Source organism: Tachyglossus aculeatus, chromosome 26 (genome assembly GCF_015852505.1).
Source record: "Tachyglossus aculeatus isolate mTacAcu1 chromosome 26, mTacAcu1.pri, whole genome shotgun sequence".
Lineage (NCBI taxonomy): Eukaryota > Metazoa > Chordata > Mammalia > Monotremata > Tachyglossidae > Tachyglossus > Tachyglossus aculeatus.
This window is the reverse complement of record NC_052091.1, coordinates 4047625-4119370: the sequence shown is the minus strand read 5'-3', so window position 1 is coordinate 4119370 and position 71746 is coordinate 4047625. Positions and strand designations below refer to the sequence as shown.

General features: G+C 51.5%; 2 protein-coding genes across 2 annotated transcripts; both read right to left on the bottom strand.

The window, feature by feature from the left end:
- Positions 1-7092: 7092 nt before the first annotated feature.
- NCCRP1 (NCCRP1, F-box associated domain containing) lies at positions 7093-19918 on the bottom strand. Its single transcript, XM_038767670.1, has 6 exons — positions 19579-19918; positions 15255-15323; positions 14106-14157; positions 12350-12445; positions 12112-12250; positions 7093-7512 (listed from the first exon to the last, which is right to left on the bottom strand). Exons 1-6 carry the CDS (start codon positions 19916-19918, stop codon positions 7372-7374), a joined length of 837 nt encoding a protein of 278 aa, XP_038623598.1. The 3' UTR covers positions 7093-7371.
- Positions 19919-36112: 16194 nt separating this feature from the next.
- On the bottom strand, positions 36113-70393 carry PAK4 (p21 (RAC1) activated kinase 4). The gene is given in 11 exon segments (XM_038767028.1): positions 36113-37259; positions 37881-38015; positions 38144-38269; positions 38375-38501; positions 38681-38814; positions 39703-39985; positions 39987-40126; positions 40540-41076; positions 45893-46123; positions 55068-55212; positions 70308-70393. Coding segments are annotated over 9 exon segments (1842 nt in total). The 5' UTR covers positions 46097-46123; positions 55068-55212; positions 70308-70393; the 3' UTR covers positions 36113-37103.
- Between the last annotated feature and the right edge of the window lie 1353 nt (positions 70394-71746).

Below are 71746 nucleotides of genomic sequence, written 5' to 3'. Positions count from 1 at the left end.
CAACATATAGAGACAGTCCCTACCCAACAGTGGGCTCACAGTCTAAAAGGGGGAGACAGAGAACAAAACCAACCATACTAACAAAATAAAATAAATAGAAGAGCTATGTACAAGTAAAATAAATAAATAAATAGAGTAATAAATATGTACAAACATATATACATATATACAGGTGCTGTGGGGAAGGGAAGGAGGTAAGATGGGGGGGATGGAGAGGGGGACGAGGGGGAGAGGAAGGAAGGGGCTCAGGCTGGGAAGGCCTCCTAAAAAACAAACAAACAAATAAATAAATAAATAAATAAATAAATAGAATAGATATCATCATCATCATCATCATCAATCGTATTTATTGAGCACTTACTATGTGCAGAGCACTGTACTAAGCGCTTAGGAAGTACAAATTGGCAACATATAGAGACAGTCCCTACCCAACAGTGGGCTCACAGTCTAAAAGGGGGAGACAGAGAACAAAACCAAACATACTAACAAAATAAAGTAAATAGAATAGATATGTACAAATAAAATAAATAAATAAATAGAGTAAAAAATATGTACAAACATATATACATATATACAGGTGCTGTGGGGAAGGGAAGGAGGTAAGATGGGGGGATGGAGAGGGGGACGAGGGGGAGAGGAAGGAAGGGGCTCAATCTGGGAAGGCCTCCTAAAAAATAAATAAATAAATAAATAAATGAATAGAATAAATATGTACAGGTAAAATAAATCCCCTTCCACCACAGCTCCCCCAGGACTCACGTCCTCGCTCTTTGCTGCCCACAGATGCCCCAGGCCCAGGAACCCAGGCGTTCGGGCCGCCTTACCCACTGGCTCTCTAAACTTCAAGAGGCCCGGAAAAAGGTGAGTCGATGGTGAGGAGTGGATGGGGTGGAGGGTGGGGGTTTGGTTGGGACAGAGGGAAGGGTCCGCGCTGAAGGCGTCTACCTTCTCTAGAGGAGACAGACCTGGGGGAGATGGAAAACCGGGGGCCAGGGGAGACCAGGGAAGCAGGAAAACCAGGGGGTGGCTCATTCATTCATTCATTCATTCATTCATTCATTCAATCGTATTTATTGAGTGCTTACTGTGTGCAGAGCACTGTACTAATCAATCAATCAATCATATTTATTATTTATTTATTAATAAATATGATTGATTGACTGATTCATATTTATCCCCCTCGTCCCCCTCTCCACCCCCCTCATCTTACCTCCTTCCCTTCCCCACAGCACCTGTATATGTATATATGTGTTTGTACATATTTCTTACTCTATTTATTTATTTATTTTGCTTGTACATATCTATTCTATTTATTTCATTTTGTTAGAATCAATCAATCGTATTTATTGAGCGCTTACTGTGCGCAGAGCACTGGACTAAGCATGTTTGGTTTTGTTCTCTGTCTCCCCCTTTTAGACTGTGAGCCCACTGTTGGGTAGGGACTGTCTCTATATGTTGCCGACTTGGACTTCCCAAGCGCTTAGTCCAGTGCTCTGCACACAGTAAGCGCTCAATAAATACGATTGATTGATTGATTGATTGAGCGCTGACTGTGTGCAGAGCACGGGACTAAGCGCTTGGGAAGTCCAAGTCGGCAACATCTAGAGACGGTCCCTACCCAACAGCGGGCTCACAGGCTAGAAGGGGGAGACAGACGACGAAACAAAACATATAAACCAAATGAAATAAATGGAATAAATATGTACAAAACGTATTAACAGAATAAAATAAGTAGAATAAATATCAGCGCTTAGAACAGTGCTTTGCACATAGTAAGCGCTTAATAAATGCCATCATCATCATCATCAAATATGTACAAGTCAAATAAATAAATAAATAGGGTAATAAATACGTACAAACATATATATATATATATATATATACAGGTACAGTCAGTCAGTCGTATTTATTAAGCGCTTACTGGGTGCAGAGCACTGTACTAAGCGCTGGGGAGAGTATACTACAACAATAAACAGTTACATTCCCTGCCCACAATGAGCTTACAGTCTAGAGGGTGGGGGAAAGACATTATTAAAGACATCCCCCTTCTAGACTGTGAGCCCGTTGTTGGGTAGGGACCATCTCTATATGTCGCTGACTTGGACTTCCCAAGAGCTTAGTACAGTGCTCTGCACACAGTAAGCACTCAATACCCCCCCGCCTTACCTCCTTCCCCTCCCCACAGCACCTGTATATATGTATATGTTTGTGTGTATTTATTACTCTATTTTATTTGTACATATTTATTCTATTTATTTTATTTTGTTACTATGTTTTGTTTTGTTCTCAGTCTCCCCCTTCTAGACTGTGAGCCCGCTGTTGGGTAGGGACCGTCTCTAGATGTTGCCAACTTGTACTTCCCAAGAGCTTAGTACAGTGCTCTTCACACAGGAAGGGCTCAATAAATACGATTGAATGAATGAATGAATGAATGAACTTGTACTTCCCAAGCACTTAGTACAGTGCTCTGCACACAGTAAGCGCACAATAAATACGATTGATGATGATGATGATGATGATGATGAAAGAATGAATTATTAGAAAAACATGCCCGGGAGCAGGGGAAGACCAAGATGCCAGGGAAATCAGCATGGCTCAGTGGAAAGAAGACAGGCTTGGGTGTCAAAGGTCATGGGTTCATATCCCGGCTCCACCGCTTGTCAGCTGTGTGACTTTGGGCAAGTCACTTAACTTCTCTGTGCCTCAGTGACCTCATCTGTAAAATGGGGATGAAGACTGTGAGCCCCACGTGGGACAACCTGATCACCTTGTATCCTCCCCAGTGCTTAGAACGGTGCTTTGCACATAGTAAGCGCTTAACAAATACCAAAATTATTATTATTATTATATCAGGGGGCAGGTGACCTGGGGCGGGGAGACCAGGACTGGTCATTCATTCATTCATTCATTCAATCGTATTTATTGAGCGCTTACTGTGTGCAGAGCACTGTACTAAGTGCTTGGAAAGTACAAGTTGGCAACATATAGAGACGAGAGGTGGGACGGGAGGTTGCGGAGACGTGAGGTGAGAGCCGCGGCGTGGCCTAGTGGCTAGGGCCCGGGCCTGGGTTCTAATCCCGGCTCCGCCACTTGTCTGCTTTGTGATCTTGGGCAAAACGCTTCACTTCCCTGTGCCTCAGTTACCTCATCCGTAAAACGGAGATTAATACTGTGAGCCCCACGTGGTACAGGGACCTTGTATCTACCCCTTGTATCTGCTTAGAGAAGCAGCGTGGCTCAGTGGAAAGAGCCCGGGCTTTGGAGTCAGAGGTCATGGGTTCAAATCCCGGCTCCGCAAATTGTCAGCTGTGTGACTTTGGGCAAGTCACTTAACTTCTCTGTGCCTCAGGTACCTCATCTGGAACATGGGGATTAAGACTGTGAGCCTGATTACCTTGTAACCTCCCCAGCGCTTAGAACAGTGCTTTGCACATAGTAAGCGCTTAATAAATGCCATAATTATTATTATTATTATTATTATTACCCCGGTGCTTAGAACCTAGCAAGTGCTTAACAAATACCATCAGCGTCGTTATCATTATTATTATTGGTCATGATTCTGTCTTGCTCCCCAGGAGACCCAAGGATGCCTGGAGGCCTCGGTGATGTTCAACCTGTTCCGCCTCCTCCTCGAGGACCTGAAGTGCGTCGCCCAGGGGAAGCTGTGCATCTGAGCCCCCTCGGCTGGAGCTGACCCGCGGACCCCGATCGATCGATCGCCTTCACGGCTCTCGAGCAGCGGATCTAAATAATAATAATAATAATGATGGCATTTGTTAAGTGCTTACTATGTGCAAAGCACTGTTCTAAGCGCTGGGGGGGATACAAGGTGATCATGTTGTCCCACTTGGGGCTTACAGTCATCATCCCCATTTTACAGATGAGGTAACAGGCTCCGAGAAGTTAAGTGACTTGCCCAAGGTCACACAGCAGACATGTGGTGGAGCCGGGACTCGAACCCATGAACTCTGACTCCAGAGCCCGGGCTCTTTCCACTGAGCCACGTCTGAACCTCTTTATTTATGAACTTCTGTTCCCCATCCGTCATCCCCAGCGCCCTGGAAAGAGCGGCATGGCCGGCTGGGGGTCCGGGGCTCCTGGGCCCGGCGCCAGGTCACCCCTGCAGGGTGTTTCTATTTTTTTTTCTATTTTCTATTTTTCTATTGTTTTCTATTCTTTGTTTCTATTTATTTTATTTTGTTAATATATTTTATTTTGTTGTCTGTCTCCCCCTTCTAGACTGTGAGCCCGCTGTTGGGCAGGGACCGTCTCTAGATGTTGCCAACTTGGACTTCCCAAGCGCTTAGTCCAGTGCTCTGCACACAGTAAGCGCTCAATAAATACGATTGAATGAATGAATGAATGCAGGGGGAGGTCATGCTGCTGGCTGTGGCCGTGAGGTGGCCTGGGGTGGGGGGCAGGGGAATATTTATGCAGCAGCTGGACTCTGCACGCGCGAGGAATTATTGTTTCTATTTTTCTACATTTGTACCATTAAAAAGGAAATAACTTAAAATCCAATCCCTGGTTTCAGGCGTGGATTAGTGTGTGTGTGTGTGGATGTGTGTGTGTGTGTGTGGGGGGGGTGTTGGGGGACGACGACAACACAACGACAAGAGTGGAGAAGGGACCAAAAGCCCACAAGACGAATGTGTCTGTTTTTTTGTCGCACTGTACTCTTGTAATGATGGTATTTGTTAAGCGCTTACTATGTGCCAAGCACTGTTCTAAGCGCTGGGGAGGTTACAAGGAGATCAGATTGTTCCACGTGGGGCTCACGGTCTTCATCCCCATTTTACAGATGAGGGAACTGAGGCCCAGAGAAGTGAAGTGACTTGCCCATAGTCACACGGCTGACAATTGGCGGAGCCGGGATTTGAATCCATGACCTCTGACTCCAAAGCCTGGGCTCTTTCCACTGAGTCACACTGCTTCTTTGTCGCACTGAGTGTGTGTGTGTGGGGGGGGGGGGGGCAGGGCGGGTACGACAACACAACGGCAAGAGTGGAGAAGGGACCAAAAGCCAACAAGACGAATGTGTCTATTTTTTTGTCGCACTATACTCTTGTACACTGTACTTTTTTTTGTCGCACTGAGTGTGTGTGTGTGTGTGTGTGTGTGTGTGTGTGTGTGTGTGTGTGTGTTCCGGGGGGATGGACATTGTGAAGGGCAGGGGTGGTCATCATGCCTTGGGAACCATGGAATCCTGGTCATAATAATAATGATGGCCTTCGTTAAACGCTTACTATGTACCAAGCACTGTTCTAAGCACTGGGGGGGGCGGATACAAGGTGATCAGGTGGTCCCACGGGGGGCTCCCAGTCTTCATCCCCATTTGACAGACGAGGGAACTGAGGCCCAGAGAAATGAAGCGACTTGCCCAAGGTCACATGGCAGACTTGTGGGCACTCCATAAATACGATTGAATAAATAATAATAATAATAATGGCATTTATTAAATGCTTACTATGTGCAAAGCACTGTTCTAAGCACTGGGGAGGTTACAAGGTGATCAGGTTGTCCCACGGGGGGCTCACAGTCTTAATCCCCATTTTCCAGGTGAGGGGACTGAGGCCCAGAGAAGTTAAGTGACTTGCCCAAAGTCACACAGCTGACGAGTGGTAGAGCCGGGATTTGAGCCCATGACCTCTGACTCCAAAGCCTGTGCTCTTTCCACTGAGCCACGCTGCTTCTCGCCTGTCCCGCCATCGACCGCCGGCCCAAGTCCCTGAGGAAGGGGCTGAGTGTGGGAAGGCCTCCTGGAGGAGGTGAGCTCTCAGTAGGGCCTTGAAGGGAGGAAGAGAGCTAGCTTGGCGGACGGGCAGAGGGATTGGGGGCATTCCAGGCCCGGGGGAAGACGTGGGCCGGGGGTCGATGGCGGGACAGGTGAGACCGAGGCACGGTGAGGGGATTAGCGGTGGAGGAGCGGAGGGTGCAGGCTGGGCTGGAGAAGGACAGAAGGGAGGTGAGGTAGGAGGGGGCCAGGATATGGATGGCCAGCCTGGAAGCCCAGGGTGAGGAGTTTCTGCCTGATGCGCAGATTGATTGGTAGCCACTGGAGATTTTTGAGGAGGGGAGTAATATGCCCAGAGCGTTTCTGGACAAAGATAATCCGGGCAGCAGCATGAAGTATGGCTTGAAGTGGGGAGAGACACGAGGATGGGAGATCAGAGAGAAGGCTGGTGCAGTAGTCCAGACGGGATAGGATGAGAGCTTGAATGAGCAGGGGAGCGGTATGGATGGCGAGGAAAGGGCGGATCTTGGCAATGTTGCGGATTCAATCATCACCAGGCCTCACCTGTCCATCATCACCAGGAGCTGTCCATCCATCACCAGGTCACGCCTCCTGTCCAGGCCCCATCCAATCATCACCAGGCACCGCCCATCCATCAACAGGCCCCATCCAATCATCACTGGGCACCACCTGTCCATCACCAGGCACTGCCTGTCCATCACCAGGCCCCGTCTAATCATCACTAGGCACCATCCATCCATCACCAGGCCCCGTCCATCCATCACCAGCCCCCTCCCCTTCCCTCCTCAATAGAACCTTGCTGAGCATCTCCCCCAGCGTCCGGGTCTTTATAGGGGAAGGGGAGCGTGAGTGGGGGGCTTCAACAGGCCGACCCTGTCCCCCACCATTAAGGGGAGGGGGTGGCTTGTTTATCTCCCCTGCGAGGAGAGAGGAGGGAGGATGGGAGGGCGGGAGTTTGCTGGGTGACCTGAGACTGGCTGCTCACCTACTCTGAGCCGTGCTTGCCTCTTTTTCTTTTTTAACGGTATTTCACTCAGTCGTATTTATTGAGCACCTACTGAGTGCAGAGCACTGTTCTAAGCGATTGGAAAGTACAATTCAGCAATAAAGAGAGACAATCCCTTCCCACACCGGGCTCACAGACTGGTTAAGCGCTTACTGGGTGCCAGGCACTGTTCTAAGCGCTGGGGTAGACACAAAGTAATCGGAAAGGGTACAGTCCTCGCCCCACATGGGGCTGGTGGTCTTGATCCCCATTTTACAGGTGAGGTAACTGAGGCACAGAGAAGTGAAGTGACTTCAGTAAACCAATCAGTTGTATTTATTGAGTACTTACTACGTGTACGGCATGAAGCGCTTGAGAGGGTACAAAATGATACGATTGAATGAATGAATGAATGAATGAAAGGTTCCAGAGGGGAACGACGGGGAGATTGCGTTGGGGATTATGATTATTGATTAGGGACAGTTCAGGATCGATACAATGGAAATTTAGCAGCAAAAAGGTGTGGAAGTGGGAGGGGAGGGGGTGGGGATCCTTACTCCCAGCCAGCTGGCACAGACCACCCCCTCCGACCCAGGGAGCAGAGACGGGGGGCAGGAAAGGCAGGGGGTCTTCACTCCCTCAGCTGCACGGATACGGAGCTGTCGGTCACCCGTGTCCGGTGGAAACCATCCGGGCCCTGGTGGTCCTTGCTCTTGTGGAGGAAGTGGACGTAGCGGACGCCCGGCCCATACTTTTTGAAGACGTGGGAGACCTGCAGAGGTGGAGGGGAAAGGGAGGGGAAAATGCCTCCTCAGCGTGGGGAGGGGGCTGCCCAAGCCATCCGGATCCTTTACAGCACCCTTTTGTGAATCTGGATGCCTGGAGGGGTCGGTTTTTTTTGTGCACAGTGTTTAAGCGCTTATTCTGTTGGGTAGAGATTGTCTCTATCCGTTGTCGAATTGTCCTTCCCAAGCGCTTAGTCCAGTGCTCTGCACACAGTAAGCGCTCAATAAATATGACTGAATGAATGAATGCTAGGTGCTGGGCTAGATGATAATAATAATAATGGTGTTTGTTGAGCGCTTACTGTGTGCCGAACACCGTTCTAAGCGCTGGGGCAGATACAAGGTCATCAGGTTGTCCCATGTGGGGCCCACAGTCTTAATCTCCATTTTACAGATGAGGGAACTGAGGCACAGAGAAGTTAAGTGACTTTGCCCAAAGTCACACAGCCGACAAGTGGCGGAGCCAGGCCATCCCCTACACTCTACCGAAAATGCCCTCTCAAAGGTGACCAATGACCTCCTTCTTGCCAAACCCAACGGCTTCTACTCTATCCTAATCCTCCTCGACCTCTCAGCTGCCTCTGACACTGTGGACCACCCCCTTCTCCTCAACACGCTATCCAACCTTGGCTTCACAGACTCCGTCCTCTCCTGGTTCTCCTCTTATCTCTCTGGCTGTTCATTCTCAGTCTCCTTTATGGGCTCCTCCTCCCCCCTCTCATCCCCTTACTGTAGGGGTTCCTCAAGGGTCAGTTCTTGGTCCCCTTCTGTTCTCGATCTACACTCACTCCCTTGGTAAACTTATTCGCTCCCACGGCTTCAACTATCATCTCTATGCTGATGACACCCAAATCTACATCTCTGCCCCTGCTCTCTCTCCCTCCCTTCAGGCTCGTATCTCCTCCTGCCTTCAGACATCTCCACCTGGATGTCTGCCCGCCATATAAAACTCAATGTGTCCAAGACCGAACTCCTTATCTTCCCTCCCAAACCCTGCCCTCTCTCTGACTTTCCCATCACTGTAGACAGCACTACCATCCTTCCCGTCTCACAAGTCCGCAACCTTGGTGTCATCCTCGACTCCGCTCTCTCGTTCACCCCTCACATCCAAGCCGTCACCAAAACCTGCCGGTCTCAGCTCCGCAACATCGCCAAGATCCGCCCTTTCCTCTCCATCCAAACCGCTACCCTGCTTGTTCAATCTCTCATCCTATCCCGACTGGATTAGTGCATCGGCCTCCTCTCTGATCTCCCATCCTCCTGTTTTCCCCACTTCAGTCTATACTTCACGCTGCTGCCCGGATCATCTTTGTGCAGAAACGCTCTGGGCATGTTACTCCCCTCCTCAAAAATCTCCAGAGGCTGCCTGTCAACCTACGAATCAAGAAAAAATTCCTCACTCTCGGCTTCAAGGCTGTCCATCCCCTCGTCCCTCCTACCTCACCTCCCTTCTCTCCTTCTCCAGCCCAGCCCACACCCTCCGCTACTCTGCCGCCGCTAACCTCCTCACTGGGCCTCATTCTCGCCCATCCCTCCATCGACCCCCAGCCCACGTCCTCCCACTGGCCCGGAATGCCCTCCCTCCACACATCCACCGAGCTCGCTCTCTTCCTCCCTTCAAGGCCCTACTGAGAGCTCACCTCCTCCAGGAGGCCTTCCCACACTGAGCCCCCTTTTTCCTCTCCTCCTCCCCATCCCCTCCGCCCTACCTCCTTCCCCTCCCCACAGCACTTGTATATATATTTGAACAGATTTATTACTCTATTTTACTTGTACGTATTTACTATTCTATTTATTTTGTTAATGATGTGCATAGAGCTTTAATTCTAGTTATTCTGACAACTTTGACACCTGTCTACATGTTTTGTTTGGTTCTCTGTCTCCCCCTTCTAGACTGGGAGCCCATTGTTGGGTAGGGACCGTCTCTCTATGTTGCCAACTTGGACTTCCCAAGCGCTTAGTCCAGTGCTCTGCACACAGTAAGCGCTCAATAAATACGATTGAATGAATGATTAGCACCCACAACCTCTGACTCCCAAGCTCGGGTTCGTTCATTCATTCATTCAGTCGTATTTATTGAGCGCTTACTGTGTGCAGAGCACTGGACTAAGCGCTTGGGAAGTACAAGTTGGCAACATATAGAGGGTTCTTTCCACTGAGCCACGCTGAACTGTAGATTCAGTCATTCATTCATTCAATCGTATTGATTGAGCACTTACTGTGTGCAGAGCACTGGACTAAGATGCAAGCTCATCCGGTTGGACAAAGTCCCCATCTCCCGTGGAGCTCAGTCTTAATCCCCATTTTACAGATGCGGTAACTGAGGCCCGGAGAAGTTTTAGTGACTCACCCAAGGTCACACAGCAGACAGAGGGCCGAGCAGGAATTCGAACCCAGGTCCCTCCGACTCGCAGGCCGGGATTCATTCATTCATTCAATCAATCGTATTTATTGAGCGCTTACTGTGTGCAGAGCACTGGACTAAGCGCTTGGGAAGTCCAAGTTGGCAACATATAGAGACGGTCCCTACCCAACAGCGGGCTCACAGTCTAGAAGGGGGAGACAGCCAACAAAACAAAACATATTAACAAAATAAAATAAATAGAATAGTAAATATGTACACGTAAAATAGAGTAATATATATGTACAAACATATATACAGGTGCTGTGGGGAGGGGAAGGAGGTAAAGCGGGGGGAGGGGGAGAGGAAGGAGGGGATCTGCCCTGATGCCTCAAGGCAAAACCGAAAAAAAAGGTGATGAAAGGGTGCCAAAGAGCTAATTAGCTCAGGAATGCAAACAATTAAAATAGATCAGAGCATGGGTTTTTTTCTTAAAGGTCTGACCCAGCTCAGAGATTTTCAGTTCCTATCTTCCCAACGTGGCCAAGATCCGCCCTTTCCTCTCCATCCACGCTGAGAAGCAGCGTGGCTCAGTGGAATGAGCCCGGGCTTTGGAGTCAGAGGTCATGGGTTCAAATCCCGGCTCCACCATTTGTCAGCTGTGGGCAAGTCACTTAACTTCTCTGTGCCTCAGTTACCTCATCTGTAAAATGGGGATTAAGATTGTGAGCCTCCCCATGGGACAACCTGATTACCTTGTAACCTCCCCAGCGCTTAGAACAGTGCTTTGCACATAGTAAGCGTTTAATAAATGCCATAAATATTATTATTATCCAAACCACGTTAGTACAATCACTCTTCCTATCCCGCCTAGATTACTGCATCAGCCTCCTTTCTGGCCTCTCCGCGCTTCAGTCCATATTCATTCATTCATTCATTCATTCAATCGTATTTATTGAGCGCTTACTGTGTGCAGAGCACTGGACTAAGCGCTTGGGAAGTCCAAGTTGGCAACATAGAGAGACGGTCCCTACCCAGCATGGGGCTCACAGTCTAGAAGGGGCAGACAGAGAACAAAACAAAACATATTAAACATGTTGCCAACTTGTACTTCCCAAGCGCTTAGTACAGTGCTCTACACACAGTAAGCGCTCAATAAATACGATTGAATGAATTAACAAAATAAAATAAATGGAATAACTATGTACAAATAAAGTAAATACATAAATAGAATAATAAATACATACAAACAGGTGCTGTGGGAAGGGAAAGGAGGTAAGGCGGGGGGATTCATTCATTCATTCATTCAATCGTATTTATTGAGCGCTTACTGTGTGCAGAGCACTGTACTAAGCGCTTGGGAAGTACAAGTTGGCAACATATAGAGACGGTCCCTACCCAACAGTGGGATCACAGTCTAGAAGGGGATGGGGAGGGGGAGGAGGGGAAGAGGAAGGAGGGGGCTCAGTGTGGGAAGGCCTCCTAGAGGAGGTGAGCTCTCAGTAGGGCTTTGAAGGGAGGCTTCTCCCCTCCTTAACTTCCATCTTCAACCGCTCACTCTCCACCGGTTCCTTCCCCTCTGCCTTCAAACATGCCCATGTCTCTCCCATCCTAAAAAAACCCTCTCTTGACCCCACCTCACCTTCTAGTTATCACCCCATCTCCCTCCTACCATTCCTTTCCAAACTCCTTGAACGAGTCGTCTACACGCGCTGCCTCGAATTCCTCAACACCAACTCTCTCCTCGACCCCCTCCAGTCTGGCTTCCGTCCCCTACATTCCACGGAAACTGCCCTCTCAAAGGTCACCAATGACCTCCTGCTTGCCAAATCCAACGGCTCCTACTCTATCCTAATCCTCCTCGACCTCTCAGCTGCCTTCTAGACTGTGAGCCCACTGTTGGGTAGGGACCATCTCTATATGTTGCCAACTTGGACTTCCCAAGCGCTTAATACAGTGCTCTGCACACGGTAAGCGCTCAATAAATACTATGGAATGAATGAATAAGGAAGAGCAAGCCATACTGCAGAGAAGCAGTGTGGCTTACTGGAAATGGCACGGGTTTGGGAGACAGAGGTGATGGGTTCTCATGCCCGCTCTGCCACTTGTCTGCTGTGTGACCCTGGACAAGCCACTCAACTTCTCTGTTCCTCAGCTATCGAACCTGCTCTGCCTCGTAGGCCATGGCCGTGGCCACCAGATCATATTGTCCCCCGGGTCCCGACGCCCCCTCCGAGGTGCCCACCTGCAGCCAGCGGCCCGGGGGACCCCGGGGGTTGGTCCTGGGCGCGATGTTGTATTCCTTCACCACGGTCCGCCGGTCCCTCCGCAGCAGCCGCACGTGTAGCTCGTATACCGACATGTCCAGCTGGCTGTCCTCGTACCTGGGGACGGATTGAGGAACCGGGACCACCTCAGCACACACAAACTCACACACAAACACACACACACCCGCCCCCCCTACCCCACAACCGAGTCCTCACCAGTCCATGACGGTGATGTCCGGTTGGTAGCGGTCCAGAAGTTCCTCCCACAGGCCCTCGGCCAGGAGGTCAACGCACTGCTGCTTCACCGTCCAGCTGCCGGGGAACAGGGAGGGGTCACAACCCGCCCCCCGGACCCCTCACCTCGTGGGTCGTGGTTCCCCCTCCACCAAAAAAAAAAAACCACACACCTCTTTCACGGTCCTGAGCCGGAGCTCTGTGGGGGGACGGGGGAGGAGGAGGAGAGGGAGGAGGAGGAGGAGATGGAGGAAGAGGAGGAGGAGAGGAGGAGGAGAGGAGGAGGAGGGGGAGAGGGAGAAGGAGAGGGAGTAGGACAGGAGGGGGAGGGGGAGGAGGAGGAGGAGGAGAGGACGAGGAGGAGAGAAGGAGGAGAAAGAGAGGAGGAGGGGAAGGAGGAGGGGGAGGCAGAGGCAGAGGAGGAAGAGGAGAGGAGGAGGGGGGGGAGGAGCGGGTGGTGGTGGAGGAGAGGGAGGAGGAGGAAGAGGAGAGGAGGAGGAGGGGAGAGGGAGGAGGAGGAGGAGAGGAGGGGGAGAGGGAGGAGGAGGAGGAGAGGACGAGGAGGAGATGGAGGAGGAGGAAGAGGAGAGGAGGAGGAGGGGAGAGGGAGGGGGAGAGGGAGGAGAGGAAGGAGAAGGAGAGGGAGGAGGAGGAGGAGGAGAGGCAGGAGGAGGAAGAGGGGGAGAGGGAGGAGGAAAAGGAGGGGGAGAGGGAGGAGGAGGAGGAGAAGGAGGGGGAGAGGGAGGAGGAGGAGGAGAAGGAGGGGGAGAGGGAGGAGGAGGAGGAGGAGAGGAGGGGAGGAGGAGAGAATGAGGAGGAGGCGAGGAGGAGGGGAAGGAGAAGGAGGAGGAGGAGAGGGAAGAGGAGGAGGAGGAGGAGAGGACGAGGATGAGAGGAAGGAGGAGGAGGAGGGGGAGAGGACGAGGATGAGAGGAAGGAGAAGGAGGAGGGGGAGGAGGAGGGGCAGGAGAAGGAGGAGGGGGAGGAGGAGGAGGAGGAGAGGAGGATAAGAGGGGAGGAGGAGAGGACGAGGAGGAGAGGAAGGAGGAGGGGGAGGAGGAGGGGAAGGAGAAGGAGGAGGAGGAGAGGGAGGAGGAGCGGGAGGAGGAGCGGGAGGAGGAGGAGGAGGCCACACTCTGACCCCTCCCGCCGCCCGAAGCGTCCCCCCGGCCGAGGTGTCCCCGCCGAGCCAAGAATCTTGGGTTCCCACTCGGCCCGCCACCACCTGCCGTCCCCTGCCACTGCCGGTGCCCCTTCCCGCTTCATCCCCTTATCCCCCCTCCCCCGCGCCCCCCGCCACCGTGACCCTTCACCCCCCTCCCCCCTGCGGACCCCTCCTCATTTGGACCCCACCTGCTCCCCCTCGCCCCCTACGCCACCTCCTCGTAATACTAATGTTGGTATTTGTTAAGCGCTTACAATGTGCCAAACACTCTTCTAAGCGCTGGGGGGGGATACAACGTAATCGGGTTGTCCCAGGTGGGGCTCACAGACTTCACCCCCATTTTCCAGAGGAGGTCACTGAGGCCCAGAGAAGTGAAGCGACTTGCCCAAAGTCACCCAGCTGGCAAGTGGCAGAGGCGGGATTAGAACCCACGACCCCGGGCTCTTTCCACTGAGCCACGCTGCTTCCCGTATGTGTGTGTGTTCCAGCGCTTAGAACAGTGCTTTGCACATAGTAAGCGCTGAACAAATGCCATCATTATTATTACAACCCCCCCGACACCCCCACACCCACCTGTAGTTGGACGGCAGCTTCTCAGTGCTTATCTCCCAGCCGCTGAAATTACCTGGTGGGGGCAGGAAGCAGGGGAGATAATAATAACAATCAATCAATCAATCGCATTTATTGAGCGCTTACTGTGTGCACAGCACTGTACTAAGCACTTGGGAAGTACAAGCTGCCAACATATAGAGACAGTCCCTACCCAACAGTGGGCTCACAGTCTAGAAGGGGGAGACAGAGAACAAAACTAAACATACTAACAAAATAAAATAAATAGAATAGATAGGTACAAGTAAAATAAATAAATAAATAGAGTAATAAATGTGTACAAACATATATACATATATATATATATACAGGTTCATTCATTCAATCGTATTTATTGAGCGCTTAATAATAGTGTTGGTATTTGTTAAGCTCTTACTATGTGCAAAGCACTGTTCTAAGCGCTGGGGAGGTTACAAGATGATCAGGTTGTCCCATGGGGGGCTTACAGTTTTAATCCCCATTTTACAGATGAGGCCCAGAGAAGTGAAGTGACTTGCCCAAAGTCACACAACTGACAGTTGGCGGGGTCAGGATTTGAACCCATGACCTCTGACTCCAAAGCCCGGGCTCTTTCCACTGAGCCACGCTAGGGTTAAATCAGGATTCATTCCTTCCCTCAATGGTATTTATTGAGCGCTTACTGTGTGCAGAGCACTGGACTAAGCGCTTGGGAAGTACAAGTCAAGTACAAGTTGAGAAGCAGCGTGGCTCAGTGGAAAGAGCCCGGGCTTTGGAGTCAGAGGTCAGGGGTTCAAATCCTGGCTCCGCCAATTGTCAGCTGTGTGACTTTGGGCAAGTCGCTTCGCTTCTCTGGGCCTCAGTTCCCTCATCTGGAAAATGGGGATTAAGACCGTGAGCCTCCCATGGGACAACCCGATCACCTTGTAAACTTCCCAGCGCTTAGAACAGTGCTTTGCGCATAGTAAGCACTTTATAAATAACATTATTATTATTAAGTCGGTAACATATAGAGAGGGCCCCTATCCAACAGTGGGCTCAAGATGCCCTTATCCCCGCTCCCATCCCTCTCCCTCCCCTACCCCCAGCTCCATGTTCTGGAAAAGCGGGGATCCCCTACCCCCCTCACCCCCAGACTCTTTCCACCCGCCTTACCGAGAGAGGAGAGGGGCACGGCCTGGGCATGGGGGTGCATGGGGGGCGCCGGCTGGTAGACATTGATTCCTGGGGAGAAATGGGGGGCGATGGGGGGGGGGGAGGGAGGGCATCAACCCCACTCAGCGCCCCCGACCCCCCAACTCCCTTTCCTGGGGAGGGACTGGGGTTGGGGTCCCCGGGCTGGTCACGACCTTCTAGACTGTGAGCCCACTGTTGGGTAGGGACTGTCTCTATATGTTGCCAACTTGTACTTCCCAAGCGCTTAGTAATAATAATAATGGCATTTATTAAGCGCTTACGATGTGCAAAGCACTGTTCTAAGCCCTGGAGAGGTTACAAGATGATCAGGTTGTCCCACAGGGAGGCTCACAGTCTTCAAACCCATTTTACAGATGAGGTAACTGAGGCCCAGAGAAGTGAAGTGACTTGCCCAAAGTCACACAGCTAATTGGCGGAGCTGGGATTTGAACCCATGACCTCTGACTCCAAAGCCCGGGCTCTTTCCCACTGAGCCACGCTGCTTCTCTACAGTGCTCTGCACACAGTAAGCGCTCAATAAATACGATTGAATGAATGAATGACCCCCCAAGCTGAGGGGCAGAGAAGCCTGCGCCCTGGGAGACACCCCAGCTTGTCCGGGGACATATCTATAACTCTAATTAATGCCTGTTTACTTGTTTTGATGTGTATCTCCCCTCTTATATTCATTCAATCATATTTATTGAGCGCTTACTGTGTGCACAGCACTGGACTAAGCACTTGGGAAGTCCAAGTTGGCAACATATAGAGACTGTCCCTACCCAACAGTGGGCTCACAGTCTAGAAGGGGGAGACAGAACATAACAAAACATATTAACAAAATAAAATAAATAGAATATTTACAAATAGAGTAATAAATACGTACAAACATATATACAGGTGCTGTGGGGAGGGGAAGGAGGTGGAGAGGAAGGAGGGCGGATTTAGTGGATCTTTTGGCCGATTTGAGGAGGGTGGGCATTCCGGGTCAGAGGTAGGATGTGGGCCAGGGGTCGACATAATTTTGGTATTTGTTAAGCGCTTACTATGTGCCAGGCACTGTTCTAAGCGCTGGGGAGGATACAAGGTGATCAGGTATTAATACCTGTTTACTTGTTTTGATGTGTAGCTCCCCTCTTATAATAATAATAATTTTGGTATTTGTTAAGCACTTACTATGTGCCAAGCACTGTTCTAAGCGCTGGGGAGGATACAAGGTGATCAGGTATTAATGCCTGTTTACTTGTTTTGATGTGTAGCTCCCCTCTTATAATAATAATAATTTTGGTATTTGTTAAGTGCTTACTATGTGCCAAGCACTGTTCTAAGCGCTGGGGAGGATACAAGGTGATCAGGTATTAATGCCTGTTTACTTGTTTTGATATGTATCTCCCTTCTTATAATAATAATAATAATTTTGGTATTTGTTAAGTGCTTACTATGTGCCAAGCACCGTTCTAAGCGCTGGGGAGGATACAAGGTGATCAGGTTGTCCCATGTGGGGCTCACAATCAATCCCCATTTTCCAGATGAGGTAACTGAGGCCCAGAGAAGTGAAGTGACTCGCCCAAAGTCACACAGCTGACAAATGGCGGAGCCGGGATTTGAACCCATGACCTCTGACTCCCAAGCCCGGGCTCTTTCCATTGAGCCACGCTGCTTCTCTTATAGACCGTGAGCCCATTGTGGGCAGAGATTGTCTCTCTTTGTGGCTGAATTGTACTTTCCAAGGGCTTAGTACAGTGCTCTGCACACAGTAAGCGCTCAATAAATATGAATGAATGAATCGGCAGGTCCGCAAGGACCGGGGTGCCAGGGGTGCCAGGGATTCATTCATTCATATTTATTGAGCACTTACTGTGTGCAGAGCACTGTACTAAGCGCTTGGGAAGTACAAGTTGGCAACATATATGCCAACTTGCCAGGGGATGCTTGGGATGCCAGGGGGGCTCCGGGGCGGGAAACCTGGCGAAGTCGCGGGGAGAGGAGAGTGGGCAGCCGGAGACAGAGGAAACCGGACCGAAGGCAGAGACGGTCAAAGACAGGAGAGAGACAGGCACCGAGACAGAGGAGAGACATCAGAGACAGGGAGAGGGGGCTGAGACGGGCCAGGGAGAGACACGGGGAGAGGCCGGGGCAGGGAGAAAAGAGAGACAGAGACGTGGGGGAGGGCGGCAGAGACAGCAGAGACAGGGGAAGAGAGGCAGAGACAGGGGAAGGGTGGCAGAGACAGAGACAGGGGAAGAGAGGCAGAGACAGGGGAAGAGAGGCAGAGACAGACAGAGGAAGAGAGCCAGAGACAGGGGAAGAGAGGCAGAGACAGGAGAGATGGGGAAGAGAGGCAGAGACAGAGATGGGGGAGGGAGGCAGAGACAGGAGGAGGAAGGCAGAGACAGAGACGGGGGAAGGACGGCAGAGACAGAGGAAGGGCGGCAGAGACAGAAAGGAGAAGAGAGGCAGAGACAGAGACGGGGAAGAGAGGTAGAGAGACAGAGACAGGGGAAAGGAGGCAGAGACAGAGACAGGGGAAGAGAGGCAGAGACAGAGACAGGGGAAGAGAGGCAGAGACAGAGACGGGAAAGGAGACAGAGACAGGGGAAGAGAGGCAGAGACAGAACGGAGAAGAGGCAGAGACAGAGACAGGGGAAGAGAGGCAGAGACAGAGACAGGGGAAGAGAGGCAGAGACAGAGACGGGGAAGAGAGGCAGAGACAGACAGAGGAAGGGCGGCAGAGACAGAAAGGAGAAGAGGCAGAGACAGAAAGGAGAAGAGAGGCAGAGACAGGAGAGACGGGGGAAGAGAGGCAGAGACAGAGATAAGGGAAGGGAGGCAGAGACAGGAGAGACGGGGGAAGAGACAGAGACAGGGGAAGGATGTCAGAGACAGAGGAAGGGAGGCAGAGACAGAAAGGAGAAGAGAGGCAGAGACAGAGACGGGGGTAGAGAGGCAGAGACAGAGACAGGGGAAAGGAGGCAGAGACAGAGATGGGGAAGAGAGGCAGAGACAGAGACGGGAAGAGAGGCAGAGACAGAGACAGGGGAAGGGAGGCAGAGACAGAAAGGAGAAGAGGGCAGAGACAGACAGGGGAAGAGAGGCAGAGACAGAGACAGAAGAAGGGTGGCAGAGACAGAAAGGAGAAGAGAGGCAGAGACAGAGACAGGGGAAGAGAGGCAGAGACAGGGAAAAGGAGGCAGAGACAGGGGAAGAGAGGCAGAGACAGAGGAGGGGCGGCAGAGACAGAGACAGGGGAAAGGAGGCAGAGGCAGAGATAGGGGAAGAGAGACAGAGACGGGGAAAGGAGGCAGAGACAGAGACAGGGGAAGAGAAACAGAGACAGAGATAGGGGAAGAGAGGCCGAGGCAGAGACAGAGACAGGGGAAGAGAAACAGAGACAGGGGAAAGGAGGCAGAGACAGAGACGGGGAAGGGAGGCAGAGACAGAAGGGGTGCGGAAACTCTCAGAGGCAGAGACGAGACAAAGAGAGTAGATGGCAGAGACAGGAGACACAGGCGGAGAGACCGGCTCAGGGAGTAAGCAGAGCCAGGGAGCGGGCGGCACAGACAGAACGGGAGAGAAACGGGAGGAGAGACAAAGAGAGTCGGGGCAGAGAGAAGGGCGATGGCGGGGGGGGGGGGGGGGGGCAAACCTACCACCTGTCGCCCACTCCCACCCACCCCTGGCCCACCCAGCCCCCCCAGCCATACCCCCAGCCCATGCCCCGTCATGCCCCCAGTCATGCCCCCAGACATGCCCCCAGTCATGCCCCCAGCCATGCCCCCAGACATGTCCCCCAGTCATGCCCCCAGTCATGCCCCCGACATGCCCCCAGATATGCCCCCAGACATGCCCCCTAGTCATGCCCCCAGACATACCCCCCGTCATGCCCCCCAGCCATGCCCCCAGTCATGCCCTCCAGTCATGCCCTCCAGTCATGCCCCCAGTCATGCCCCCAGACATACCCCCAGTCATGCCCCAGCTATGCCCCCCAGCCATGCCCCCAGACATGTCCCCAGCCATGCCCCCCAGACATGCCCCAGTCATGCCCCCAGTCATGCCCCCAGACATGCCCCAATCATGCCCCCACTCATGCCCCAATCATGCCCCCAGTCATGCCCCAATAGTGCCCCCAGACATGCCCCCGGACATGCCCCAGTCATGCCCCCAGACGTGGCCCCAGTCATGCCCCCAGCCATGCCCCCCCAGCCATGCCCCCCAGCCATGCCCCCCAGCCAAGCCCCCGCCTGTAGGCCCGGGCTTCCCCCGGGGTGGGTCCCCCGGTGTCCTCCGGCCAGCGTCTGCCCACCCTCGGGGTTGGGGCTCCGGAGCAGGTTCCGGTAGAGCGGGCGGCTGAGGTAGAGGAGCTGCCAGGTGAGGCCCGGCGGGGGCAGCGGGGCGGGCAGGTCGGTCCGGGGCCCCCACTCGTCCAGCAGCCGCTGCCGGGCGCTGCCCTCCGACGGGGTGGGCGACGGGGGCGCCGGGGGAACAGGGGACGCGGCCCGCTCTTGCTGGGCCGCTGCCATCCCACCGCTCGGCTGGGCTCGGCTCAGCTCCACTGGGATGCACTGGGCTGGACTGGGCTGGACTGGGCGGCCCCCTGTCACCCCAACTTCCCGGCCCGGGGGCGGGCCCGGCCTCTGTGGCATCTAAGGCGGAGCCCTGGCACAGGCCCCCTGCGTGGGCACTTAAGGTGGAGCCGGGGAGATGATCAGAATAATAATGATGATGACATTTATTAAGCGCTTACTAGGTGCAAAACACTGTTCTAAGCGCTGGGGAGCTTACAAGGTGATCAGGTTGTCCCACGGGGGGCTCCCAGTCATCATCCCCATTTTACAGATGAGGGAACTCTGTTCTAAGCACTGGGTAGGGACTGTCTCTATATGTTGCCAATTTGTACTTCCCAAGCGCTTAGTACAGTGCTCTGCACATAGTAAGCGCTCAATAAATACGATTGATGATGATGATGATGATGGGGAGGTAACAAGGGATCAGGTTGTCCCACGGGGGGCTCACAGTCTTCATCCCCATTTGACAGATGAGGGAACTCTGTTCTAAGCGCTGGGCAGGTAACAAGGTGTTCACGTTGTCCCACGGGGGGCTCACGGTCTTCATCCCCATTTGACAGATGAGGGAACTCTGTTCTAAGCGCTGGGGAGGTAACAAGGTGATCAGATTGTCCCACGGGGGGGTTCACAGTCTTCAGCCCCATTTTACAGATGAGGGAACTCTGTTCTAATTGCTGGGGAGGTAACAAGGTGATCAGGTTGTCCCACGGGGGGCTCACGGTCATCATCCCCATTTTACAGATGAGGGAACTCTGTTCTAAGCACTGGGGAGGTTACAAGGTGATCAGGTTGTCCCACGGGGGGCTCACAGTCATCATCCCCATTTTACAGATGAGGGAACTCTGTTCTGAGCGCTGGGGAGGTAACAATCAATCAATCAATCATATTTATTGAGCACTTACTGTGTGCAGAGCACTGTACTAAGCGCTTGGGAAGTACAAGCTGGCAACATATAGAGACAGTCCCTACCCAACAGTGGGCTAAGCGCTGGGGAGGTAACAAGGTGATCAGGTTGTCCCACGGGGGGCTCACGGTCTTCATCCCCATTTTACAGATGAAGGAACTCTGTTCTAAGCCCTGGGGAGGTAACAAGGTGTTCAGGTTGTCCCACGGGGGGCTCACGGTCTTCATCCCTATTTGACAGATGAGGGAACTCTGTTCTGAGCACTGGGGAGGTAACAAGGTGATCAGGTTGTCCCACGGTGGGCTCACACTCTTCATCAATCAATCAATCAATCAATCAATCGTATTTATTGAGCGCTTACTATGTGCAGAGCACTGTACTAAGCGCTTGGGAAGTACAAATTGGCAACACATAGAGACAGTCCCTACCCAACAGTGGGCTCCCAGTCTAAAAGGGGGAGACAGAGAACAGAACCAAACATACCAACAAAATAAAATAAATAGGATAGAAATGTACAAGTAAAATAAATAAATAAATAAATAAATAAATAGAGTAAGAAATATGTACAACCATATATTCATCCCCATTTGACAGATGAGGGAACTCTGTTCTGAGCTCTGAGGGAGGTAACAAGGTGACCAGGTTGCCCCACAGTCATCATCCCCATTTGACAGATGAGATCACTGAGGCCCAGAGAAGTGATTGACCAAAAGTCACCCGGCTGACAAGTGGCGGAGCCGGGATTTGAACCCACGACCTGTGACTCCAAAGCCCATGCTCTTTCCACTGAGCCACGCTGCTTCTCAGATGGCGGGACACCAGGGTCCCCTGCAGGGGGGCGGTGGGTGGGGGGCACCTCACCCCGCCTTTCCCCTTCCCAACCCAAATCTCCCCCGCTCCGGGACTTGGGGGGGACCCAGGCACCCCGGTTTCCGGCCCCCCATCCCAGGGTCTCCCCTCCACAGAGTCAGAAACCAGGCGCCCGGGTGGCCCGGCCCTGTCCTGAGTCGGTGAGTGAAGAGAATATTAATCAGGATAATCAGTGTTTGTGCCGTCCGTAATGACAGCACTGGTCGTAAGAAGACTCATTAATATCGCTAATTGCAGGACTATTGCAGTTCATTATTAACAGTAATGATCGATATTAATACCACGAGTAGAGACACCCTTCCCCCCCAAAACCCCATCCCCCCGCCCTACCTCCTTCCCCTCCCCACAGCACTTGTGTATATTTGTACAGATTTATTAGTCCATTTTACTTGTACATACTCTTCATTTATGATTACATAAATAAATAAATGATTACATCATTTATTTTGTTAATGTTGTGCCTTAATTCTATTTGTTCTGACGATTTTGACACCTAAGTGCTTTGTTTTGTTGTGTCTCCCCCTTCAAGACTGGGAGACCATTATTGGGTGGGGACCGTCTCGGTATGTTGCCGACTTGGACTTCCCAAGCGCTTAGTCCAGTGCTCTGCACACAGTAATAATAATAATAATAATGATGATGACATTTATTAAGCGCTTACTATGTGCAAAGCACTGTTCTAAGCACTGTGGAGGATACAAGGTGATCAGGTTGTTCCACGGGGGGCTCACAGTCTTAATCCTCATTTTACACATGAGGGAACGGAGGCCCAGAGAAGTGAAGTGACTTGCCCAAAGTCACCCAGCTGACAATTGGCGGAACCGGGATTTGATTTGAACCAGAGAAGCAGCGTGGCTCAGTGGAAAGAGCCCGGGCTTTGGAGTTGGAGGTCATGGGTTCAAATCCCGGCTCCACCACTCGTCAGCTGTGTGACTTTGGGCAAGTCACTTAACTTCTCTGGGCTTCAGTTACCTCATCTGCAAAATGGGGATTAAGACTGTGAGCCCCACATGGGACAACCTGATCACCTTGTAAATTCCCCAACGCTTAGAACAGTGCTCTGCACACAGTAAGTGCTTAATAAATGCCATTATTATTCATTATTAACCCATGGCCTCCAACCCCAAAGCCCAGGCTCTTGGCTCAGTGGAAAGAGCCCGGGTTTGGGAGTCAGAGGTCATGGGTTCGAATCCCGGCTCCGCCACAGCTGGGTGACTTTGGGCAAGTCACTTCACTTCTCTGGGCCTCAGCTCCCTCGTCTGGAAAATGGGGATTAAGACTGCAAGCCTCATGTGGGGCAACTTAATCACCTTGTATCCTCCCCAGCGCTTACTGCACATAGTAAGTGCTTAACGAATACCATTATTATTATTATTATTATTATTATTATTATTATTATTATTATTATTATTATTATTTCCACTGAGCCATGCGCTCAGTACATACGATTGAATGAATGAAAAGGTCTCCAAACCCCACCTGAGCTACTAGGCCCAGAGAGGGCGAAGACTTCCCTCGGAGACGCACAAGGAAGCTTGACATCATCTTGACATCCCCACCCTCTCGTCCCTTGGCCCCACCAGCCCCCGACTCTCCATCCTCTTCCCCCTCCCCTTCCCCGGGCACCTTGGGTCACTTCCTTCTGGGATCCAGGCGTCCCGGCTCCCAGCCCAATCAATCAATCGTATTTATTGAGCGCTTACTGTGTGCAGAGCACTGTACTAAGCGCTTGGGAAGTACAAGTTGGCAACATATAGAGATGGTCCCTACCCAACAGTGGGCTCACAGTCTAAAAGAAAGCCCAACCACTTCCTGCTGTCACCTCTAAGCCCCCGAAACTGCGGTTGGGTCCCGTCCCTACTGGACTGCAGCCAGAGAGGCCGAGACTGGGAGGGAACATGCAGGCATGCCTAAACACATACATGTGGACACACGCACGCGTGCAATTTTTTACATTGAGCCCTCCGGAGCGTTGGTTTTGGGGCGGGATGGGGTGGGGAGAATTAACGGGTCAGAGAGAGCAGATTTAGCTCCATTTTATTCCCGCCCAGAAACTATTATGGCCCCTTTCCAGCATTCAGGTGGGAAACCAGCGTGGCTCAGTGGAAAAGAGCCCGGGCTTTGGAGTCGGAGGTCCATGGGTTCAATTCCCGGCTCTGCCACTTAATAATAATACTAATAATAATGGTGGCATTTGTTAAGACCTTACTATGTGCAAAGCACTGTTCTAAGCGCTGGGGGGGGATACAAAGTGATCAGGTTGTCCCATGTGGGGTTCACAGTCTTAATCCCCATTTTACAGATGAGGTAACTGAGGCTCAGAGAAGTTATGTAACTTGCCCAAGGTCACACAGCAGATGTGGCGGAGCCGGGATTCGAACCCATCAGCTGTGTGACTTTGGGCAAGTCACTTAACTTCTCTGGGCCTCAGTTACCTCATCTGGAAAATGGGGATGAAGGCTGTGAGCCCCCCGTCGGACAACCTGATCACCTTGTACCCTCCCCAGTGCTTAGAACAGTGCTTGGCACATAGTAAGTGCTTAATAAATGCCATCATCATTATTATTATTAGAACAGTGCTTGGCACATAATAATAATAATAATAAGAAGAAGAATTATGGTATCATTATTATTATTAGAACAGTGCTTGGCACATAATAATAATAATAATAATGATGGTATTTATTAAGCACTTACTATGTGCCAAGCACTGTTCTAAGCGCTGGGGAGGTTATAAGGTGATCAGGTTAGCGCTCAATAAATGCCATCATTATTATTATTATGAAACTGGGGCTAATGAGGTTGGGTCCATCCCAAATGGCTGGGGAATGAATAACAATAATAGTAAGAAGAAGAGTAATGGCATTTGTTAAGCTCTTTGTATACATCAGGGACTGTGATTGATAGAACACAAGCATACCAGGCACCAGCCCTGCCCCACAGACTAGGAGGAAGGGACACCAGTTCTTTTATTCCCATTTTACAGAAGAGGTAACCGAGGCACAGAGATGGTAAGTGACTTGCCCAGGGTCCCACAGCCGGCAAATAATAATAATAATGGCATTTATTAAGCATTTGCTATGTGCAAAGCACTGTTCTAAGCGCTGGGGAGGTTACAAGGTGATCAGGTTGTCCCACGGGGGGCTCACAGTCTTCATCCCCATCTTCCAGATGAGGTCACTGAGGCCCAGAGAAGTTAAGTGATTTGCCCAAAGTCACGCAGCTGGCAGTTGGCGGAGCCGGGATTTGAACCCATGACCTCTGACTCCAATAATTATAATGATGGCATTTATTAAGCGCTTACTATGTGCAAAGCACCGTTCTAAGCGCTGGGGAGGTTACAAGGTGATCAGGTTGTCCCACGGGGGGCTCACAGTCTTAATCCCCAGTTTCCAGATTGAGGTCACTGAGGCACAGAGAAGTTAAGCGACGTGCCCAAAGTCACACAGCTGATGATTGGTGGAGCTGGAATTTGAACCCATGCCCTCTGACTCCAAAGCCCGTGATCTTTCCACTGAGCCACGCTGCTTCTCAACCCGTGCCTACATGCCAGTCACATGCCAGTGGGTAGTTACACGGAGCGCTGTGGGGTGACCGCCCCGCTCCCAACGCTCCCTGACCGCCATCAACAAAAGGAGGGGAAGGGGCTGGGACTGCATGAGTCTTCGTCGATCAATCGACCGATCGCTCGTACGCTTAGCACGGAAAGCTGGGTTGGGGAGAGGGGGAATTCATTCCCACAGGAAGGGGATCGGCCCACAGGGTTGTTAGGACGTGGACATATTTATTACTCTATTTATTTTACTTGTACATATCTATTCTATTTATTTTATTTTGTTAGTATGTTTGGTTTTGTTCTCTGTCACCCCCTTTTAGACTGTGAGCCCACTGTTGGGTAGGGACTGTCTCTATATGTTGCCAATTTGTACTTCCCAAGCGCTTAGTCCAGTGCTCTGCACATAGTAAGCGCTCAATAAATACGATTGATGATGATGATGATGATGAGGTAACAGGCTCCGCGAAGTGAAGTGACTTGCCCAAGGTCCCACAGCAGACATGTGGCGGAGCTGGGATTCGAACCCATGACCTCTGGCTCCAAAGCCCGGGCTCTTTCCACTGAGCCACGCTGCTTCTCTAGTAAGCGCTCGGTCAATACCATCGATTGATCAATTGACTGATCCCGGCTCCACCACATGTCTGCTGTGTGACCTTGGGCAAGTCACTTCTCTGAGCCTCAGTTACCTCATCCGGAAAATGGGGATTAAAACTGTGAGCCAACCTGATCACCTTGTATCCCCCCCAGCGCTTAGAACAGTGATTTGCACATAGTAAGTGCTTAACAAATGCCATCATTATTATTATTATTATTTATTATTATTATTATTATTATTATTATTGATTAATGGGTTGGACAGTGAGGGGTCAGGCGGAGGACAGGGCGCGGGATGAGTCAGGGCCCAGTCGGTTCAGATCGGTCCCGGAAACACAACCGGCTCCGGGGAGGAACCGGTGGAGACCTGACCGCAGGAACGAGGCCGCCCCCGCCCAGATTCATTCATTCGTAATAATAATATCATGGCATTGTGAGTCACAGGTCATGGGTTCTAATCCCGGCTCCATCACTTGTCAGCATTCAACATTCAAAGCACTGTACTAAGCGCGTGGAAATTACAGTTTAATAATAGACACATTCCCTGCCCACAACAAGCTAACGCTTAGTACAGGGGTCTGCACAGAGTAAAGCGTTCAGTAATACCCTGATCTCCATGTGGGGCAGGGACTTTCATTCATTCAATCAATCGCATTTATCGAGCGCTTACTGTGCGCAGAGCACTGGACTAAGTGCTTGGGAAGTCCAAGTTGGCAACATGTAGAGACGGTCCCTACCCAACAGCGGGCTCACAGTCTAGAAGGGGGAGACAGACAACAAAACAAAACATATTAACAAAATAAAATAAATAGAATAAACATGTACAAATAAAATAAAGAAAGAAATAGAGTAATAGGTAATAAGGGACTGTGTCCTTCCTTCCTCTCCATCCCCCCCGCCCTACCTCCTTCCCCTCCCCACAGCACCTGTATATATGTTTGTACAGATTTTTTACTCTATTTATTTTACTTGTACATATTTACTATTCTATTTATTTTATTTTGTTAATATGCTTTGTTCTGTGGTCTATCTCCCCCGTCTAGACTGTGAGCCCATTGTTGGGTAGGGACCGTCTCTATATGTTGCCAACTTGGAATTCCCAAGCGCTTAGTACACTGCTCTGCACACAGTAAGCGCTCAATAAATACGAATGAAGGAACGAGAAACCATTAAAAAAAGTGAGGTAACTGAGGCCCAGAGAAGTGAAGCAACTTGCCCACAGTCACACAGCAGAGAAGCAGTGTGGAAAAGAGCCCGGGCTTTGGAGTCAGAGGTCATGGGTTCAAATCCCAGCTCCGCCAATTGCCAGCTGTGTGACTTTGGGCAAGTCACTTAACTTCTCTGGGCCTCAGTTCCCTCATCTGTAAAATGGGGATGAAGACTGTGAGCCCCGCGTGGGACAACCTGATCACCTTGTAACCTCCCCAGCGCTTAGAACAGTGCTTTGCACATATTAAGCACTTAATAAATGACATCATTATTATTATAAGGGGCCCCTCCTTCCTCTCCCCCTCCCCATCCCCCCCGCCCTACCTCCTTCCCCTCCCCACAGCACCTGTATATATGTTTGTACAGATTTTTTACTCTATTTATTTTACTTGTCCATATTTACTATTCTATTTATTTTATTTTGTGAATATACTTTGTTTTATTGTCTGTCTCCCCCTTCTAGCCTGCGAGCCTGTTGTTGGGAAGGGACCGTCTCTATATGTTGCCAACTTGGACTTCCCAAGCGCTTAGTCTGGTGCTCTGCACACAGTAAGCGCTCAATAAATACGATTGAATTCAATTGTATTTATTGGATTTGTACGTATTTACTATTCTATTTTATTTTGTTAATATGTTTTGTTCTGTTGTTCGTCTCCCCCTTCTAGACTGTGAGCCCGTTGTTGGGTAGGGACCGTCTCTAGATGTTGCCAACTTGGACTTCCCAAGTGCTTAGTACAGTGCTCTGCACACAGTAAGCTCCCAATAAATACGATTTAATGAATTCAATCGTATTTATCATATTTGTACATATTTACTATTCTATTTATTTTGTTAATATATTTTGTTTTGTTGTCTGTCTCCCCCTTCTAGCCTGTGAGCCCGCTGTTGGGTAGGGACCGTCTCTATATGTTGCTAACTTGAACTTCCCAAGCGCTTAGTACAGTGCTCTGCACACAGTAAGCGCTCAATAAACACGATTGAACGAATTCAATCATATTTATCGTATTTGGACATATTTACTATTCTATTTATTTTGTTAATATATTTTGTTTTGTTGTCTGTCTCCCCCTTCTAGCCTGTGAGCCCGCTGTTGGTTAGGGACCGTCTCTAGATGTTGCCAACTTGGACTTCCCAAGTGCTTAGTTCAGTGCTCTGCACACAGTAAGCGCTCAATAAATACGATGGAATGAAATGAATGAATGTCCAACCCCATTATCTTGTATCTACCCCAGCGCTTAGAACAGTGACTGGCACACAGCAAGCGGTCATCGAATGTCGAGAAGCAGTGTGGCTCAGTGGAAAAGAGTGGTCATGGGTTCAAACCCCGGCTCTGCCAATTGTCAGCTGTGTGACTTTGGGCAAGTCCCTTCACTTCTCTGGGCCTCAGTTCCCTCATCTGGAAAATGGGGATGAAGACTGTGAGCCCCCCGTGGGACAACCTCATCACCTTGTAACCTCCCCAGTGCTTAGAATAGTGCTTTGCCCATAGTAAGACCTTAATAAATGCCACCATTATTATTATTATTATTATTATTATTATTAATGCCATCACCTTTATATATGTGTATGTTTGTACATATTTATTACTCTATTTTACTTGTACATATCTATTTTATTTTGTTAATATGTTTGGTTTTGTTCTCTGTCTCCCCCTTCTAGACTGTTGGGTAGGGACCGTCTCTAGCTGTTGCCAACTTGGACTTCCCAAGTGCTTAGTCCAGTGCTCTACACACAGTAAGCGCTCAATAAATACGATTGATTGATTGATTGATCGATTGGCAGATTGATTGGGGCCCTCACGAAGGGAAGAGCAGGTAGCTGAGCGTGTTTGGCTTTCCCCACTCACCGCCCTCTCCAACTTCCAAGCACACGGCCCCGGTCGGCTCCAGTCCCTGAGGCTTCGCCCTCCACCAAGGGTCACCCACAAGGGCAGGGATTCTCCCGGGGTCATCTTGTCCCTGCCCCTGCCGCCGAGCCCCGCCTGCCCTAATCCCGCCAGATCCATCTCTTCCTCCCCTGCTGTAACTCCCCTCCTGCCCCCTCTTCAACCCGGGATGGCGAGAAGCAGCAGAAAAGCAGCGTGGCTCAGTGGAAAGAGCCCGGGTTTGGGAGTCAGAGGTCATGGGTTCTCATCCTGACTCCGCCACTTGTCAGCTGGGTGACTTTGGGCAGGTCGCTTCACTGCTCTGGGCCTCAGTTCCCTCATCTGGAAAATGGGGATGAAGACTGTGAGCCCCAAGTGGAACAATCACATCACCTTGTAACCTCCCCAGCGCTTAGAACGGTGCTTGGTACATAGTAAGTCCTTAACAAATACCATTATTATTATTATTATTATTCTCTGGGCCTCAGTTTCCTCATCTGTAAAATGGGGATGAAGACTGATCAGGTGGGACAACCTGATCACCTGGTATCCCCCCAGTGCTTAGAACAGTGCTTGGCACATTGTAAGCACTTAACAAATACCATCATTATTATTATTATTATTATTCTCTGGGCCTCAGTTCCCTCATCTGTCAAATGGCGATGAAGACTGTGAGACTCAGGTGGGACAACTTGATCACCTTGTAACCTCCCCAGAGCTTAGAACAGTGCTTGGCACATTGTAAGTGCTTAACAAATACCATCATTATTATTATTACTATTCTCTGGGCCTCAGTTCCTCATCTGTCAAATGGGGATGAAGACTGTGAGCCCCAGGTGGGACAACCTGATCACCTTGTAACCTCTCCAGCGCTTAGAACAGTGCTTTGCACATTGTAAGCGCTTAATAAATGCCATTATTATTATTATTCTCTGGGCTTCAGTTCCTCATCTGTCAAATGGCGATGAAGACTGTGAGCCTCAGGCGGGCCAACCTGATCACCTTGTAACCTCCCCAGCGCTTAGAACAGTGCTATGCACATTGTAAGTGCTTAACAAACACCATCATTATTATTATTACTATTCTCTGGGCCTCAGTTCCTCATCTGTCAAATGGGGATGAAGACTGTGAGCCCCAGGTGGGACAACCTGATCACCTTGTAACCTCTCCAGCGCTTAGAACAGTGCTTTGCACATTGTAAGCACTTAATAAATGCCATTATTATTATTATTATCATTATTATTATTTTTATTACTATTCTCTGGGCCTCAGTTCCTCATCTGTCAAATGGGGATGAAGACTGTGAGCCCCAGGTGGGACAACCTGATCACTTTGTAACCTCCCCAGCGCTTAGAACAGTGCTTTGCACATTGTAAGCGCTTAATAAATACCATCATTATTATTATTATTATTATTATTATTATTCTCTGGGCTTCAGTTCCTCATCTGTCAAATGGGGATGAAGATTGTGAGCCCCAAGTGGGACAACCTGATCACCTTGTAACCGTCCCAGAGCTTAGAACAGTGCTATGCACATTGTAAGTGCTTAACAAATCCCATCATTATTATTATTACTATTCTCTGGGCCTCAGTTCCTCATCTGTCAAATGGGGATGAAGACTGTGAGCCCCAGGTGGGCCAACCTGATCACCTTGTAACCTCCCCAGCGCTTAGAACAGTGCTTGGCACGTAGTAAGTGCTTAACAAATGCCATCATTATTATTATTACTATTCTCTGGGCCTCAGTTCCTCATCTGTCAAATGGGGATGAAGACTGTGAGCCCCAGGTAGGCCAACCTGATCACCTTGTAACCTCTCCAGCGCTTAGAACAGTGCTTTGCACATTGTAAGCGCTTAATAAATACCATCATTATTATTATTATTATTCTCTGGACTTCAGTTCCTCATCTGTCAAATGGGGATGAAGACTGTGAGCCCCCCGTGGGACAACCTGATCACCTTGTAACCTCTCCAGCGCTTAGAACAGTGCTTTGCACATTGTAAGAGCTTCATAAATGCCATCGTTATTAATATTATTATTACCCCATGGCCTCCAAGGAGTCTTCCCTCTTCCTTCTCCACCCATCCACAGCTGGGCCCGCCCCTCTGTCCTTCCTCCAATTAATTGCGGCCTATTCATTCATTTATTCATTCAATCGTATTTATTGAGCGCTTACTGTGTTCAGGGCACTGTACTAAGCGCTTGGGAAGTACAAGTTGGAAGCATATAGAGACGGTCCCTACCCAACAACGAGCTCACGGTCTAGTGGGGGAGACAGACATTAATACAAATAGATAAAACAATAAATTACAGATAGATACACAGGTGCTGTGGGGAGTCATTCATTCAATCGTATTTACTGAGTGCTTACTGTGTGCAGGGCACTGTACTAAGCGCTTGGGAAGTACAAGTTGGAAACATAGAGGGACGGTCCCTTTTCATCCCCGTTTGCCAGACGAGGGAACTGAGGCAGGGATTTCCCCACAGGGGCGTGGGGTGTCTGACTGGAAAGGGGTGGATGAGTTCAAGGGGGAAGCAATGCCCCCCAAACCCTATGCCAGTGTCAGGAAGGGAGGGAAGGGGGAGAAGGAGAGAGGACAGACACCATCCAGGGTGACACACAAATTCGTGAAGCGCTCCGTATTTTTTTTTCAATTCTATTTATATGGATGCTATGGATATCCGTCTACTTCATTCATCCAATCGTATTTATTGAGCGCTTACTGTGTGCAGAGCACTGTATTAAGCGCTTGGGAAGGACAAGTCGGCAACATATAGAGACGGTCCCTGCCCCAAAACGGGCTCAAGGCCCTACTGAGAGCTCACCTCCTCCAGGAGGCCTTCCCAGACTGAGCCCCTTCCTTCCTCTCCTCCTTGTCCCCCTCTCCATCCCCCCATCTTACCTCCTTCCCTTCCCCACAGCACCTGTATATATGTTTGTACATATTTATCACTCTATTTTACTTGTTCATATCTATTCTATTTATTTTATTTTGTTAGTATGTTTGGTTTTGTCTCCCCCTTTTAGACTGTGAGCCCACTGTTGGGCAGGGACTGTCTCTATATGTCGCCAATTTGTACTTCCCAAGCGCTTAGTACAGTGCTCTGCACACAGTAAGCGCTCAATAAATATGATTGATGATGATGATGATTAGAAGTTTAGCCGCCACAACTCGCCCCCTAACTAGAGGGGTCCCGGGAGTCTCTGATCTGGATCTTCTGTTTTCCTCACTTTAAACTAGCTTTGTGGGGGTGAGGGGGAAGGAGTGGGTAGCACCTGCTCCCATCTAGAGTGATGGACTTTAAAAAAAAAAATGGTACTTTCATTCATTCATTCAATCCTATTTATTGAGCGCTTACTGTGTGCAGACCACTGCACTAAGCGCTTGGGAAGTCCAAGTTGGCAACATATAGAGACGGTCCCTACCCAACAGCGGGCTCACGGTCTAGTTATTAGGTGCTTACTATGTGCCAGGCACTGTACCAAGTGCTGGGGCAGATACAAGCCAATCGGGCGGGACGCAGTCCATGTCCCAAAAAGGGCTCACAGTCATAATCCCCATTCTAATAATAATAATGGCATTTATTAAGCGCTTACTATGTGTGAAGCACTGTTTTAAGCACTGGGGAGTTACAAGGTGAACAGGTTGTCCCACGGGGGGGCTCACAGTCTTAATCCCCATTTGACAGATGAGGGAACTGAGGCCCGGAGAAGTGAAGTGACTTGCCCAAAGCCACCCAGCTGACAAGTGGTGGGGCCGGGATTTGAACCCACAACCTCCGACTCCAAAGCCCGGGCTCTTTCCACTGAGCCACGCTGCTTCTCCCAAGCTTCTGAGTCTACCCATGAGGTAACCGAGGCACAGAGAAGCCAAGTGACCTGCCCAAGGTCACGAAGCAGATGATGATGATGATGATGATGGCATTTATTTAGCGCTTACTATGTGCAAAGCACTGTTCTAAGCGCTGGGGAGGTTACAAGGTGATCAGGGTGTCCCACGGGGGGCTCACAGTCTTAATCCCCATTTTCCAGATGAGGGAACTGAGGCCCAGAGAAGTGAAGTGACTTGCCCAAAGTCACACAGCTGACAATTGGCAGAGCTGGGATTTGAACCCATGACCTCTGACTCCAAAGCCCGGGCTCTTTTCCACTGAGCCACGCTGCTTCTCATGATAATGAGCCCACTGTTGGGTAGGGGCTGTCTCTATATGTTGCCAATTTGTACTTCCCAAGCGCTTAGTACAGTGCTCTGCACATAGTAAGTGCTCAATAAATACGATTGATGATGATGATAATAATGAGAATAAGTGATAAGGGATGAGTGGCAGAGCCGGGACTAGAACCCAGATCCACCAACTCTGGGGCCCGTGCTCTTTCCACCAAGCCTCGCTGCCTCCCACTTGTTTCGTTCCCTCCTTCCCTCCTTCTAGACTCTGAGCCCGTTGTTGGGTAGGGATTGTCTTCATTTGTTGCCGACTTGTACTTCCCGAGCGCTTAGTACAGTGCTCTGCACACAGTAAGCGCTCAATAAATACGATGGAATGAATGAACGACCTTTTTCTTCTCTAATGGCCTTTGTTAAGCACTTCCCATGAGCCGGGCGCCGTACAAAGCATTGACGTGGACAGAAGTGAATCAGGTTGGACACAGTACCTGTCCCCCGTGGGGTTCACAGTCTTCCCCGTTTAACCGATTAGGCAACTGAGGCCCGGAGAATTGAAGTGACTTAATAATAATAATAATGGCATTTATTAAGCACTTACTATGTGCAAAGCACCGTTCTAAGCGCCGGGGAGGTTACACGGTGATCAGGTTGTCCGACAGTGGGGCTCACAGTCTTAATCCCCATTTTACAGATGAGGTCACTGAGGCCCAGAGAAGAGAAGTGACTGGCCCAAAGTCACACGGCTGACAGTTGGCAGAGCGGGGATTTGAACCCACGACCTCTGACTGACCCTGGAATGCCCTCCCTCTGCCCATCCGCCAAGCTAGCTCTCTTCCTCCCTTCAAGGCCCTACTGAGAGCTCACCTCCTCCAGGAGGCCTTCCCACACTCAGCCCCTTCCTTCCTCTCCCCCTCCTCCCTCTCCATCCCATCTTACCTCCTTCCCTTCCCCACAACACCTGTATATATATATATATGTTTGTACATATTCATTACTCTATTTATTTTACTTGTACATATCTATTCTATTTATTTTATTTTGTTAGTATGTTTGGTTTTGTTCTCTGTCTCCCCCTTCTAGACTGTGAGCCCACCGTTGGGTAGGGACTGTCTCTATATGTTGCCAATTTGTCCTTCCCAAGCGCTTAGTCCAGTGCTCTGCACACAGTAAGCGCTCAATACATACGATTGATTGATTGATTGATTGACTCCAAAACCCATGCTCTTCTTCTTCTCAATTGTGTGCACAGTAAGCGCTCAATAAATCCGATTGAATGAATGGAAGTGACTTGCCCAAGGTGACCCAGCAGACAAGTGGCAGAGGAGGGATTAGAACCCAGGTCCTTCTAACTCCCAGGCTCTACCCACTAGGCCACCCTGCTTCTCCTGCCCCAGGAAGCCCCGGTTCGGTTGGCTGGCGCCGACATGCCGCACCCGGGGCAGGCCGATTCGGGATTCAAGGGGGCCGAGTTCTACTTTTAGCCTTGCTCCGGCGTGCTGCGTGACCCTGGGTGGGTGGCTTGAGAGAAGCAGCGTGGCTCAGTGGAAAGGGCCCAGGCTTGGGAATCCGAGGTCACGGGTTCAAATCCCGACTCCGCCGCTTGTCAGCTGGGTGATCTTGGGCAAGTCGCTTTTTCATTCATTCAATCGTATTTATTGAGCGCTTCCTGTGGGCAGAGCACTGGACTAAGCGCTTGGGAAGTCCAGGTTGGCAATATCTAGAGACGGTCCCTACCCAACAGTGGGCTCACAGTCTAGAAGGGGGAGACAGAGAACAAAACATATTAACAAAATAAAATAAATATGTACAAATAAAATAAATAAAAAGTCTCCGTCCCTCAGTGACCTCATCTGTAAAATGGGGATTCATTCATTCAATCGTATTTACGGAGCGCTTACAGTGTGCACAGCACTGTACTAAGCGCTTGGGAAGTACAAGTTGGCAACATAGAGACAGTCCCTACTGAACAGTGGGCTCACAGTCTAGAAGGGGGAGACAGAGAACAAAACATATTAACAAAATAAATAGAATAAATATGTACAAATAAAATAAATAAAAATTCTCCATCCCTCAGTGACCTCATCTGTAAAATGGGGATTCATTCATTCAATCGTATTTATTGAGCGCTTACTGCATGCAGAGCACTGGACTAAGCGCTTGGGAAGTCCAAGTCGGCAACATCTAGAGACGGTCCCTACCCAACAGCAGGCTCACAGTCTAGAAGGCGGAGACAGACAACAAAACATATAGAAAGGTGTCAAACAGACAGGTGTCAAATAAAATTAAATGATTTAGAATTAAATTTATATTTATTTTACTTGTACATATCTATTTATTTTATTTTGTTAGCATGTTTGGTTTTGTTCTCTGTCTCCCCTTTTAGACTGTGAGCCCACTGTTGGGTAGGGACCGTCTCTATATGTTGCCAACTTGTACTTCCCAAGCGCTTAGTCCAGTGCTCTGCACACAGTAAGCGCTCAATAAATACGATTGATTTATTAATTAGTAGTGTTCTGCACACAGTAAGCGCTCAATAAATACGACTGATTGATTGACTGATTGATTGATCTGCGTCCAACCTTATGAGCTTGTATCTATCCCAGTACTTAGTACAGTACCCAGCACATAGTAAGTGCTTAACAAAAACCATTAAAAAAAAAAAAGAAGAAGGGTAGGGGTGGATGGGATTCAGAAAAGACACCCTGGGTGAAAGTAAATTTCCTTATGATCTAAATGCTTAGCAGTGTGACCTGAAAACCAAAGGGGCAAGGACTGCCCCTGGGGATGAAGACTGTGAGCCCCACTTGGGACAACTTGATTACCTTGTATCGACCCCAGCGCTTAGAACAGTGCCTGGCACATAGTAAGCGCTTAACAAATACTAACATTATTATTGGATGGGGTAAAATCCTGAGTGGGCGGGTGTGAGGGCCTGTCTAGGGTGGAATGGGGGGCTGTTGTCTCTCCAAGACCCCCAAAGGGCCTGCTCCATCCAGACAACTAGCGGAGGGGAGCTGAGGGGACGAAGTGCGTAGACGGACGGACGGACGGACCCCGGCCCTCCCCCTCCGCCACCCCCAGGCCCCCGAATCACAGCCCAGTCTCCTCTCAAAAACAAAACCAACAAAAAAAACCGCTTTAATTGGAAAATTAACCGGGCTTCCCTGCCTGGTCACAAAATCAAATAAAATCCAGAGTGGCAAAAGTTCCTCAGGGACATTACGGGGTGGGGGGGGTGGGGGGGGGGGGCAGGGGGAAGAGGACTGCAGGGGTTACAAAATGACAATATAAATATCTTTGTAAAAACGAGGAAACCTGCAGAGATCAGTAGTCATTTTCAGTAGACGCCCGGCCTGCCAGCCCCCCGCCCTCCAATCCTAGAACGCCGGCGAGGGGCGCGGGATGGGGGGATCCGGGGGTCCCCACCCCACCTGAGCCGGGGCCTTCGAGTTAAATCCAGACCCCAGAGCAGGGGCCGGCTGGGGGCCGTGGAGTTAAACAGGTGCACACCCACACACACGCGCTGCCCACTCGGTGCTCCGTACCCCGGGGATGCTCCTCCTGCTGCTTTTTTGACCCAGACGTACCCACCCGCTGCCCGCCTCCGTTAACGTCCCGGCTTTGTGTCCGGGACCCCCGCCAGGGCCCAGGGGGTGAACTGGGGCCGGGACCCTCGGGTTTCCAGTGTCGAGTGAGCCGGGCCGGGCCGCCACCGGCTTGGAGGGGGTCAGCGTGGAATAGGCCCGGGGGGTTGGGGCTGGCAGAGCCCTCGCTAAAAACACAGTCCGGCCCCTTCTCAGTAGTAAAGACCCCAGCCGAGCAGGCCAGGGTGCCCCCACCCAGCCCCGTACCCGGAGATTTTGGCCAACAGGACCAGATGTCGGGGAGAAGAGAAGGCCTCGCGTCCCCGCCTCGCTGAGATTTGGGGCTGGGAATCGGGGGAGGGCTGGAAGCCGGGAACATCGGTCCTGGAGAAGGGGGAAGGGGGAGTGGGAATGGGCCGGAGGATCCGAGCTCCCTCCCCTCCGTCCCCGCCCCCGCCCGCCGCCTCGTCTCCGTTGTCTTTGGTGCGGGGAGGGGGGCCGGGGGGCGGCCGCCCTCATCTCATCCGGTTCTGCCGCATGAGCGGGACGATGCTGGCCGGGGGCCCGGCCTTGCCCAGGAACGGGTGCTTCAGCAGTTCGTTGGCCGTGGCCCTCTGGGCTGGGTCCCGCACCAACAGCCGGTCCAGGAAGCCCTTCATGGATGGAGACACCTAACCGGAGGGGACGGGGAGGAAGGGGAATCAATCACTCAATCGTATTTATTGAGCGCTTACTGTGTGCAGAGCACTGGACTAAGCGTTTGGGAAGTACAAGTTGGCAACATATAGAGACAGTCCCTACCCAACAGTGGGCTCACAGTCTAAAAGACTGTGAGGGGGAAGAGAGGGGGATGACCTGGGGGGGGGGGGGGGGAACCCTCTCCTTCTGCCACCCCCTCAGTTGGGCCGAGCCCCATCTCTCCTCCCTCCTTCCGTCACCGGCCCCCGTCTCAGTGTCCGGCACACGCCTGGGCTCAGGGGGCTGGGCCGGCCCGCTCTCAGCCTGGGTCCCGGTGCCGGGCGGCTCCGGGCCGCGGTGACTCCATCTTGATCCCCCCCTCGGCCCCTCAGCGCGGGGGCAGGACCACCTGGGCCTTCCCTCCCGCAACCTCCCACAGACGGGGCGGTCCGTACTCTACCACGGTGGGGGACGGACGCTCAGGGCCATCCCACTCCCACCCCCCGCCCCACCTCCTGGGACCCGCAGAGTCCGTTGTAGGTGACCAAACAGCCCGGGGGGCAGGCGGAGAGGGTCCCCACTCCCTCCAAACCCCGTGCCCGAGGGGGCCTTGCCTTGTGGATGTTTTTCAGCTTGGGGGGAAGGTTGTCGCGAATCATCTTCATTGCCTTCAGGGGCGGCTCATTGAAGTAGGGGGGCTCCCCGTCCACCATCTCGATCACCATCACTCCCAGCGACCAGATGTCCACCTGGGGGATGGACAGAGGGGATGGTGGCGGCAAGCCCAGGGTGCGGGATGGGAGGCCCCACAGCTCAGGGGGATGTCTGTGGGTTGGGGCTGGGCCCGGGCCCCGGTCCCCATCCCCTCCGGCCTCACCTCGGGCCCGTAGGGTAAGCGGGAGATGAGTTCGGGGGCCATCCAATACGGGGTCCCCACCAGCGACTTCCTGCGTGGCACCTCCTTGTTCACCTGCGCACAGAAGCCGAAGTCCGACAGCTTCACCTGGGGAGAGATGAGTGGGGTCGGGGGGAGGGCCTCCGATCGGAGCCGGAAATGCTGAGGAAGGAGACGCTCCCGGGCTCCCCCCGGCCCCCGGCCCGCCCTCACCCTGCCGTCGTGGGTCAGCAGGATGGAGTCGCTCTTGATGTCGCGGTGGATGACTCCCTGGGCGTGGAGGACAGACAGCGCCTTCAGGACCGCCAGGCACACGGCCGCGATCTGCTCCTCGTTCATCCTGGGGGACGGAGAGAGGGAGGGAGGGAAGGAAAGAGAGGGAGGAAGTCTTCGATCTGGAAGCCGACCCCTCTCCTCCCCCTACCCACGTCAGCAGCGCCAAACCCGGCTGGGGTCGGTCCCGGGAGCTCTCTGTCCCCCGCGTCCCGGGGGTGATGGTGTCCCCCTCATCCCACGCACCTGGTGTGAGTGACGATGTCGGTGAGGGCCCCTCCCTCCAGGAACTCCATGACCACCCACAGCTCGTCGCCCACCAAGTAGCTGTTGTAGAGCTCCACCACATTCTCGTGCTGATAGTCCCGCATGATCACCACCTGTGGAGGGGCCGACGGTGGGGGTGAGGGCTCAGCCGCTTCGGCCAGCAGCAGCCCTGCCCTGGGAGCTACTGGGCGGGCAGAAAAGGGGCTTCGGGTGGGCAGTGAGCGGGGAGCTCCAAGCAGGGCCTGCTGGGCTCTTGGCCCACGGGGGCACCTGGCCATAGCAGGGCTGGATGGGGAACTGGGCAACGGCGAGACCGGACGGGGCAACTGGGCAACGGCGGGGCGGGATCGGGCTGCCGGAAAACAGCAGGGTTGGACGGGGTGCCTGCTGGGCTTCTGGCCCACAGGGGCACCTGGCCATAGCAGGGCTGGAAGGGGAACTGGGCAACGGCGAGACCGGACGGGGCAACTGGGCAACGGCGGGGCGGGATCGGGTTGCCGGAGAACAGCAGGTTTGGATGGGGTGCCGGGCAACAGCGGGATTGGACGGGGCATCTGGGCGACCGCTGGGCCGGACCGGGTCGCCGGGCAACAGTGGGACCGGACGCGGTGCCGGGCAACAGCGGGACTGGACGGGGCAACCGGGCAACCGCTGGGCCGGACCAGGCTGCTGGGCAACAGCAGGGCCGGATGCAGCACCGGGCAACAGTGGGACTGGACGGGGCGACCGGGCAACTACTGGGCCGGAGGGGGTCACTGAGCAACAGCTGGGCCGGACCGGGCCACCGGGCAACAGTGGGGCCAGATGGGGAACGGGGCAACAGAACGGCCAAACGGGGCCCTGGGCAACGGGAGGGCTGGAAGGGCACTGGCCGAGAGGAGGGCCAGATGGGGTTGGCGGGTTGGAACCCTGGCTGGGACCGGTGGACGGGCCCTCCTCCGCGCCCCGCTCCCGGCCTCGGCCCCCCACCCCGTCCCGCCTGGGCCTCGGCCCCCGCCGACCTCATTGAAGAGCAGCTCCCGGCGCTGCTGCTTCCTCAGGTCCATCTTTTTGACGGCCACGAGCTCGCCGCTGCTCCGGACGGTGGCGATGCAGACGACGCCGGTGGAGCCCTCGCCGATCTTGATGAAGTTGTCCAGGTCGGAGCGGGGGTCGCCGGGGTCCACCACCATCTGCAGCGCCGCGCGGAACTGCTCGTGCGACACGCGCTGCGGCGAGCGCGGCTGCGGCGGCCCGGCGGCCGGGGGGGGGCTGGGGCCCCGGCGGGACCCCGCGGGCCGGGTGGGGGTCCGAGGCGGGCGGGGCCGGGCCCCGGACGGACGGCTCGGCGGCCTGCCGGGCGCGGGGCGGCCCCCGGGAGGAGGGCGGGCCGCCGGCGGGGCCGTTGGAGGCCGTTTCGTGGGCCCGGCCCGGCCCGGATTCCCCCTGCGGGAGGGAAAGAGGGGAGCGCGAGTGAGGGGGTGGGTGGGCGGCCGGGGGGTGGGGAGCAGCCTGGTCCCGGCACCTGCAGGGATGGGGGTGAGGGGGCGTGGGACAGGAACGGGAGGAGGAGGAGGGAGAGGAAAGAGGAGAAAGGAGGAAGAGGGGACCCCCGTCCCGGTGCCCAGAAGCTCCCCGAGCTCCAGACAGACAGACGGTCAGACAGACGGACAGACGAGCCGGAGGACGGATGGGATGGAAGGCGGACAGAGACGAGAGGAGGGGCGGCGGGGTGCGGAGGCTGAAGCCAGTGGTCTGGGCGAGCAGAGACGCAGCTCCCCGGCGGATGGGGGGGAGCACGAGGGGGCGAGACGCTCCCCCAGGCGCTCCGGGGGCCGGGGGAGAGAGGCGGGGGTTACCTGGGGGGCCGAGCCCCGGCCGGGGTCCGTGTCGGCACGCGGGTACGTGTTAAAGGGCCGTCCGCCCTGCCGGGCCGTCTGAGCCGCGCCGCCGGGGGCCGGGAGGTGGGGGGTGCCCAGACTGGGGCCCGACAGGGGCCGCTTGTCCCGGGGGGGCTGGGGGCTGCCGGCCCCGCCGGCGTACGACGACTTGGGCCTCTTCTCGGGCCCCTCCCGCCGGGCCGGCCGCCCGGCCCCCTCGCCCGGGGGGTCCCTCCGCCCGCCCCGCTCGGGGGCTCCGGTCCTGCCCTCGGGCGGGGGCTTGGGGTACTCGGGGGGCGCGGGCTCCTGGCCCCGGGGCTGCTGGGAGGAGGCCCGGGGCGCCGGGGGCCGGACCCCGGCCAGCCCGTTCTCCTGGGCCGGGGGGTCCCGGCGAGGCGGGCAGGGGGGGCTGTCCCGACGCAGGGAGTTGGACCGCGTCACCGACATATTCTCAAAGTCCTCCAGCAGCAGCGTCAGGGCCCCGTCCTTCGGCGCCTTGTTCCCTCGCACGATGGTCTGGGCGGCCCCAACGGCCCGCGCCCACATGCACACGAGCACACGCGTGGCGGGGGGGGGGGGGGGACGACACGATGACACAACACGCACAAGCGCGCACACACACAAACACACGGACAAAATCGAAAAGAACACAGGGAGGGAGAATGAGATGCCTGGTGGAAGGGTGAGGGCCGCTACCGGGAGGGAGGGTACGTCCCTCGGGACGATAATTTCCGGAGACCCCCGTGTCCGGCCGACCCCGCGGCTAGCCCCCGCTCCGCCCCCCGGCCAGAGACGTCCCCCTTCCCCTCCCGCTCCACTGGTCCTCGCCATCGCAGCCTGAGGAAGGGAGGAAGCGGCCGCGCCAGGGTGTAATTTGGGGTCGAGCAAATTGGCGGGTGGCGGCTGGACTGGGCGTCCCTGTGGCCGCTCCGTTTGAGCGGCGGAGACGGGGGCGGCGCCGGCCCGAAGACCCCCCGAGGCGGGGTCAGGCTTGCCTCTCCTGTGGGTCTGGGGATGAGGAGAAGGGAGGAGAGCCCACTGTTGGGTAGGGACTGTCTCTATATATTGCCAGCTTGTACTTCCCAAGCGCTTAGTACAGTGCTCTGCACACAGTAAGCGCTCAATAAATACGATTGATTGATTGAGAGGGGAGCAGAGGGCCCCAGTCTCTGCCCCTGCCCCACCAGCGGGGACAGACCCTCCAGCATAGCAATCAATCAATCGTATTTATTGAGCGCTTACTGTGTACAGAGCACTGTACTAAGCGCTTGGGAAGTACAAGTTGGATGCCCGGTGCCCACAGCTGGGCCTCCGTCCATCTCCCCTGGCTGGAAATAGTTATTTTTCCCACTCCCCCACCCCTCATATGCTCATATCCCCTCATGGGTTCAAATCCCGGCTCCGCCAATTGTCCGCTGGGTGACTTTGGGCAAGTCACTTCACTTCTCTGGGCCTCAGTGACCTCATCTGTCAAATGGGGATTAATAACAATGACATATTGATAATAATAATGATAATGATTCCCCCACCCCTCATATGCTCATATCCCCTCATGGGTTCAAATCCCGGCTCCGCCAATTGTCCGCTGGGTGACTTTGGGCAAGTCACTTCACTTCTCTGGGCCCCAGTGACCTCATCTGTCAAATGGGGATTAATAATAATGACATATTGATAACAATAATGATATTAATAATAATGATAATAATGGCATTTGTTAAGCGCTTACTATGTGCCAAGCACTGTTCTAAGCGCAGGGGGGTTTACAAGGTGATCAGGTTGTCCCACTGGGGGGCTCGCCGTCTTCATCCCCATTTTACAGACGAGGTCACTGAGGCCCAGAGCAGTGAAGTGACTTGCCCAAAGTCACCCAGCTGAGTTGGTGGAGCCGGGGTTTGGACCATGACCTCTGACTTCAAATCCCGGGCTCTTTCCATTGGGCCACGCTGCTTCTCTTTAAGATTGAGAGTGGGAGCCCCCCGTGGGACCACCTGGTCACCCTGTAACCTCCCCAGCCGGTGGGGCCGCACATAGTAAGCGCTTCTCTCCTTCTCCAGCCCAGCCCGCACCCTCCGCTCCTCCACCGCTAATCTCCTCACCGTACCTCGTTCTCGCCTGTCCCGCCATCGACCCCCGGCCCACGTCACCCCCCGGGCCTGGAATGCCCCCAATCCCTCTGCCCATCCGCCAAGCTAGCTCTCTTCCTCCCTTCAAGGCCCTGCTGAGAGCTCACCTCCTCCAGGAGGCCTTCCCAGACTGAGCCCCTTCTTTCCTCTCCCCCTCGTCCCCCTCTCCATCCCCCCGTCTTACCTCCTTCCCTTCCCCACAGCACCTGTATATATGTATATATGGTTGTACATATTTATTACTCTATTTATTTATTTATTTATTTATTTTACTTGTACATTTCTATCCTACTTATTTTATTTTGTTGGTATGTTTGGTTCTGTTCTCTGTCTCCCCCTTTTAGACTGTGAGCCCACTGTTGGGTAGGGACTGTCTCTATGTGATGCCAATTTGTACTTCCCAAGCGCTTAGTACAGTGCTCTGCACATAGTAAGCGCTCAATAAATACGATTGATTGATTGATTGATTGATTAATAAATGCCATCATTATTATTATTATGCTGATCCGCCCCCCACCCCCGAGCCCCCAGTCTGGCCTGGGGAGGGGGTGTGCCTCCTACACTGGAAGTCCCTGCTCTCTGGGCAGCCCCCTGCCCTCACCCCTAGCTGCGGGAGGAGCTCCAAAGAGCGTCCAGCCTAGCTCCTGGCCCTCACCCAACTCCCCCGCACGCCCCTCGGCCCCACTACTGCCACGGCAACTTGGGGGGCGAGGAGGGGGAGAAAGGGGCAAGGGCCACAACCCAACCCCTCTGGATTCCCTGAACACCTTGTAACCTCCCCAGCGCTTAGAACAGGGCTTTGCACCTAGTAAGCGCTTAACAAATGCCAACATTAGTATTATTAAAATGGGGATGAAGACTGTGAGCCCCCGGTGGGACAACCTGAACACCTTGTAACCTCCCCAGTGCTCAGAACGGGGCTTTGCACATAGTAAGCGCTTAACAAATGCCTTTATTATTATTACTATTATTATTATCAGTGCAGTGCTCTGCACACAGTAAGTGCTCAATAAATACGACTGGATGGATGAATGAGTGAATGAAGCGGTGAGCCGGTGAGGGAGGGGAGGTGGGGAAAGGCGATTGGGAGGATTAGGAGGCAGCCAGGTGTTCCGGCAGAACCGGTGTGGCCGGCCGGCTGGGAGGCCGAGCGACGTCTCGCCTGCCCGGGGGGCGGGAGGGAGTCTGGTTAGGTCCCGGCGCCCAGGAAGTGAAACCCGTAATTCCAGCTGCCGGGAGCCGGGATCCAGGAAGCCGGGCCAGACCGGGCCAGGGAACCCACCGCTCTCCCCGTTCGGGCTTCCGTCCTGGGAAGGCCCCTCCGCTCGGCCTGGTATCGCCCTCGGACTCAATCAATCAATCAATCGCATTTATTGAGCGCTTACTGTGTGCAGAGCACTGGACTAAGCGCTTGGGAAGTCCAAGCTGGAACATACAGAGACAGTCCCTACCCAACAGTGGGCTAGAGAAGTGAAGTGACTTGCCCAAAGTCACCCGGCTGACAACTGGCGGAGCCGGGATTTGAACCCATGACCTCTGACTCCAAAGCCTGGGCTCTTTCCACTGAGCCACGCTGCTTCTCATGTATCGGTTTGCTGCTATAGTGTACTCTCCCACGTGCTTAGTACAGTGCTTTGTGCAAAGTAAGCGCTCAAAAGAGAAGCAGTGTGGCTCAGTGGCGGGAGCCCGGGCTTGGGAGTCATTCATTCATTCATTCAATCGTATTTATTGAGCGCTTACTGTGTGCAGAGCACTGGACTAAGCGCTTGGGAAGTCCAAGTTGGCAACATACAGAGAGACGGAGGTCAAATCCCGGCTCCGCCAGTTGTCAGCTGGGTGACTTTGGGAAAGTCACTTAATTTCTCTGTGCCTCAGTTCCCTCATCTGTCAAATGGGGATGAAGACCGTGAGCCCCCCGTGGGACAACCTGATCACCTTGCAACCACCCCAGCGCTTAGAACAGTGCTTTGCACATAGTAAGCACTTAACAAATACCATTATTATTATTGTAACCACCCCAGCGCTTAGAACAGTGCTTTGCACGTAGTAAGCGCTTAATAAGCCCTTCAAGGCCCTACTGAGAGCTCATTTCCTCCAGGAGGCCTTCCCAGACTGAGCCCCCTCCTTCCTCTCCCCCTCCTCCCCCTCCCCATCCCCCCCGCCTTACCTCCTTCCCTTCCCCAGAGCACCTGTATATATGTTTGTACATATTTATTACTCTATTTATTTTATTTTACTTGTACATACCTATTCTATTTATTTTATTTTGTTAATATGTTTTGTTTTGTTCCCTGCCTCCCCCTTCTAGACTGTGAGCCCACTGTTGGGTAGGGACCGTCTCTCTATGTTGCCAACTTTGACTTCCCAAGCTTAGCCCAGTGCTTGACTTAGCCAAGCTTAGTCCAGTGCTCTGCACACAGTAAGCGCTCAATAAATACGATTGATTGATTGATTGATAAATGCCATTATTATTGTAATAATATGGCTGACCGAATGAAGTTCAGAATCAACCTAAACCTCTGATCCTCATCCCCCCCTGGAGCCGCGTCCTCAGAGGAGATTCCCAACGTCCCCCCGGGGGGACTTTGCTGGTCTGAGTTCTCCCCTCGCTCCCTCCCACTCCGCTCCCGCCCTCCAGGGACCAGAGACCGGGGCAGACGGGCAGACACGCAAACAACGAGAATGGCCGTGGCAGGACCACGGGAGATGATGGTGGGGTGGGAGGAGGGAGGGACAGTGGAATGGGAGGAGGGAGGGATGGTGGGATTGGAAGAGGGAGGGACGGTGGGATGGGAAGAGGAAGGGACGGTGGGATGGGAGGAGGGAGGGACGGTGGGATGGGAGGAGGGAGGGACGGTGGGATGGGAAGGGGGAGGGACGGTGGGATGGGAGGAGGGAGGGACGGTGGGATGGGAAGGGGGAGGGACGGTGGGATGGCAGGAGGGAGGGACGGTGGGGTGGCAAGAGGGAGGGACGGTGGGGTGGCAGGAGGGAGGGACGGTGGGGTGGGAGGAGGGAGGGACGGTGGGATGGGAGGAGGAAGGGACGGTGGGGTGGAAGGAGGGAGGGACGGTGGGGTGGGAGGAGGGAGGGACGGTGGGATGGGAGGAGGGAGGGACGGTGGGGTGGGAGGAGGGAGGGACGGTGGGATGGGAGGAGGGAGGGACGGTGGGATGGCAGGAGGGAGGGGGAAGGGCCGTCGGCTGCACCTTTTGGTTGCCACGCTGGATAGCGGTGATGCAGACGGGGTCGACGAGAGGTTTGGGCCGCTTGGCCGACTCCTCGATGATGCCCTGCCATTGGCGCGGCAGCCCGGTGAACTTCTGCTCCCGCTGGTCGTAGCCCGTGTGGACCCGGTGCTCGAAGTTGGACGGGGCCGAGATCTCCAGGCGCTTCTTCTTCTTGCTGAACATGGTGGCGGCGGGGGGAGTCTAGCCCACCTGCGGCCGGGGCGGGGGGAGAAGCACGTCACCGCCCCCGCCCGCGGCCCTCATCGCCCAGATCCAGCCCCCACCCTGGGCCCTCCACGGCCTGGAATGCCCTCCCTCTTCATATAACAATAATAATAATAATGATGATGATGGTATTTGTTAAGCGCTTACTATTCACTCATTCACTCATTCAATCGTATTTATTGAGCACTTACTACGTGCAAAGCACTGTTCTAAGCGCTGGGGAGGTTACAAGGTCATTAGTTATATTATATCAATAGATATATATATCAATATATTACTCTATATATTATTTATTTTACCTGTACATATCTATTAATTTTATTTTGTTAATATGTTTTGTTTTGTTGTCTGTCTCCCCCTTCTAGACTGGGAGCCCGCTGTTGGGTAGGGACCGTCTCTAGATGTTGCCAACTTGGACTTCCCAAGCGCTTAGATCTATCTATATATCAATACATTACTCTATACATTTATTTATTTTACCTGTACATATCTATTCTATTTATTTTATTTTGCTAATATGTTTTGTTTTGTCATCTGTCTCCCCCTTCTAGACTGTGAGCCCGCTGTTGGGCAGGGACCGTCTCTAGATGTTGCCAACTTGGACTTCCCAAGCAGTTAGATCTCTATATATCTATATATCTCTCTCTATATATATCTATAGAGATATATAGATATATATATATATTACTCTATATATTTATTTTACCTGTACATATCTATTCTATTTATTTTATTAATATGTTTTGTTTTGTTGTCTGTCTCCCCCTTCTAGACTGTGAGCCCGTTGTTGGGTAGGGACCGTCTCTAGATGTTGCCAGCTTGGACTTCCCAAGCGCTTAGTCCAGTGCTCCGCACACAGTAAGCGCTCAATAAATACGATTGAATGAATGAATGAATTGAGCGCTTACTGTGTGCAGAGCACTGGACTAAGCGTTTGGGAAGTACGAGCTGGCAACATATAGAGCCGGTCCCTACCCAACAGTGGGCTCACAGTCTAGAAGCGCTGGGGTAGATGCAAGGTAATTAGGTTGTCCCGCGTCACGGTCTTAATCCCCATTTGGAGAAGCAGCGTGGCTCAGTGGAAAGAGCCCGGGCTTTGGAGTCCGAGGTCATGGGTTCAAATCCCGGCTCTGCCAACTGTCAGCTGGGTGACTCTGGGCAAGTCGCTTAACTTCTCTGTGCCTCAGTTCCTTCATCTGTAAAATTGGGATGAAGACTGTGAGCCCCCCGTGGGACAAACTGACTGAGCCCCCTCCTTCCTCTCCCCCTCCTCCCCCTCTCCATCCCCCCTACCTTACCTCCTTCCCTTCCCCACAGCACCTGTATATATGGATATATGCTTGTGCGGATTTATTACTCTATTTATTTATTTATTTTACTTGTACTTATCTATTCTATTTATTTTATTTTGTTAATATGTTTTGTTTTGTTCTCTGTCTCCCCCTTCTAGACTGTGAGCCCACTGTTGGGTAGGGACCATCTCTGTATGTTGCCAACTTGTACTTCCCAAGCACTTAGTACAGGGCTCTGCACACAGTAAGCACTCAATAAAGTGCTTAACAAATGCTATCATTATTATTATTATTATTATGTGCAAAACACTGTGATAGATACAAGTTAAACGGGTGGGAATAGTCCCTGTCCCACATAGAGCTCACAGCTTTAATCCCCATTTTATAGATGAGGTAACTGCCGCCGTGGGACAACCTGATCACTCTGTAACCTCTCCAGTGCTTAGAACAGTGCTTTGAACATAGTAAGCGCTTAACAAATGCTATCATTATTATTATTATTATGTGCAAAACACTATGATAGGTACAAATTAAACAGGTGGGCATAGTCACTGTCCCACAAAGGGCTCACAGTCTTAATCCCCATTTTATAGATGAGGTAACTGCCCCCATGGGACAACCCGATCACTTTGTAACTTCCCCAGCGCTTAGAACAGTGCTTTGCACATAGTAAGTGCTTAACAAATGCTATCATTATTATTATTATTATGTGCAAAACACTATGATAGGTACAAATTAAACGGGTGGGCATAGTCACTGTCCCACATAGGGCTCACAGTCTTAATCCCCATTTTATAGATGGCAACTGCCCCCGTGGGACAACCTGATCACTTTGTAAGCTCCCCAGAGCTTAGAACAGTGCTTTGAACATAGTAAGCGCTCAACAAATGCTATCATTATTATTACTATTATGTGCAAAACACTGTGATAGATACAAATTACACGGGTGGGCATAGTCCCTGTCCCACATAGGGCTCACAGTCTTAATCCCCATTTTATAGATGAGGTAACTGCCCCCATGGGACAACAAGATCACTTTGTAACCTCCCCGGCGCTTAGAACAGTGCTTTGAACATAGTAAGCGCTTAACAAATGCTATTATTATTATTATTATTATTATTATTATGTGCAAAACACTGTGATAGGTACAAGTTAAATGGGTGGGCACAGTCCCTGTCCCACATAGGGCTCACAGTCTTAATCCCCAATTTATAGATAGTAACTGCCCCCGTAGGACAACCTGATCACTTTGTAACCTCCCCAGCGCTTAGAACAGTGCTTTGAACATAGTAAGCGCTTAACAAATGCTATCATTATTATTATTATGTGCAAAACACTATGATAGGTACAAATTAAACGGGTGGGCATAGTCACTGTCCCACATAGGGCTCACAGTCTTAATCCCCATTTTATAGATGAGGTAACTGCCCCCGTGGGACAACCCGATCACTTTGTAACTTCCCCAGCGCTTAGAACAGTGCTTTGCACATAGTAAGCGCTTAACAAATGCTATCATTATTATTATTATTATGTGCAAAACACTATGATAGGTACAAATTAAACGGGTGGGCATAGTCACTGTCCCACATAGGGCTCACAGTCTTAATCCCCATTTTATAGATGGCAACTGCCCCCGTGGGACAACCTGATCACTTTGTAAGCTCCCCAGAGCTTAGAACAGTGCTTTGAACATAGTAAGCGCTCAACAAATGCTATCATTATTATTATTATTATGTGCAAAACACTGTGATAGATACAAATTACACGGGTGGGCATAGTCCCTGTCCCACATAGGGCTCACAGTCTTAATCCCCATTTTATAGATGAGGTAACTGCCCCCATGGGACAACAAGATCACTTTGTAACCTCCCCGGCGCTTAGAACAGTGCTTTGAACATAGTAAGCGCTTAACAAATGCTATTACTATTATTATTATTATTATTATTATTATTATTATTATGTGCAAAACACTGTGATAGGTACAAGTTAAATGGGTGGGCACAGTCCCTGTCCCACATAGGGCTCACAGTCTTAATCCCCAATTTATAGATAGTAACTGCCCCTGTAGGACAACCTGATCACTTTGTAACCTCCCCAGCGCTTAGAACAGTGCTTTGAACATAGTAAGCGCTTAACTAATGCTATCATTATTATTATTATTATGTGCAAAACACTATGATAGGTACAAATTAAATGGGTGGGCATAGTCACTGTCCTACATAGGGCTTACAGTCTTAATCCCCATTTTATAGATGAGGTAACTGCCGCCGTGGGACAACCTGATCACTCTGTAACCTCCCCAGCGCTTAGAACAGTGCTTTGCACCTAGTAAGCACTTAACAAATGCTATCATCATTATTATTATTATTATGTGCAAAACACTGTGATAGGTACAAGTTAAACGGGTGGGCATAGTCCCTGTCCCACACAGGGCTCACAGCTTTAATCCCCATTTTATAGATGAGGTAACTGCCCCCGTGGGACAACCCGGTCACTCTGTAACCTCCCCAGCGCTTAGAACAGTGCTTTGAACATAGTAAGCGCTTAGCAAATGCTATCATTATTATTATTATTATGTGCAAAACACTGTGATAGATACTAATTACACGGGTGGGCATAGTCCCTGTCCCACATAGGGCTCACAGTCCTAATCCCCATTTTATAGATGAGTTAACTGAGCCCCAAGGAGGTTAAGTTTATTGCTACCTTGTACTCTCCCAAGTGCTCAGTACAGTGCTCTGCGGACAGTAAGCGCTCAATAAATACAACTGGATAAATGAATGACTCGAGAGCCGCCGGCCAGACCCGGCAGAGGAAAGGGCAAAGGTGAAGCCTCCACACACCATCCCACTGATCTGGAATTTGTCCTCTCGCCGTCGTGCAACCCGTAATAATTATTACGGTATTTTGTTAAGTGCTCACTATGTGCCAGGCGCTGTTCAGTCATTCCGTCGTATTTATTGAGCGCTTCCTGTGTGCAGAGCACTGTGCTAAGCGCTTGGGAAGGCCAAGTTGGCAACATACACCCAACAGCGGACTCACAGCCCAGAAGGGCTGAGGCAGGTACAAGATAATCGGGTTGGACCCGGGGCTCACGGTCTTGATCCCCATTTTCCAGATGAGGGGACTGAGGCACAGAGAAGTCAAGGGACTTGCCCGGGGTCACCCAGCAGACAAGTGGCGGGGCCAGGATTAGAACCCACGACCTTCCAACTCCCAGGCCGGGGCTCTATCCACTAGGCCATGCCGCTAGGCAGGCTAACGACCAATCCCGGCTCTGCCGCTTGTATGCTGTGTGGCCTTGGGAAAGTCACTTCACTTCTCTGGGCCTCAGTTCCCTCATCTATAAAATGCGGATGAAGACTGTGAGTCCAGTGTGGGACAACTTGATTACCTTTATATCTACCCCAGCGCTTAGAACAGTGTGTGGCACATAGTAAGCGCTTAGCAAATACCAAAAAAAAAAAGGTGGTTCTTTATTGAGCGCTTATGTATGCTGTGTGGCCTTGGGCAAATCACTTCACTTCTCTGGGTCTCACCTATAAAATGCGGATGAAGACTGTGAGCCCCTCACGGGACAATTTGATTACCTTTATATCTACCCCAGCACTTAGAACAGTGCCTGGCACATAGTAAGCGCTTAACAAACACCAAAAAAAAAAGGTGGTTATTTATTGAGTGCTTATCTATGCTGTGTGGCCTTGGGCAAGTCACTTCACTTCTCTGAGCCTCAGCTATAAAATGCGGATGAAGACTGTGAGCCCAGCTTGGGACAACTTGATTACCTTATATCTACCCCAGCGCTTACAACAGTGTGTGGCACATAGTAAGCGCTTAGCAAATACCAAAAAAAAAAATGTGGTTATTTATTGAGCGCTTATGTATGCTGTGTGGCCTTGGGCAAGTCACTTCACTTCTCTGGGCCTCACCTATAAAATGCGGATGAAGATTGTGAGCCCCACGTGGGACAATTTGACTACCTTTATATCTACCCCAGCACTTAGAACAGTGCCTGGCACATAGTAAGCGCTTAACAAATATCAAAAAAAAAAAGGTGGTTATTTATTGAGTGCTTATGTATGCCATGTGGCCTTGGGCAAGTCACTTCACTTCTCTGGGCCTCACCTATAAAATGCGGATGAAGACTGTGAACCCCGGGTGGGACAACTTGATTACCTTTATATCTACCCCAGCGCTTAGAACAGTGCGTGGCACATAGTAAGCGCTTAACAAATACCAAAAAAAAAAGGTGGTTCTTTATTGAGCGCTTATGTATGCTGTGTGGCCTTGGGAAAGTCACTTCACTTCTCTGGGCCTCACCTATAAAATGGGAATGAAGACTGTGAGCCCCGCGTGGGACAACTTGATTACCTTATATCTACCCCAGCGCTTAAAACAGTGCGTGGCACATAGTAAGCGCTTAACAAATACTGAAAAAAAGGTGGTTATTTTTTGAGCGCTTATTTATGCTGTGTAGCCTTGGGCAAGTCACTTCACTTCCCTGGGCCTCACCTATAAAATGTGGATGAAGACTGCGAGCCTGGCGTGGGACAATTTGATTACCTTTACATCTACCCCAGCGCTTAGAACAGTGCGTGGGACACAGTAAGCGCTTAACAAATACCAAAAAAAAAAAAAGGTGGTTATTTATTGAGCGCTTATGTATGCTGTGTATATGTATCTTTCCACTGAGCCACGCTGCTTCTCTATCCCAGCTGGAGTTGTATCTACCCCAGCGCTTAGTACAGGGCTTGGTTGAGTACACCACAAATGTATATAGGTTTATACATATTTATTACTCTATTTATTTTACTTGTACATATTTATTCTATTTATTTTATTTTGTGAATATGTTTTGTTTTGTTGTCTGTCTCCCCCTTCTAGACTGTGAAACCCGCTGTTGGGTAGGGACCGTCTCTAGATGTTGCCGACTTGGACTTCCCAAGCGCTTAGTCCAGTGCTCTGCACACAGTAAGCGCTCAATAAATGAATGTATATATGTTTGTACATATTTATTACTCTATTTTACTTGTACATATTTATTCTATTTATTTGATTTTGTTAATATGTTTTGTTTTGTTGTCTGTCTCCCCCTTCTAGCCCATGAGCCCGCTGTTAGGTAGGGACCGTCTCTATATGTTGCCAACTTGTACTTCCCAAGCGCTTAGTCCAGTGCTCTGCACACAGTAAGTGCTCAATAAATACAACTGAATGAATGAATGTATATATGTTTGTACATATTTATTACTCTTCTAGACTGTGAGCCCACTGTTGGGTAGGGACCGTCTCTAGATGTTGCCAACTTGGACTTCCCAAGCGCTTAGTCCAGTGCTCTGCACACAGTAAGCACTCACGATTGAATGAATGAATCCAGCCTGGGCACCAGGGTGGGAGGCTGGGAAGCTCCCAGCCCACCCGGGAGAAGGGGGGGAAAGGGGCAGGGATTTTCCCCTTCTGCCTTCCCCCCTTTCCCAGCTGCTTGCTGGACCTGGGATGGAGACGAGGGGCGGGAAAGAGGGTCAACGGCCCCCACCCCACTTCCCAACCCGGAACCGGACACCAGAGCATGAGGCAGTTATCTGAAATTCCCATGGAAAGAGGAGAAAGGAGGAGGGAGAAGGGAGAGGGGGAAGGGAGCACCTGACGGGGACCAGAGGGAAAGGGTCTGTGTGTGAGTTGGCGAGTGGGGGGCTTGCAGGATCCCCATGCACTCAAGGAGCTGGTTACCCTCCACCCCGGGAATGTTTCAGGAAACGGGAGGCCTCCAGGAGGACCACGGGCTCCCCGTCTGCCCACCTTCCCGGGCCAGTCCACCGGAGCCCTGACCAGTGGGATCAATCAATCGTATTTATTGAGCGCTTACTGTGTGCAGAGCACTGGACTAGGCGCTTGGGACGGACAAATTGGCAACATAGAGAGACGGTCCCTACCCAACAGCGGGCTCACAGTCTAGAAGAGGGAGATGGAGAACAAAACCAAACATATTAACAAAATAAAATAAACAGAATAGATAGGTACAAGTAAAATAAATAAATAGAGTAATAAATATGTACAAACATGTATACATATACACAGGTGTTGTGGGGAAGGGAAGGAGGTAAGATGGGGGGGGATGGAGAGGGGGACGAGGGGAATGTGTGGTTCACCTCCTGTGGAGCCTGGAGGGGGCTGGGGGGAAGCCGCTTTTTTTGGTTTTCAATCAATCTATCAATCAATTGTATTTATTGAGCGCTGTGTGCAGAGCACTGTACTACGCGCTTGGGAAGTGACCCCCACCCAAGATGGCATCTCTCCCGACCTAAGGCCCGCATTCCTCTCCCGGCCAACTTGCGGCTCAGCTTGCCAACCTCCGGCCTTACCTTAAGGCCTTACCTTACCTTAAGCGCTTAGTACAGTGCTCTGCACACAGTAAGTGCTCAATAAATACAACTGATTACCTCCTCCAGGAGGCCTTCCCAGACTGAGCCCCCTCCTTCCTCTCCCCCTCTCCATCCCCCCCTCCTTACCTCCTTCCCTTCCCCACAGCACCTGTATATATGCCTATATGTTTGTACGGATTTATTACTCTATTTATTTTACTTGTACATATCTTTTCTATTTATTTTATTTTGTTAACGTTTCGTTTTGTTGTCTGTCTCCCCCTTCTAGCCTGTGAGCCCGCTGTTGGGTAGGGACCATCTCTCTATGTTGCCAACTTGGACTTCCCAAGCGCTTAGTACAGTGCTCTGCACACAGTAAGCGCTTCTAGACTGTGAGCCCACTGTTGGGTAGGGACCGTCTCTATATATTGCCAAATTGCACTTCCCAAGCGCTTAGTACAGTGCTCTGCACACAGTAAGCACTCAATAAATATGATTGATTGTTGATACGACTGATCGATTGATTGATTGTCCCACCTATCCTGCGCGAAAGAGATCTGGGGAGTCGTGATTGGAGTCGGGGCTTCGACACGGAGATGGCTCTAGAGGAGGGATGGGGGAGATGGGGGCAGGGAGCTGCCTGGGGAAGAGCCATTCATTCATTCAATCGTATTTATTGAGCGCTTACTGTGTGCAGAGTACTGGACTAAGCGCTTGGGAAGTCCAAGTTGGCAACATAGAGAGACGGTCCCTACCCAAGGCGCCAGGGGAGGGGGAGGCTGCGGAGGGGCTCTTATCGCACCCCTGGGAGGCTGGAGAATTTGATTCCCAAAACAAGAGGGGGAGGAGAGGGAAGGCAAGAGAGAGGGCAGGCGCCGGGAGATGGGGAGGCAAGATTCATTCATTCATTCATTCAATCGTATTTATTGAGCGCTTACTGTGTGCAGAGCACTGGACTAAGCGCTTGGGAAGTCCAAGTTGGCAACTTCTAGAGACGGTCCCTACCCAACAGTGGGCTCACCGTCTAGAAGATCAGATCCACTCCATTCGCTCCACTCCCGGGGGGAAAAGCTCGAAGGCTCCTAGGCTGGACGCGGCTTACGCTCGGAGGGAGAAGTCGCCCACACACCCTCCCACCCCGATGCCGAGGCGATAACACCCAGCTCCCCATTCCTCGGGGTGGACAGTAGCCCCACGCGGAGGTCCCGAGTCCCAGCCTTAATCTCGGCCCGGCCTCCCAACCTCGAGGGCCCGGGCCGAGCCGGACGGGGCACTCACCTTCACCGCCGCCATCCTCCTACTTCCTGAAAGTTTGGAAAGCCAGCTGCCCGACTGCCCGCCCTCCGCGGGGCGGGGGGGGACAAACTCCAGGGAAAACAGCGATGGAGGGAGGAAGCGAGGGCCGGAACCCTGCTTCCCGCAGCTGGGGGAGAGAAAGACGGGGAGGTCAGCAGTTTACTCTTTGGGTGACATCTGAACTTCCATACACACTCACACCACACTCATGGAGCCTGCCCCACGTTGGCTCTCCCATTCCCAGTTTGACCAGGGCCCAGTTTCGGGCCGCGGACGTCGGGATCCGGGTCGGGAATGGGGGGCCGGGCACGGGAAAGCCAAGGCCTGGGCCCACTTCCAACCCCTTGGGGGCCCGCTCCGGCTCCGTCGCACCCAAGGAATGCCTGGCACGGAGCCGGGCGGGCTCGGTTCCTCGGTGCCCGGCCGGGAGACGGTGTCCACCCGTCTGCCGGCCGGCCCGTGGCTGTGCTGGGGTCTCCCCCAAGCTGGGCCCCGCCAGGAGCCAGAGGGGAGGTGGGGGGGCGGCCAAAAAGGTGGGGGGGTGTCTAAGGGGGCCCAGCCAGGGGTGGGGCCCCGGCGGACCGGTTGGCCAATGCGGCCTCCGTGTTTGAAACAAAGCAACCACTCAGGAGGGGGAGCAGGAAGAGGGGATAGGAGGAGGAAGAAGTGGGAGGAGAAGGGAGCGGTGGGAAAAGGGGAGGAGGGGGGAGAAAAGAGGGCAAGAAAGGGTTGGGGGGGGGAGGATGAGGCAAGAAATGCCGATTCCTTTGGGGGGGGATCTCAGAGACAGCCCCCCACCATCCCTGGCTGTGGGCAATTCTTGGGAGACACAGCGAAGGGGGACGTAATGAATCAACATCATCATTATTATTATGGGTTCAAATCCCGGCTCCGCCAATTGCCAGCTGTGTGACTTTGGGCCAGTCACTTAACTTCTCCATGCCTCAGTTCCCTCCTCTGTAAAACGGGGATCCTTCGCGGCGCTTAGAATAGTGCTTTGCACCTAGTAAGCGCTTAACACCGTGCCATCGTTGTTATTATTATTATGGGGGGAGCCGGAGTGCGGTCAGCCAGAGGAGGAGACGGGGGAGCTGGACGCGGCCCGGGTGGAGGTCACTCGGAGGGACCGTGGGGCCAGGAAATATATATATATGTATATATATATATGTATATATATATATGTATGTATATATTGTGTACATATAATATATTATATATATAATGTATATCCTGTATATATGTATATATGTTTGTACATATTTATTACTCTGTTTTACTTGTACATATCTATTCTGTTTATTTTAGTTTGTTAGTGTGTTTGGTTTTGTTCTCTGTCTCCCCCTTTTAGACTGTGAGCCCACTGTTGGGTAGGGACCGTCTCTAGATGTTGCCAACTTGTACTTCCCAAGCGCTTAGTCCAGTGCTCTGCACACAGTAAGCGCTCAATAAATACGATTGACTGATTGATTGAGCGCTTACTGTGTGCACAGCACTGTACTAAGCGCTTGGGAAGTGCAAGTTACCTCATCTGTAAAATGGGGATTAAGACTGTGAACCCCACATGGGACAACCTGATCACCTTGTAACCCCCCCAGCGCCTAGAACAGTGCTTTGCACATAGTAAGCGCTTAACAAATGCCAACATTATTATTATTATTATTATTATGTAAGTGCCCGGCCCTTGGTCCTGGCTAGCCCGGCTTGTGTCCAGGATTGGGGGGACGCAGGGTGGGGGGGGGGGAGGGGAAAAGAGAAGGAGAGGGAAGGGGGATTGGGATTTGCATCTTTTGAGCCCCCCCATTCATTCATTCATATTTATTGAGCGCTTACTGGGTGCAGAGCACTGGACTAAGCGCTTGGGAAGTCCAAGTTGGACCCCCAGAGCTCTGACTCTTCAGTCTCTCTTCATTCCCTGGCTGGTGTTTTCCCAGCAGCCAGAATTGGCTCCCTGTCATCATCATCATCATCAATCGTATTTATTGAGCGCTTACTGTGTGCAGAGCACTGTACTAAGCGCTTGGGAAGTACAAGACGGCAACACATAGAGTCCCCTCCTTGGCGGCTTCCCCCGGCCCATCGGGCCCACTCCCACCCCATCCGACAACTCCCCAAGGCGGTAAGCCCGGCCCTGGGGCACCTGGGGTCTCCGCCGCTGACCCCCATTTCCTACGTGAGAGGCAGCGTGGCTCAGTGGAAAGAGCCCGGGCTTTGGAGTCCGAGGTCATGGGTTCAAATCCCCGCTCCGCCACCTGTCAGCTGGGTGACTTGGGGCAAGTCACCTCACTTCTCTGGGCCTCAGTTATCAATCAATCAATCGTATTTATTGAGCGCTTACTGTGTGCAGAGCACTGGACTAAGCGCTTGGGAAGTCCAAGTTGGCGACATAGAGAGACGGTCCCTACCCGACAGTGGGCTCACAGTCTAGAAGGGGGAGACAGACAACAAAACAAGACATATTCACAAAATAAAACAGAGTAAATATGTACAAGTAAAATAGAGTAATAAATCCGTACAAACATATATACAGGTGCTGTGGAGAAGGGAAGGAGGTAAGGCGGGGGGGATGGAGAGGGGGAGAACCTCTAACTCCAAAGCCCGGGCTGACTAAGAACTGTACTAAACGCTTGGGAGAGTACAGGGCAGCGGAATTAATAATAATAATAATAATAATAATAATAATGGCATTTGTTAAGCACTTACTATGTGCAAAGCACTGTTCTAAGCGCTGGGGAGGTTACAAGATGATCAGGTTGTCCCATGTGGGACTCACAGTCTTAATCCCCACTTTACAGATGAGGGAACTGAGGCCCAGAGAAGCTGCCCAAAGTCACGCAGCTGACAAGTGGCGGAGCCAGGATTTGAACCCATGACTTCTGACTCCAAAGCCAGAATTAGCAGGCGTTCTCTGCGCGCAACGAGATGACGATGTAGAGGACTGTACCTCCCTTCCCCAGTGGCTCCGCTGGCCACAAAGCCGGGGTGTCTATCACTCGGGGGGGGGGGGGTCGGGAGGAGAGGGGGAATGGCCAGCACCATGGGGAAGGGGGTCCCAACGGGCCCCCTGAGGCCCAGAACAACTTGCCGGGGAGCCCATGCCGGGGCACGTGCCCAGCTGACCGCTGGCACGGGGTAATAACAATAACAATAATAATAATAATAATGACATTTATTACTCTATTTATTTATTTTACTTGCACCTATTCTATCACCCAGCTGACAAGTGGCGGAGCCGGGATTTGAACCCATGACCCCTGACTCCAAAGCTCGGGCTCTTTCCACTGAGCCACGCTGCTTCCCTAGTATTCATTCATTCACTCAATAGTATTTACTGAGCGCTTACTGTGTGCAAAGCACTGGGCTAAGCGCTTGGGAAGTCCAAGTTGGCAACATCTAGAGACGGTCCCTGCCCAACGGCGGGCTCACAGGCTAGAAGGGGGAGACGGACAACAAAACAATACATATTCACAAAATAAAGTAGAATAACTATAACCCTAGACTTTGAGCTCGCTGTGGGCACGAATGTGTCTGCTATACTATTCCTTCCCCTCCCCACAGCACCTGTATCTATGTATATATGTTTGTACGTATTTATTATTCTATTTATTTTATTTGTACGTATTTATTCTATTTATTTTATTTCCTAGACTTTGAGCTCGCTGTGGGCACGAATGCGTCTGCTATACTATTCCTTCCCCTCCCCACAGCACCTGTATCTATGTATATATGTTTGTACGGACTTATTACTCTATTTTACTTGCACGTATTTATTCTATTTATTTTATTTGGTTAATATGTTTTGTTTTCTGTCTCCCCCTTCTAGCCTGTGAGCCCGCTGTTGGGTAGGGACCGTCTCTAGATGTTGCCAACTTGGACTTCCCGAAGCGCTTAGTCCAGTGCTCTGCACACAGTACGTGCTCAATAAATATGATTGAGTGAATGAATGAATACTAGGGAAGCAGCGTGGCTCAGTGGAAAGAGCCCGAGCTTTGGAGTCAGAGGTCATGGGTTCAAATCCCGGCTCTGCCACTTGTCAGCTGGGTGATAGAATAGGTGCAAGTAAAATAAATAGAGTAATAAATGTCATTATTATTATTATTGTTATTACCCCGTGCCAAGCTAGCTCTCTTCCTCCCTTCAAGGCCCTACTGAGAGCTCACCTCCTCCAGGAGGCCTTCCCAGACTGAGCCCCCTTTCCTCTCCCCCTCCTCCCCCGCCTTACCTCCTTCTCTTCCCCACAGCACCTGTATATATGTTTGTACATATTTATTACTCTAGTTATTTATTTACTTTACTTGTATATATCTATTCTATTCATTTTATTTTGTTAATATGTTTGCTTTTGTTCTCTGTCTCCCCCTTCTAGACTGTGAGCAAGCTGTTGGGTAGGGACTGTCTCTATATGTTGCCAACTTGTACTTCCCAAGTGTTTAGTCCAGTGCTCTGCACACAGTAAGCGCCCAATAAATACGATTGATTGATTGATCATTATTATTATTACAACCCCAAAACCAATCTGGGTTTTGAGGAGCCCTGGACTTTGATCCCGAGCTGGCTGGCTGTGTGTTCTCAGGCCACACCCTTGACCTCTCTGAGGGTGGGAGAGCGAGAAGGAGGGAAAAACTGTGGTTCTGGGAAGAGCATACCGAAGTGGGGAGGGGCAGAGATAAATCCCAAATTCCTTCCGCTTAGAAAAGCCGGTGCCTGGCGCTTGGGAGAGAAGAGGCTGGGCCCGTCCAGACGGTCAGGGAGCCCGGGGGGCCGGTGAGGCCCGTCCTTCAGCCTCTCCGGCCAGTGTGGGAGGCTTGGCTTTCCGAGGGCAGGATTCCCAAGAGATGAAATCAATGGATGGCGGAAGCGGCTTCCGTCCGGGAATCCCACCGGGCTGCGTCTGTGCCAAGGAGCAAAGTCTCCGCCGGCGGACGGCGATTCGGGCCCAGCTGGGAAACGGAGGGCCACCGGGGACCCTGATTAGGCACAGGCGGTGGACCGGCCACACAGTCCACTACAGAGCGGTCAGTCAGTGGTATTGACGGTGTGCAGGGCAATCAATCAATCAATCGTATTTACTGAGCGCTTACTGTGTGCACAGCACTGGACTGAGCGCTAGGGAAGTCCAAGTTGGCAACACAGAGAGATGGTCCCTACCCAACAGTGGGCTCACAGTCTAAAAGGGGGAGAAGGGCATTGTATTAGGCGCTTGGGAAAAGTTTGAGAAGCAGCGTGGCTCAGTGGAAAGAGCCCGGGCTTGGGAGTCCGAGGTCGTGGGTTCAAATCCCAGCTCCGCCAACTGCCAGCTGTGACTTTGGGCAAGTCACTTCACTTCTCTGTGCCTCAGTGACCTCATCTGTAAAATGGGGATGAAGACTGCGAGCTCCCCAAGGGACAACCTCATCACCCTGTAACCTCCCCAGCGCTTAGAACAGTGCTTTGCACAAAGTAAGCGCCCCATAAATGCCGTCATTATTATTAGTAGGAGAGACCAGGGCTAGATCGGAAGCAGAACTTCCCAGTCCGGCCGTTCCCTGGCCGAGGAATTCTGCTGGAGGGGAGGAAGGGGCACTGCCCCTATTTTTCCCAGCCGGGGGAGGGTGGCAGGGGAAGCAGCGTGGCTCAGTGGAAAGAGCCCGGGCTTTGGAGTCAGAGGTCACGGGTTCGAATCCCAACTCTGCCACACGTCTGCTGGGTGACCTGGGGCAAGTCACTTAACTTCTCCGGGCCTCAGTTACCTCATCTGTAAAATAGGGATTAAGACTGTGAGCCCCACGTGGGACGGTTTGATCACCATGCATCCCCCCCGGCGCTTAGCACAGTGCTCTGCGCATAGTAAGCGCTTAACAAATGCCACCAAAAAAAAAAAAAAAACCGGCGGCAACCGACTCTCCTTGGATGCCTCCGGCTTTCCTCCGTGCCAGACGGGGGGGAGAGCCCGTCGGCGGACGGACGGACGGAGGGATGGACGGACCACTCCGGAGGAGCATTCCCGCCCTTCCAGCCGGCCCCGGGTGGGGCTGCCCTAGAAATCGGGCGGCAGGAAACCCCAGAGGAACCCCACGAGAAGTGGCGTGGCTCATGGGGTCAGCGGTCGTGGGTTCAAATCCCGGCTCCGCCAATTGTCAGCTGCGTGACCTCGGGAGAGTCACTTCTCTGTGCCTCAGTTCCCTCATCTGCAAAATGGGGATGGACTGTGAGCCCCCCGTGGGACAACCTGATCACCTTGGATCCCCCCAGTGCTCAGAACAGTGCTTTGCACATAGTAAGCGCTTAATAAATGCCATCAAAAAATAAATAAAAAAGTTAAACTCCCGACACCGGCGTCCTTCCTGTTTCCGCCCAATCACTCTCCTGCTCCCTGGGGTCTCGGCTGGGGGAAGCTGCTGTAATGATGATTTTAATGCAATGTGTCAGCTGGCGGTGCTTAATTCCTAATTGTCCTTTCAAAAGACACACACACACACAAAAGCAGAGCGAGACGGGAGGGACACACAACCGCAAGTGAAGAACACGCATGCACAGATTCCTTCACTAATAATAATACTAATAATGATAGCACTTATTAAGCGCTTACTATGTGCAAAGCACTGTTCTAAGCGCTGGGGAGGTTACAAGGTGATTACGTTGTCTCACAGGGGGCTCACAGTCTTAATCCCCATTTTACAGATGAGGGAACTGAGGCCCAGAGAAGTGAAGCGACTTGCCCAAAGTCACACAGCTGACAAGTGGCGGAGCCAGGATTTGAACCCATGACTTCTGACTCCAAAGCCTGGGCTCTTGCCACTGAGCCACGCCGCTACTGAGAGCTCACCTCCTCCAGGAGGCCTTCCCAGACTGCACCCCCTTTTTCCTCTCCTCCTCCCAAACCCTCCCGCCCTACCTCCTTCCCCTCCCCACAGCACCTGTATAGATGTTTGTACAGATTTATCATTCTATTATACTTGTACATGGTTACTACTCTATTTTGTTAATGATGTGCATCTAGCTTTATTTCTATTTATTCTGATGACTTGACACCCGTCCACATGTTTCGTTTTGTTGTCCGTCTCCCCCTTCTAGACTGGGAGCCCGTTGTTGGGTAGGGACCGTCTCTCTATGTTGCCGACTTGGACTTTCCAAGCGCTTAGTACAGTGCTCTGCACACAGTAAGTGCTCAATAAATACAACTGAATGAATGAATGAATGAATCACCATTTTACAGTTGAGGTGACTGAGGCCCAGAGAGTAAGTGCTCAGTAATAGGGACCGTCTCTATATGTTGCCAACTTGTACTTCCCAAGCGCTTTGTACAGTGCTCTGCACACAGTAAGCGCTCAATAAATACGATTGAATGAATAAATACGACTGAATGAGTGAATGAATGAATCTGCCCCGGGTGGGGAAAGTGTCCCCCGCTCAGAGGCAGGGGCATGGACCGACTGACCTCTCGAGGCCCTTCCGAGGTTCGGGTCGTAATCGTGAGCGGAACTGTAACAAAGTCGAAGTCATCATCATCATCAATTGTATTTATTGAGCGCTTACTGTGTGCAGAGCACTGTACTAAGCGCTTGGGAAGTACAAGTTGGGAACATAGTCACAACTACTTCTCCCGGAAAGAGGAGATTGTTTGGGGGGGTGGTAGGTTTCCCAGTCAGCATTCCTACTCTTTCCTAGCTCTTTCCAGCATCCCCCCCCACCCAAACCTTCACAGCAGGGGTTCAGAGAGGAAAAGCAGGGGAGGAGGGCACCGCCTCTCAATCAATCAATCGTATTTATTGAGCATTTACTGTGTGCAGAGCACCGTACTAAGCGCTTGGGAAGTACAAGTTGGCAACATATAGAGACGGTCCCTTACCCAACAGTGGGCTCACGGTCTAGGAAACAGTCACAGCCTCTCCCAACCCCCTGCCCAATCCGGCCCCGGGCCACCCTGGCATTCAGGGAGTGTGGCACGTCCTTCTCCACCAGGCTGACCTCCAATTTTCACCCTCCGGAAGCCCAGCCCCGCCCGGGGATGCCCACGCGGGGTCACGGCTTCCCTTGGTTACGGCTGCCCACCGTCGCCGGCCCCCCGTGCCTACGGAAGGACCCCCGGACTCGCCGCCGCGGCTCGGGAGGCAGAAACCGACAACGGCCCCGTCCGGGGTCCCGGGAGAGCGGCGCGACGTGGGCTCCCTTGGGGCCGAGAGTGGACGGGCTCCTCAGGCCTCCCCGGAGAGCCAAGGAGGGAGGGAGATGTACCTTGATGGCGAGACGATGACAGGAAAGACGTGGTGAAGGGGGAAATCCACCAGGGAAAGGCAAACAGCCACGAAGCGAGTCTCTCGCGTGGGTGGCCGGAGAGATCGGCGCCCCTTCCCGTGACCCACCCAACTGGCCCAAGCGATGCCCGCCCGCCCAGACGACTCCTCCAGTCTAGGCCCTCCTTACTCTCCCCTAGATATAAACTCGCCGTGGAAAGTTTACACTCGACCAGATTGTACTTTCCCAAACGCTTAGTACAGTGCTCTGCGCACAGGAAGCGCTCAACAAGTACGACCGACTGCCTGACTGTAATTCTTTGGCAGCCGGGCCGCACGTGTCCACACTCCGTCCCCCTTTAAGAGAGACTCAAGGAGGACTTACCTCGGGGCACAGACGGACGGCGAGTCGGGGGGAACGGAACCCAGGTCCCCCCACTCCCAGCCCGGGCCCGTCGCCGTCGGCCCAAATGCCACCCGGTCGCTCGGGCGAGGCCGGGCCGCGATTCCCGCCAGCCGAAAGGTCGCGATGGGGAAAAGCCCAGGATTCCCAGGGTCAGCCTTCCCCCACCCCCCTCTTCCTCACCCAATTAAAGGTCTGTCCAGTAACACAAGATAAAAGGACTGACTGTGGTTCAATCTAAGTGGGGCTATGGAGCTACCATTTCTCTCCCTCTATTCTTAATAATAATAACGATGGCATTTATTAAGCGCTTACTATCAATCAATCAATCGTATTTATTGAGCGCTTACTGTGTGCAGAGCACTGTACTAAGCGCTTGGGAAGTACAAGTCGGCAACACATAGAGACAGTCCCTACCCAACAGTGGGCTCACAGTCTAGAAGCACTATGTGCCAAGCACTGTTCTAATATATTTGAACGTATTTATTACTCTATTTTACTTGTATATATCTATTCTATTTATTTTATTTTGTTAATATGTTTTGTTTTGCTCTCTGTCTCCCCCTTCTATCAATCGCATTTATTGAGCGCTTACTATGTGCAGAGCACTGTACTACGCACTTGGGAAGTCCAAGTTGGCAACATAGAGAGACAGTCCCTACCCAACAGTGGGCTCACAGTCTAGAAGGGGGAGACAGACAACAAAACCAAACATATAAACAACATAAAATAAATAAACAAATAAATAGACTGTGAGTCCACTGTGGGGTAGGGACCGTCTCTAGATGTTGCCAACTTGGGCTTCCCAAGCGCTTAGTACAGCGCTCTGCACACAGTAAGCACTCAATAAATAAAATTGATTGATTGATTGATTGATTGGGGAGGTTACAAGATGATCAGGTTGTCCCACAGTGGGGGGCTCACAATCTCAATCCCCATTTTACAGATGAGCAAACTGAGGCCCAGAGAAGCGAAGTGACTGGCCCGAAGTCACCCAGCTGACAATTGGCAGAGCCGGCATTTGAACCCATGACCCCTGATTCCAAAGGCCGGGCTCTTTCCATTGAGCCACGCTGCTTCTCTGCTTCTTCAATCCGTCAATCGTATTTATAGAGCACTTACTGTGTGCACAGCACTGTCCTCTTGTTCTTCTTGTGCGTAGGGAACTTGTCTGTCAACTGCTGTCCTCTCCCGAGTGCTTAGTAATAATAATAATAATAATGATGGCATTTATTAAGCGCTTACTGTGTGCAAAGCACTGTTCTAAGCGCAGGGGAGGTTACAAGGTGATCAGGTTGTCCCATGGGGGGCTCACAGTCTTCATCCCCATTTTACAGATGAGGGAACTGAGGCACAGAGAAGTGAAGTGACTTGCCCAAAGTCACCCGGCTGACAACTGGCAGAGCTGGGATTTGAAGCCATGACCTCTGACTCCAAAGCACGGGCTCTTTTCCCATTGAGCCACGCTGCTTCCCAATGCCAATTCCCAATGAGTACAGCTCTCGGGGCGCGGAGTAAGTGCTCAATAAATACCACTGATTGATTGACTGATTGCTCCATCCTCCCACTGAACTTCCACGTTCCCGGCCTCGCGGCCTTCCTCCTCCGGGCTCTTCCACCCGGCTGCGTCTCTCCTCACGCTAATTGAAGTTCCGAGAGCTTTCGTGAGAAGCGTCTGGGTGGGCCAGCTCAGTCCAGTGAGGTGGCCCCGGGGGGCCCACATTGGGCCACCACAGCGTCAGGCCCTCTGCCCCGGGGGACCCAGAGCCAACTCTTTCAATCAATCAATCAATCAATCGTATTTATTGAGCGCTTACTGTGTGCAGAGCACTGTACTAAGCGCTTGGGAAGTACAAGTATAATAATGATGGCATTGTGTTAAGCACTTACTACGTGCAAAGCACTATTCTAAGCGCTGCGGAGGATCCCCGTTTTACAGATGAGGTATCTGAGGCCTGGAGAAGTTAAGTGACTAGCCCAAAGTCACACAGCTGACGAGTGGTGGAGCCGGGATTTGAACCCATGACCTCTGGCTCCAAAGCCCAGGCTCTTTCCACTGAGCCATGCTGCTTGTGGCTATATATATATATATATATATATATATATATATATATATATATATATATAAAATATAATATAAAATACAATATAATAATAATAATATGATGGCATTTATTAAGCGCTTACTATGTGCAAAGCACTGTTCTAAGCGCTGGGGAGTTTACAAGGTGATCGGATTGTCCCACGTGGGGCTCACGGTCTTCATCCCCATTTTACAGATGAGGGAACTGAGGCCCAGAGAAGTGAAGTGACTTGCCCCAAGTCACATGGCTGACAAGCGGTGGGGTAAGAATTTGAACCCATGACCTCTGACTCATTCATTCAATCATATTTATTGAGCGCTTGCTGGGTGCAGAGCACTGGACTAAGCGCTCGGGAAGTCCAAGTTGGCAACGTATAGAGACGATCCCTACCCAACAGTGGGCTCACAGTCTAGAAGGGGGAGACAGACAACAAAACAAAACATATTAACAAAACAAAATAAACAGAATAAATATGTACAAATAAAATAGAGTAATAAATGCATAGATACATATATAAAGGTGCTGTGGGGAGGGGAAGGAGGTAAGACGGTGGGGATGGAGAAGGGGACGAGGGGGAGAGGAAGGAGGGGGCTCAGTCTGGGACTCAATCAGTCAGTCAATCAATCAATTGTATTTATTGAGTGCTTACTGTGTGCAGAGCACTGTACTAAGCGCTTGGGAAGTCCAAGTTGGCAACATATAGAGACAGTCCCTACCCAACAGTGGGCTCACAGTCTAAAAGGGGACTCCCAAGCCCGTGCTCTTTCCACCGAGCCACACTGCCCCCATATCCCGCATCTTTCTCTGTCCCCTTCCCCTCTGCCCCCTCTCCCGCTTTTCTGCCCTTTCGGACCCCTGATTCTTGATCCCGTTCCCCGGACGCCCCTCCTCAGCCCCCTTCCCCCAACTTCTTGAGCAGCGTGGCTCAGTGGAAAGGAGCCCGGGCTTTGGAGTCAGCGGTCATGGGTTAGAATCCCGGCTCCGCCACTTGTCAGCTGGGTGACTTCACTTCTCTGGGCCTCAGTTCCCTCATCTGGAAAACGAGGATGAAGACTGTGAGCCCCCCGTGGGACAACCTGATCACCTCGTATCCTCCCCAGCGCTTAGAAGAGCGCTTTGCACATAGTAAGCACTTACTAAATGCCATTATTATTACCTCATCTGTACAATGACGATTGAGAGTGTGAGCCCCATGTGGGACAACCTGATCACCTTGTATCCCCCCAGCGCTTAGAACAGTGCTTTGCACATAGTAAGCGCTTAACAAATGCCATTATTATTACCTCACTTGTAAAATGGGGATTGAGAGTGTAAGCCCCCCCGTGGGACAACCTGATTACCTTGTATCCCCCCAGTGCTTAGAAGAGCGCTTTGCACATGGTAAACGTTTAACAAATGCCATTATTATTATCTCATCTGTAAAATGGGGACTGAGAGTGTGAGCCCCCCCATGGGACAACCTGATCACCTTGTATCCTCCCCAGCACTTAGAACAGTGCTTTGCACATAGTAAGCGCTTACTAAATGCCATTATTATTACCTCATCTGTACAAGGAGGATTGAGAGTGTGAGCCCCCCGTGGGACAACCTGATTACCTTGTATTCCCCCAGTGCTTAGAAGAGCGCTTTGCACATAGTAAGCACTTACTAAATGCCATTATTATTACCTCATCTGTACAAGGAGGATTGAGAGTGTGAGCCCCCCGTGGGACAACCTGATCACCTCATATCCTCCCCAGCGCTTAGAAGAGTGTTTTGAACATAGTAAGCACTTACTAAATGCATTATTACCTCATCTGTAAAATGGGGATTGAGAGTGTGAGCCCCCTCCGTGGGACAACCTGATCACCGCGTATCCTCCCCAGCGCTTAGAAGAGCGCTTTGCACATAGTAAGCACTTACTAAATGCCATTATTATTACCTCATCTGTACAATGAGGATTGAGAGTGTCCCATGTGGGACAACTTGATCACCTTGTACCCCCCCAGCGCCTAGAAGAGTGCTTTGCACATAGTAAGCACTTACTAAATGCCATTATTACCACCTCATCTGTACAAGGAGGATTGAGAGTGTGAGCCCCCCGTGGGACAACCTGATCCCCTCATATCCTCCCCAGCGCTTAGAAGAGCGCTTTGCACATAGTAAGCGCTTACTAAATGCCATTATTATTACCTCATCTGTACAATGGGGATTGAGAGTGTGAGCCCCCCACGGGACAACCTGATCACCTCGTATCCTCCCCAGCGTTTAGAAGAGTGTTTGGCACATAGTAAGCGCTTAACAAATGCCATTAAAAGAACAAAAAACCAAACCATTTGGCCTGGCTGGTTTGGGCCTTGGCCTGCCTGGAGGCAGGGGGCTGGACTTGGGGAGCTCTGCAGATCAATCAATCAATCAATCGTATTTATTGAGTGCTTACTGTGTGCACAGCACTGTACTACGCGCTTGGGAAGTACAGATCTTTTTGGTTCTAGGATTGGGGACCCCCTCCCTGGCCCTGGCCGCCCCTTCCCCTTCATGACCCTCCCAGCCCTCCCCCCTTTCATTCATTCATTCGTTCAATTGTATTTATTGAGCGCTTACTGTGTGCAGGGCACTGTACTAAGCGCTTGGGAAGTCCAAGTTGGCAACATATACAGACGGTCCCTACCCAACAGCAGGCTCCTTCCTCTCCCCTCCCCAACCTCCCCGCCTCACCTCCTTCCCCTCCCCACCGCACCTGTATATATTTATATATGTTTGTACGTATTTATTACTCTATTTATTTTACTTATGCATATTTATTCTATTTATTTTATTTGGTTTATATGTTTCATTTTGTTGTCCTTCTCCCCCTTCTAGCCTGTGAGCCCGCTGTTGGGTAGGGACCGTCTCTCTATGTTGCCAACTTGTACTTCCCAAGCGCTTAGTCCAGGGCTCTGCACACAGTAAGCACTCAATAAATACGATTGAATGAATGGATGAATAGAAGGGGGAGACAGACAGACAAAACATATTAACAAAATGAAATAAATAGAATAAATATGTACAAATAAAATAGAGTAATAAATACGTACAAACATATACGATTACGATTATATACAAATACGATTGAAAGAATGAATGACCTCTGACTCCCAAGCCCGAGCTCTTTCCAATCAATCAATCAAGCCCAGAGAAGTGAAGCGACTTGCCCAAAGTCACCCAGCCGACAACTGGTAGGGCCGGAATTTGAACCCATGACCTCAGACTCCCACGTCCGTGCTCTTTCCGCTGACCACGCTCCTTCTCTATTATTATAGAGAATCTATTATCACTATATTATTATTATAGTGTAACCTCCCCAGCGCTTAGAACAGTGCTTGGCACATAGTAAGCGCTTAATAAATGCCATCATATTATTATTATTATTATATTGTAACCTCCCCAGCGCTTAGAATCAATCAGTCGTATTTATTGAGCGCTTACTATGTGCAGAGCACTGTACTAAGCGCTTAGAACAGTGCTTGGCACATAGTAAGCGCTTAATAAATGCCATTATATTATTATTATTACATTGTAACCTCCCCAGCGCTTGGAACAGTGCTTGGCACGTAGTAAGCGCTTAATAAATGCCATCATATTATTATTATTATATTGTAACCTCCCCAGCGCTTAGAACAGTGCTTGGCACATACTAAGCGCTTAATAAATGCCATCATATTATTATTCTATTGTAACCTCCCCAGAGCTTAGAACAGTGCTTGGCACACAGTAAGCGCTTAATAAATGCCATCATATTATTATATTGTAACCTCCCCAGCGCTTAGAACAGTGCTTGGCACACAGTAAGTGCTTAATAAATGCCATCATATTATTATTATATTGTAACCTCCCGGCGCTTAGAACAGTTCTTGGCACATAGTAAGCGCTTAATAAATGCCATCATATTATTATTATTATATTGTAACCTCCCCAGCGCTCAGAACAGTGCTTGGCACATAGTAAGCGCTTAATAAATGCCATCATATTATTATTATTATATTGTAACCTCCTCAGCGCTCAGAACAGTGCTTGGCACATAGTAAGCGCTTAACAAATGCCATCATATTATTATTATTATATTGTAACCTCCCCAGCGCTTAAGCACTTAATAAATGCCATCATATTATTATTATTATATTGTAACCTCCCCAGCGCTTAGAACAGTGCTTGGCACATAGTAAGCGCTTAATAAATGCCATCATATTGTTATTCTATTGTAACCTCCCCAGCGCTTAGAACAGTGCTTGGCACACAGTAAGCGCTTAATAAATGCCATCATATTATTATTTTGTAACCTCCCCAGCGCTTAGAACAGTGCTTGGCACACAGTAAGCGCTTAATAAATACCATTATGATGATGATGCTATATACAGGTATAGATATATTCACCTCCACCCCGTTGACCCCTGGCAATGGGCCTCTGACCTTTGACCCCTGCGGGTCCCCGAGGCGCCCCCGGCCCCCTTCGGCGGCAGCCCCCCGCCTCCCCTTGATTGATCAATAGTATTTATTAAGCGCTTACTACGTGCACAGCACTGTACTGGGCGTCTCTCGCCGGCTCCTCGGTGCCCTCCGCCCGGCCCTGGACGGCCGCCCCTCACGCCTCACGCCTCCGCCATGGCCGCCGCCGGCGCCATATTGGCCCCCACGCCCACATCCGGGGCTTCCCCGTCGCCCGCCCGTTCCCACGGCAACGGGGGAGGGGGCGGAGGAGGCCCCGCCCATCTCGCCCTCCCCGATTGGCCCCCGCCCGCCGCGCGGCGCGCGGCGAGAGGCGCGAGCCGGGCTACGATTGGTCAGATTGGGAAGATTGACAGGGCCGCCAGGCCCCGCCCCCGCCACCACCACGCCCTGCAAGGAAAAAGCCCTCCCGCCCGAGATTACTCTTAAAGGGGACGTGCACATTTCATTCACTCATTCATTCATTCATTCATTCATTCATTCATTCATTCATTCATTCACTCACTCACTCACTCACTCACTCACTCACTCACTCACTCACTCACTCACTCACTCATTCGGGCATTCATTCATTCACTCATTCGGGAATTCATTCATTCATTCACTCATTCGTGCATTCATTCATTCATTCATTCATTCACCCATTCGTGCATTCATTCATTCATTCACGCACTCATTCACTCATTCATTCATTCGTTCATTCATTCATTAATTCATTCATTCAATCGTATGTATTGAGCACTTACTGTGTGCACAGCACTGGGCTAAATGCCTGTATGTATGTATACATGTTTGTACATATTTATTACTCTATTTATTTATTTATTTATTTTACCTGTACATATCTATTCTGTTTATTTTATTTTGTTAGTATGTTTGGTTTTGTTCTCTGTCTCCCCCTTTTAGACTGTGAGCCCACTGTTGGGTAGGGACCGTCTCTATATGTTGCCAATTTGTACTTCCCAAGCGCTTAGTACAGTGCTCTGCACATAGTAAGCGCTCAATAAATATGATTGATGATGTTGATGATGAGCAGGTTGTCCCTGGGGGGCTCACAGTCTTGATCCCCATTTTACAGATGAGGTAACTGAGGCACAGAGAAGTTAAGTGATTTGCCCAAAGTCACATAGCTGACAAGTGGCGGACCCGGGATTTGAGCCAATGACCTCCGACTCCAAAGCCCGGGCTCTTTCCACTGAGCCACGCTTCTCATCCCGGCTCCGCCACTTAACAATAATAATAATAATAATAATGATGGCATTTATTAAGTGCTTACTATGTGCAAAGCACTGTTCTAAGCGCTGGGGAGTTTACAAGGTGATCAGGTTGTCCCACATGGGGCTCACAGTCTTGATCCCCATTTTACAGATGAGGTAACTGAGGCACAGGGAAGTTAAGTGATTTGCCCAGTCACATAGCTGACAAGTGGCGGAGTCAGGATTTGAACTGATGACCTCCGACTCCAAAGCCTGGGCTCTTTCCACTGAGCCACGCTGCTTG

What these genes read in the sequence shown, in the direction of transcription:
- NCCRP1 (XM_038767670.1), bottom strand. Translation starts at nt 19,918, where the DNA reads ATGCCACAGAGGCCGGGCCCGCCCCCGGGCCGGGAAGTTGGGGTGACA. An exon ending in CCGGAGCCCCAACCCCGAGG is followed by an intron (nt 15,324 to 19,578) that starts GTGGGCAGACGC and finishes ATTTCTCCCCAG; the next exon opens with GAATCAATGTCTACCAGCCG. An exon ending in CGTGCCCCTCTCCTCTCTCG is followed by an intron (nt 14,158 to 15,254) that starts GTAAGGCGGGTG and finishes TGCCCCCACCAG; the next exon opens with GTAATTTCAGCGGCTGGGAG.